Source organism: Sturnira hondurensis, unplaced genomic scaffold, assembly GCF_014824575.4.
Source record: "Sturnira hondurensis isolate 20B ecotype Veracruz unplaced genomic scaffold, ASM1482457v3 Scaffold0024822, whole genome shotgun sequence".
Lineage (NCBI taxonomy): Eukaryota > Metazoa > Chordata > Mammalia > Chiroptera > Phyllostomidae > Sturnira > Sturnira hondurensis.
Window position 1 is genome coordinate 834627 of NW_028097453.1, and position 56234 is coordinate 890860.

The 56234-nt window shown below is 40.1% G+C and overlaps 1 protein-coding gene and 1 pseudogene across 3 annotated transcripts; one reads left to right on the plus strand and one right to left on the minus strand.

The window, feature by feature from the left end:
• Positions 1 to 13639: 13639 nt before the first annotated feature.
• Positions 13640 to 28636, minus strand: LRIF1 (ligand dependent nuclear receptor interacting factor 1). 3 transcript variants are annotated; one of them, XM_037038809.1, is made up of 5 exons: positions 28075 to 28636; positions 24224 to 24319; positions 17824 to 19315; positions 16396 to 16659; positions 13640 to 15197 (listed from the first exon to the last, which is right to left on the minus strand). In XM_037038809.1, the coding sequence occupies exons 2-5, from the start codon at positions 24253 to 24255 to the stop codon at positions 14763 to 14765; spliced, it is 2223 nt and encodes a 740-aa protein (XP_036894704.1). In that variant the 5' UTR covers positions 24256 to 24319; positions 28075 to 28636; the 3' UTR covers positions 13640 to 14762. The 3 variants fall into 3 exon arrangements, with proteins under 3 accessions (XP_036894704.1, XP_036894702.1, XP_036894705.1); XM_037038807.1 differs by lacking the exon at positions 24224 to 24319 and having other exon boundaries at positions 28075 to 28634; XM_037038810.1 differs by lacking the exons at positions 17824 to 19315; positions 24224 to 24319 and having other exon boundaries at positions 28075 to 28418.
• Positions 28637 to 34899: 6263 nt separating this feature from the next.
• Positions 34900 to 35990, plus strand: LOC118981920 (glyceraldehyde-3-phosphate dehydrogenase-like; annotated as a pseudogene).
• Positions 35991 to 56234: the final 20244 nt, after the last annotated feature.

Here is a 56234-nt window from a genome sequence, read left to right on the forward strand (position 1 = left end):
AGCAGTTCTTTTTTTAAAGTATATTTTATTGATTATGCTATTACAGTTGTCCCATTTCCCCCCTTTATCTCCACTTCCCCACACACCCCCTAACCCTCCAACATCCCCTGCCTCTTAGTTCATGTCCATGGGTTGTACATGTAAGTTCTCTGAGTCCTCTGTTTCCTATACCATTTTTTACCGCTCCCCATCTATTTTATGCTGAACAATTATGCTTCTTATTCCCTGTACCTTTCACTACCTATCCCTCCCTTCCCCCTCTCCACTGAAAGCCCGCTGTGTGATGTCCATTTCTCTGATTCCATTCCTGTTCTTTTCATTGTTTTTCTTTAAGGTTCACTTGTTGATAGTTGTGAGTTTGTTGTCATTTTACTGTTTATAGTTTTGATCTTCCTTTTCTTAGATAAGCCCCTTTAACATTTTATATAACAAGAGCTGGGTGATGATGGACTCCTTTAACTTGACCTTGTCTGGGAAGCACTTTATCTGCCCTTCCATTCTAAATGATAGCTTTGCTGGACAGAGTAATCTTGGATGGAGGTCCTTGCCTTTAATGACTTGGAATACTTCTTTCCAGCTCTTCTTGCCTGCAAGGTTTCTTTTGAGAAATCAGCTGATAGTGTTATGGAAAGTCCTTTGTAGGTAACTGTCTCCTTTTCTCTTGTTGCTTTTAGGATTTTCTTTTTGTCTTTAATCTTGGGTAACTTAATGATGATATGCCTTAGTGTGCTTCTCTTTGGGTCCAACTTCTTTGGGACTCTCTGGGCTTCCTGGACTTCCTGGAAGTCTATTTCCTTAGCCAGATTCGGAAAGTTTTTCTTCACTGATTTGTTCAAATAAGTTTTCAATTTCTTGCTCTTGTTCTTCTCCTTCTGGCACCCCTGTTATTCGATATTGGAATGTTTATAGTTGTCCCAGAGGTTCCTAAGCCTCTCTTCATTTTTTAAAAAATTCTTGTTTCTTCATTCTGTTCCAATTGGATATTTATTTCTTTCTTTTGTTCCAAATTATTGATCTGAGTCCTGGTTTCCTTCCTGTCACTGTTGGTTCCCTGAATATTTTTTTGCTTAATTTCACTTTCAATATCTTTCATTTGTTCTTTCATTTTGCGACCAAGCTCAGTCAGTTCTGTGAACATTTTGATTACCAGGGCTTTGAACTCTCCATCAGATAGGTTAGCCACCTCCTCATCGCTTAGCTCTCTTTCTGGAGTTTTGATCGATTCTTTCATTTGGGCCATATTTCTTTGTCTTGACACACCTGATAAGCTGCAAGGGGGCGGGGCCTCAGGTATTCACTGGGGAAGGGCAACCCTCCTTGCTGCACTGTGGCACTGTCTGTAGGGGAGGGGCCAGAGGGGGAACAATGCAGCTCACCTGCTGGGCTCTAGCCCCACTTTCCAACTAACACTTGCTCCTGTGAGACTGGGAGTTTCTCCCACTGTGGCAACCCCCAGCTGTAGTCCACAGTCAGCTTTGAGCTTCAGTTTCCTGTTCAGTCAGCCCCGCCCGCCCAGGACCCTGCCTCCCTGAGGGTTCTCAGCCAGCTCTGCCTTATGGGTCTGGTTGGTCTGGTGGACTGTGGAGTTCCATGCAGTTTGATTTTCTGGAACTTCTGGTTGTTTCCCTTTTAGTTGTATGAGGAAGCAAAGGGTTTCTACCGACACCCCCACCTTGGCCGGAACTCAAAAAAAAAAGTGGTTCTTAAAGGCTGCACACACATTCACCGTGGCTCTCTCCCAAGGCTCAGCACAGAGGAAGAAGACAAAATCACCCAACTCTCAGTTATTCCCTGAAAGAAGGATATCTGCATATTTTTAAAGCATGTATGAAGGCCAGTCTTTCAATATAGCCGGCACTAGGAGCTGGCTACCGTACTCCCCACAACACTGGGGAGGATGGTACACATACCTCACCTTTTCCCTCCAGTCCACTTTAAACTGCCAGTGTCTGACTGAAAGGAGCGGATACACACATGTGTGCTGCAGCTTCCACAGCTTCCACCCAAGGGATGTGTGCCCCGGTCACCCAGCTTCAGTAACCAAAGGGGCCCTCAAATCCCACAGCACACAAAGCAAAGAAACTAGTCCCAACAGACTATGCCCCAAGGCTTAGAGCAGAGGGAGCAGGCTAACTCATACATCGCCCCGTCCTTCCCAGAAAGAGATTTATCCACATACTTTAAAAGCTGCTGCCTGAGGGCCAGGCTTCTCATTTAGCAGGCACGTGGGGCTGGCTGCGGTCCTCCCCAGGACTGAGAATTCCAGGTTCTCCCTCCTGATTCAGTAATAAAGCCAAGTCAACAGGAGCTACCCGAAAGGAGCTTTTACACACATCTGGTGCTACCGTGTTTGCAGGTCCCACCTAAGGACAGGCTCACTGGAATGCCTGGCTCACACAGCCAGTGGGCCTTGCATTTATGAGTCTCACAAGACTGTAAGAAAACAACAACAACAACAAAACACTTCTCAACAGGTGTAGGCACACCCCCTTCTCCATGGCTATCCACCTTGAGTCAGCACAGAGGGAGCAGGCAAAATAGCCATCTCCCAGCTCTTCTCTGCAGGGACTTAAACAACACACACTTTCCCAGGGGCTACCTGAGGGTTCAGCTTCTTCTACTCAGCCTGCAGGTGGATGCTGACTGCGATCCTTCCCTTCGGGACACTGACATGTCTTGCTACAACCTAAACTGCTGGATGCCACCGAAAACAAAGAACGACACCTAGACAATCACAGAAGTTTGAGAGACAACTAGGAGTTTGGGCCAGGCTGATCAATGAAATTCTTCTCCTATATCAAGACTGCAATAGGTGGGCTGTTTTATCTAATGCATAGAAACCAGCTCAGGCAGTCAAGAAAAAGAATTAAGAACCAGAGAGATATGTACCAAACAGAAGAACAAGATAAATCTCTAAAAACAGAAATTAAGCAAATGGAATAGTGGTTTACCTGATCCTTGAAAATAAGTCACAATGATGCTCACTGAGGTCAGAAGAGCAATGAAAGAACAAAGGGAGAGTTTCAGTGAAGAGATAGAAAATACTTGAAAGTACCAAACAGGAATCACAAAGCTAAAACGAAAACGACCAGAAAAATTCAATAGAGGCATTCAACCACAGGTTAGATCAAGTGAAAGGAAAGATAAGAAATTTGAGAGATAGGAAAGTAGAATTCTTTCTACTTTCTTTTTAATTTTTTTTTATTGGCTGCACCAGTCTGTGTTCCCACCAATGGTGCATGAGGGTTCTTTTTTTATCCATACCCTCGTCAGCACTTGTTTATTGATTTATTGATGACAGCCACTTTGGCAGGTGTGAGGTGATATCTCATCGTGGTTTTAACTTGCATCTCTATGATAATCAGCAATGCTGAGCATTTTTCATATGTCTACTGGCCATCTGCATGTCCTCTCTTGCCTATTTTTAATTGGATTATTTGTCCTACTGTTGTTGAGTTGCGTAAGTTCTTTCTTTAGAGACTATTTAGAAACTCAGTTGAAGGCATTACAGAAGATAGAACAAACAGAGAAATGTATTATTCTTAAAGATTCTATCAGCATTATATACATATCAATTATCTCCAAATTAATCTATTGATTCAATTCAAGCCCAATATTTGTTCAACAGATTGCATTATGGACTTTGACAAGATACTTCTAAAATGTATATAAAACTATCAAAGGATAAAAAATGCCAAGATACTTTTGATGAGTAGTGAGAGGGTACTTACCAAGATTTACAAAAAGGACCCTCCAAAAAACTGAATTATCTTCTGGAGGGTGGTCTCCTTGTCATACAGGGTTCCCTGGTGAGTGTTCTAGGAACACATCTGTATCATTGTACCAGCCAGCATTGTTGTAAGAGGCTGCATTCAGTTTCAGTGATTTTTTTTAAGACTCTTTCAGAGCATTTGCCATTTCATGTTGGGTGATTTATGAGCACACCTGTCCATACTGCACTGAGTTTTCAGCAGCTTTTGACTAAAGACAGCATGACTCCCATATCCTACCCTCGCTATTCACCCGATCTTGCCCTGAGTGACTTCTTTTGTTGTTGTTGTTTCTCTGAGTGAAAATAGTCCTCAAAGGGAAATGTTTTGCTGATATTGAAGAGGTGAAACAAAAAATGGCAGAAGCATTAAAAGGTATAAAAATGGACAAGTTCAAAAACTGTTTTGAGCAGTGGAAAAACATCTCAATTGGTGTATCATATCAAATGGAGGGTCCTTTGAAGGTGACTGAAATCTATACATGTAAGAATAAGTACACAATTTTCTACAAATAAATTCTGGTTTTTTGGGTCCCCTCTTATGCATTAAAACTATTGTAATTAATACACAAGTACTCACTGAGACACAGATATACCATGGAACCTAAGAAAAGGACCAGAACATAAACGTACACACAGGTGAACATTGGCTACATGATAAAGTGGATATTACTTTATTTCATTCAAGAACAGATGGACTTTCCAATTAAGAATGCTGGGGCAACTGGTTAACCATATGGAAAGAAATGAGATTGGACTCCTATTCATACCATTCACAAAAATCAATGAGATGAACTAAAGACAAATCTTTTTCTTTAACTTATTTCCACAGTATTATAATTGTTTTTTAGTAATTATTAAAAATCCATGCAACTATTACCTTGTAAAAATAATATCTTATTTAGCTAACTTTTGAAAGGCAAAATTCAAAAACTCTTAAAGAAATTTTCAGAGAATTTGTTTTTATAAGTGTATCAGTCTAAATCCAATCAGAAAAACAAAACCACCAGAATGTGGAATGTGTGTGTGTGCGTGTTTGTAAAAAAATCTGTTCCGGGAATCTGTCCATCTTGCCTCCTTGTGAGGAGCTATTGTCTTCCCATCTGATCCTAAAACTTGAAGTCCACAGAGCAGGAAGTCAGGAAGAAAAGATGAATGTGGTATGAGGGAAGCAAAGAACAAGCTGGAACACACAGGGACAAGCTGAAGGCCATGGGGCAGATTTCTATCTGTTTCAGTTCTTGGTGTTTCTGACCTAGACGATAGGCATGTCCTCCAGAAGACAAGATTCCCTGCCACAGAGATAAACACAGTCACCTGACCAAGAAGTAAGAGAGGCTAAAGAAAGACCCAGGAGGATGTCCTTTAAGACCTGGCCATACCTCATGCCTATGAGATGAGCCAGTGGATCAGAAAAAATGTGTGAGCTACAAAACACTTGCTTCATTTTTGCCCTGCAAGTCTCCCATATGGGTATCCAACTAAAAATGCCTGCAAAGGAGAATTCTGGGAAATGTAGTTCAGCCTAGTCAAGCTAACATAGTACAAAGCTTCCTAAGGGTAGGAGTATTTTTTCTTAGAAAAGACAAAAAGAGCAGTTGTAATAGTACATGTTTAAGTAATTTTACTCAAGAACAAATTATGAGCAGCACATTTTCAGGGCTCCTTAATATTTGAGACTATCCTATCTTTTTCTTGGTACCATATATTATTCAAATCTTAGATGTGTAGAAAAGTCTTGGTTTACATTTTATCTCCCAGAACTCTAGTAGTTGTGTTGGGTTTTCCCCTTAGTGTTACTGAAACAAAAGTAGAAATTCATTAATGTTTTTGACTCCCTTTTATAAAGTAACATTAAATGGTAACATTAATATTTTTGTCTAAATAGTTTATGGTTATTCATTCTTGTCCTTATATCCTAAACCTTTTGCCAAAAATATAGTAGATGTGGTTTTTGCGACAGACATCACCAGTAACCTACTCAGTAACTACTTCCTTTCTTCTTTGCCAACAGAAATTAAATTTTGTGTAAACAGTAATGTTGTAACTAAGTCTCAGCTTTTATTGCAGTTAGAGGTGGTCATGTAACAGTTTGGCCAGTAATCCAATAACACAGGAAGAGAGGTTCTGCTTTCCTAATACAGCTCCTTTTTATCACTTCATTCTTCCTTCTGTTGAAACGAGAATGAGACGTTGGAGGTGGAGCTGCCTTCATATGACTATTCATTCTCCATTCTTGTTCACTGGCATTTTGTCAGTGAATAAAACAGTGATGGACTTCCGGCCAAAATGGATGCATAGGTAGACACACTGTGCCTCCTCGCACAACCAAAATAAGGACAACAGCAATTTGAAAACCAAACAAAAAAAACCCAACCAGAACTGACAAAAAAAAGTTGAACTGTATGGAAGTTGGACAGCCAAGGAGTTCAAGAAGACACATTCATCCAGACCAGTAGGAGGGGAGGAAACAGGTAGCCTGGGCGGAGAGGACTTGCAGCAAAGTGGCAGCTGGCCGACCCTGGGTGTGCAAGGCAGCAGCTGGTGAACTGTGGAGGGGCCAGCATGCAAGGCGGTTGGCAGACCAGGCGGTCCCATGTTTGCTCATAGATAAACCAGGTGAAACTGAGGAGTGAGACAAACTGCACAACCCAGGGCCCCAGAGTGGGGAAATAAAGCCTCAAAACACAAATTGAAAATACCTGCGTTGGTTGAGGTGCTGGGAGAAACTCCCAGCCTCACAGGAGAGTTCATTGGAGAGACCCACAGAGTCCTAGAACATATACAAGCCCACCCACCTAGGAATCAGCACCAGAAGGGCCCAGTTTGCTGGTGGGAAGCAGGGGAAGTGACTGAAAACCAGCAGAGAGTGGAGCAAGTGGCCTTGTTCCCTGTCAGACCCTCCCCCACATACAGCATCATGAGTCAGCCATTTGGGTTGCCCTGCCAGGGTGAACATCTAAGGCTCTGCCCCTCACTACATAACAGATGCAACAAGACAAAAAAAAAAGGCCCAAACGAAAGGACAGATCAAAGCTAGAGAAAAGATACAACTAAGTGACTAACAGATAGCCAACCTATCAGATGCACAGTCCAAAACACTGGTAATCAAGATGCTCACAGAATTGGTTGAATTTGGTCGCAAATTAGATTTAAAAAATGAAGGCTACACTAAGTGAAATAAAGAAAAATGTAAAAAGAACCAACAGTGATGGGAAGGAAACTGGGACTCAAATCAATGGAGTGGACCAGAAGGAAGAAAGAAACATCCAATCAGAAAAGAATGAAGAAATAAGAATTCAAAAAAATGAGGAGAGGCTTAAGAACCTCCAGGACATCTATAAACATTCCAACATCCAAATTATAGGGGTACCAGAAGGAGAAGAGGAAGAGCAACAAGTGGAAAAGTTATCTGAACAAATAATAAAGGAGAACTTCCCCATTCTGGCAAAGGAAATAGACTTCCAGGAAATCCAGGAAGCTCAGAGAGTCCCAAAGATGTTGGACCCAAGAAGGAACACACCAAGGCACATAATCATTACATTAGCCAAGATTAAAATGAAGGAGAGAATTCTAGAAGCAGCAAGAGATAAGGAGACAGTCACCTACAAAGGAGTGCCCATCAGACTGTCAGCGGATTTCTCCAAAGAGACCTTACAGGCAAGAAGGGGCTGGAAAGAAGTGTTGCAGGTCACGAAAAGCAAGGACCTACATCCAAGATTGCTCTATCCAGCAAGGCTTCTATTCGGAATGGAGGGGCGGATGAAGTGCTTCTCAGATAGGGTGGAGTTGAAGGAGTTCATCATCACCAAGCCCTTATTGTATGAAATGTTGAAGGAACTTATCTAGGAAAAAGAAGGCAGGAAACATGTACAGTGGGATGGTGGCAACCTCTCAATTATTAACAGCTACACCTGGAACAAGAACAAAGGCAAACCAGGCAGGTGGTCAGAACAGGAGCAGAACCGAGAAATAGAGATCACACGGAGGGTTATCAACAGGGGAGTAGGCGTGGGGAGAGAGTGGGAAGAGGTGCAGAGAATGAGTAGCATGGATGGAAGGTGGACAGGGGGAGGGTGGGAAATGTAGAAGCCATGGAATTTATGAGTATGACACATGGATGTGAGCTGGGGGGTAGGGAATGAGGGTGGGAGTGGGGGTGTGGGGTGGAGGGGAGTGAAGGGGGAGAAATGGGACAACTGTAATAGCATAATCAATTATATATGTATATAAAGAATATTATGCATGCCCATAAAAATAATAATAAAATAAAAGTCAAAAACCCCTCCCCTAACTTAAACTTAGGTGCAGCTTAAACTCTATTGTACATCAACATATAATAATAGAATTAAATAAGTAATATATACAGAATAATGTTAATGAGGGCTATGGGGAAAACATCAGAATATGGAATTCCAGGAGACTGTTGGGTGCCAAATTAAATAAGAGTGGTGGAGAATGCTTCACTGATGAGATGACAGTGGAGTAAAGACAAAAAAAAAAGTAAGGCCATGCAATGATTAGAGAAGGAAAAACTGCTGGTAGTGAGGAAAAACTGAGGCAAAGGCTTGAGGCAGGAATGTGCCTGCTGTATTTAAGGAACAGCAAGCTACTAGTCTAGCTGGGATTCAGTGGGGATGGGGAGAGAGGAAACAGGAGGACAATTAATGTAGGGCTTTTAGGTCATTGCATATTATTTGGCATTGACTTTGAGTGAGATAGAATGCCAGTAGAGGGTTTAAAACAGGAGAGGAAATGTTCTCATTTACATTTTTAAAGTTTTTCTTTTATTTTTAAACTTTTTGTTTTGATCTAATTTTAGGCTTACCAAAAAATTGCAATGATACTTGTATTTCTGGCTTATATTGCCTATCCCACTTCCTCTAATGGTAACACTTTACATCAAGAACAGGATATTATCACTGGTGCAATACTATTAACTAAAATACAGACCTTACTCAAATTTCACTTTTTTCACTTATTTTTTTTGTTCCAAAATCCTATTCTATGTCCCATATTGTAATTCTTTTTTCTCCCTTTTTGCCCCTCTTTAGTCTCTTGCAGTCTGCAACCGTTCCTCACTCTTTTTCTTTTATGACCCTGAGACTTCGGAAGAATACTAATCAGTCATTTTGTAAAATGCCTCTCAATTTGGATTCATCAGATATTTTCTCATGCTTGGACAGCATTAGTCATTTTGGGATGCTGTAATATAAATACCCCAGACTGGATGGGTTAAACTATCTAAACTCTTTCTCATTGTTCTGGAGGCTGGAAGTCCAAGATCAAGGTTCTAGCTGATTTCGTTTCTGGTGAGAGCTCTCTTCCTGGTGTGCAGATGGCTGCATTCTATGTTCTCTCCTCTTGTGGCCTTTTTTTTTTTATGTGAACATGCTGGCTCCTCAGTGAATTCATGAAGGTGGTGGCAGTGGTGGTGGTGGTGGGGGCACTGTAATGTCTCATCTTAAAGGACACTAATCCTATTAGATCAGGGCCCCATCCTTTTAACCTCGTTTACTGCCTTAGAGCAAAACTGCAGGGTTAGGGCTTCAATGTACAAAGTTTAGGAGAGACACAAACATTCAGTCCATAACAGAAATGTTTTGTATTTATGGAAAGACTACCACACACACAGTCTTTCTCTGTGTATTATATCAAGAGATTCATGATATTGACATGTCTTATTATTAGTGGTATTTACCTTGATCATTTGGATAAACTGGTGTCCGCTAGGTTTCTCCACTACAAAGGTACTATCTTTCTTTTTACAGTTAATAAGTAACTTTAGGGAGATACTTTGACACTGCAAGTCCTCCTTCTTCTCAAACTTGTGTCCACCCATTGGACACAAGTATCCATTGGTGTATCTTGTCTGCAAAAATTATTACTGGGGTATTTGCAATGATGATTCTCTATTCCCCCTTTCCACTTATATTAACTGGAATTGCACTGTATGGAAGCGCTGTCCCTTCTCCACCATTTATGTATGATTTTTATACTGTTAAAGACTCACTGGGCATATTTTATTCTAAGGATTAAAGTCAAATACCACAATTATTTATTGCTCAAATTATTCCAGTTTGGGACATTAGGAGATCCTTCAGATCAGCTCCTGTTTTTGGTGAGATTCCATCTTTTCCGAAGCATTTCCTTACCTTCTGACATCACAAGATGTTCTAGCCTCACTTTGTCTTTTCCTTGCCCCAGCCTGTCCTGGAAGCATCTTCTCCACAGAGCCCTGTTTTCTCATGTTGGATAATGGTGTTTAGAAACCAAGATCTGGTGCTAGGTGTGCTCACTGTTCTGGAGTATCACTGCTTCTAGGCCCTCTCAGCCAACAGAGTAAGGAAATATATACATATTAGCCCACCCATAACACTCATATGTACATTTTTTAATGTCTGAATGTATAATAAAAAAAAACTTGAGTTTTTACTGATGTCCCTTAGCCTAATCCAGTGCTACAGGCTTTATTTTAGCCTTCTTTCTTCCCTTATAATATTTCCCTCCAACAGCGAGGAACCTAACTTTCATCCGTAATATATGAAATTATTTGCTCAATTCTAATATATGTGTAAAGATAGTTTCAGGATTTGCTAATTCATACTCCTGTGAGAAACACTTTTTTACTGAAGAGACTACAGCACTTAAGTCTTTAGCTTTTCACTATCAAGTAAAGATACTGCTTTCTAAGTTCCTTAGGTTATTTTCTTCCCCATTCCCTTAATTGTGGCTGTTATTCTTTTGTAATACACGTACTTTCATTTGTATTTGCATTCCAGTTTGAGTTTCCCCCATTTCCTGGTTGGTGTTAATCATTTATTTATTTGGGGGCACCTGAAGGGTATGCAAGACTTCAAAGGTCAGAGAAATGTTACTTCTACATCACAGGTGGCAAACACAAGGCCCGTGGGCCAAATCCAGCCCTCCGCCTTGTTTCTACCAGGCGGCAGCACCAAGCTCTTGCTTAACTGTTACGGAGTAGTTACATTTGTACAGTCTAAAAATTGCATTCAGCCCTTTGAAGGGGCTGATGTGGCCCCCATCAAAAATGAGTTTAACACCCCTACCTCGTGATGAAGAGTCTACATCACTCCTGCTAACCTATTCCCCTCTCCTTTTTCCCCTCAAGGAGTCTCATTAGTTTATTCTTCCTGTATTTCTTCAGCACAAATGAACAGGTATCTATGTATTCTTTTTCTTCTATGAATGATGGCATACTGTGTACTCTTTTGTGTTTTGTTTTCATTTTCGAGTACGTCTTGGAGATCATTACATACCAGTTCATAGAGCTCTTCCTCATTCTTTTCTTACAGCTACTCAGTATTCTACTGTGTGAACACACCATGGATTTTTTGACCACTCTCCTATGAATGGGCATTTAGGTCGTTCCCAATACTTCGTAATTGAAAACAATATTGTAATTAATAAACTTTTGAATATATACTTTCATATTGTTGGAGGTGTGTCGAGATAGGTGGTTGATTGAAAGGTAAATACATGTCCCTTAGGCATTGTCAGATTTCCCTCTCAAAAGAATTGTAACCAATTGCATTCCAACCAGCAATGTATGAACATACTTATTTTCTCATAGCCTTGCAAGCAGAATATGTTGTCATACTTTAAAAATATTTTCCAGTCTGACCAAGGATAAATGGTGAGTAGTTTTAACTTTTAGTTATCTATTTTGAATTAATTTTTGAACACTTTCGTATGTTACAGATGGTGAACTGTCTGTTCATGTACTATTCCCATTTTTGTGCTGGGTTTTTGGTCCTTTCCCCTCCTTAAACTTTTAACACAAACCACTTGGCTATTGTGCCAAATACAGTCTGTAGAACACTGGTGGAAGCAGGGAGACAGTCGGTTCTTTCAATCCAAATGAGATAATGCAAGGTTATCACCAGAGGTGGTGAAGATGTAATTTCAACGTGAACCAAGAAAACTGCCTTTCCTAACAGTCTCATTGTAGGTTATAATGAAAAAAGAAATTAAGGTGGGCTTCAATTGTTTCCACTTGAACAAGTGGAAACCTGGACTTGGATTTGTCAGTAACTGAGCTGTAAAGATCTTGGTTGACACAAATTTGGGGTATGGATGATAATCAGAAGCCGGGGTTGGCCTGTGTTAATTTTGAGATGCCCATTAGACTGCCCAAGAAGGCAGTTAAAGATGCAATGTTGGAGTTCCCAGATACAGATAGCATTTTGATTCACGAGAAATAGATGAGATGATCTCATTAGCATACATGTCAAATAAACTCCAACATCACAGAGATGGTAGAGAAGGGGAGGAGTCAGCCAGAGACTGAGAAGGAGCAGCTAATAAGGTGGTAGGAAAACAAGAATATGGTGTCAGGGAAACAAATTTCAGTAACAGATGGTAAGTGGCAATGACTATAACCTAGCAATTGTTGAAGGCTTTGGAGAGAAAAAAACACAGCTTTAGTAGAGTGGCAAAGATTAACTCTTAATTTAAGTGAATTTCAGAATGAAGAGTAGGAGTTTGAGACCAACAGCATAGAGAGATTTGGGGAATTTTCTTGTAAAGAATTCAAGCCACAGTTTGTACCATAAGATATGAGAAACATGGGTGCCTGAGGATTTCATGAGCAGAAAATTCAAAAGGAGACTAAAACATGGTAAAAAAATGAAATGAAAGGTGAATACACTATCTTCAGGATAGTTTTAGTTGAATTTACTTAACACTGATATATTAAAGAGGGACTATTCAATAATTTGACAATACAACTCAGTATTTTCTTCCAATCCTCAAAATTCGTTTTCTATTTTTAAATGTCCTCAGACATCAGCCCACAATTTTACGTTTATACTATCCTAAGTGATGTTATCCAAATCCATGACTTCAATATTTACTGATAGTCTTTAATTATGTATCTCCTAGCCCTAACATTTACTATTACTATTTTAGCTTAATAGGAATATAAAGTTTTAATTTGTAATTAACTTTCTGTACCTTCTTTCTATAACATTCCTCTACTGCTTCTTTAATAATTGGACATTTGAAGATTTTCCAAAGGAAGTAACAATTCATGAAACTGTTCCCACTGATGAATAAATTAAAAAATAAGACTGACAACTGATCATTGGATCTAGCTATATGAAAGTCACTGGTGTTCTTGGCAAGACCCATATTGATCAAATAGCAGGAATACAACCTGACTGAAATAGTTCGGCAGTTCCTCAAATGTTAAACAGAAAGTTGGAATATGACCTGGCAATTACACTCTTAGGTAGATACCCAAGAGAACGAAAAACGTATGTCCATACAAAAACTTGTACCCAAACATTGATAGCAACGTAATACCCCCGTAGCCAAAAGTAATGCAAATGTCCATGAATGAATGAAGTGTGCTATATATCCAAACAATGGTATTCAGCAATCTAACGATGAACCTTGACATTAGCTAAGTGAAAGAAACAAACCAGTCACTAAACAAAATACTTTGACTAATTCATTCCATGCATAAGAAAGTCCACAACATGCAAAGCTACAGAGACAAGAAAGTATATTAGTCATCGTAAGGCTGCGGGAAGGAGGTTCTGGGGAGTGACTGCTAATTCATATGAGGGTTGGGGCGGGAGTAATGAAAAATATTCTAAAAGTAGATGTTGGTGTTGTCAAGTATGAATATAATAAAAGCCACTGAATCATATACTTTAAAAGAGTGATTTTATGATACATGAATTATCTCAATAAAGCTATTACAAAAAAGAAAGGCAGTAGAATCAAGCTAATAATCAGTTTGCATTTGCTCTACTTCTTGGTACTTGCTGGTTTCTATTTTGTTGCTGATGTACAGGTTTAATTTGACCTTACTTCCAGAGATTTTTAAATCATTTTTTAAAGTAGCCTTTTCTTCCTTCCCCTTCATCCCTATCTCTCCACCACTTCTAAACTCTCCAAACCAAACATAACCAGACAAAAAACTGTTTGTCTCTTTTAAGAAAAACCACATTTCACATTTTAAAAGGTATTAAATGTGGCCATTGTTCACATTTATTTTTCACACAGTCCAAGTCACATATGTCCATAGTCATAAAAAAAGCATTTATCTAGAAATAGTATAAGGTATCACATTAAGCAAACACTACATCATATAGCCTGAATTCTAAAAGTCATTTTGGATTATATGAAACTATTATGTAAAAGTTACAAAACAAGCGTCCCTCAGTCTTTAGAAATGTTTAAATTTTTAAATAATGCTGTTTAATACTTTTTTTCATGAAATTAAAAAAAAATTACAATGGTGAGAAGGTATATCACTTCATGGGTAAAGACTGAGTATATATACAAGCCCAGCAACAACGCTAAGTTTAGAGCTGACTTCCTCTCTTAGACCATGTAATTTCAATAGTATATAATAATTATCTATTGTTGGAATAATACCTGAGCAATTTAGCTAAATACATAAACAACAGCTCTGGCCAGGTAGCTCAGCTGGTTGGAGCATCATCCCATACACAAAAGGGTTGTAGGTTCAATCCCGGTCAGGGCATATATCTAAACTATGAGTTCCATCCCTGGACCAGACACATACTGGAAGCAACTGATACTTCTCTTGTGTATCGCTCTCTCCCTTCCTCTCTAAAATCAATAAAAAAACATACCCTCAGGTGAGGATAAAAATAAAAAATTTAATTTAAAAAAGGATACAAACAATAACAAAAATCATGCATAAATATTCAAACTTGGGGAATTCTCATAAAAAATAACAAAAAATAGACTATCTTTCCCTCCAAAAAAAAAGGTTAAACGAAGATTTAGATATCCCATGTAGATTATTCCAAAGATTTGGATCAGAGAGGTATGTGAATCAATTTTTTCTGCATTCCTTAAATAACATTTTCTAATCAACTGATGAAAAAACAAATTTCATATTCAAAGACACTTTCAGAACGCATCTATAGTTAACACAAAAGTATATGGTAAAGAAAGCAAATTCACTGAAATCTTTAAGTACAGCAACATTTTATTTTTGGTGCATCTTCTTGCGCATTTCTTCAAGGGCTGCTTCTTTCTCTCTCAGCATCTGCTTAAGTCTTCGTATTTTTTCATCTCGAATGGTTTCTTCTAACTCTGGTGGTGTCATGGGAAAAATATCTTCAGTGTAATTTTTATTAAAGGAATAACTTTGTTCAAAATCTGCATTTAAACTCAAAGCATCTTTCTCCTGGTTCTCATGTGTACAGTGTTTTACTTCACTTCTCTTTTCTTCCCTGGTTTTACTGAAGCTTGTGACAATGTTATGGTGCGATACATCTGAAGTTGGTAGAATATAACCAAGTTGGGAACCGGTGACATTAGTTCCTCCATTTACAGCTGGGTTGTAATAAGCACTCTGAGTTTTCCTCTTCTTTGTGTGATCCATCTTAACAATTTTTGATTTTCTTTTCTTATCAAAACCCTGTTGCAATGTTGAGCATAATTCCAACAGAAAAACAAAATATTAGTGCCATATAGAGTGTGCTCTGAAATTTAACAAGTTTGCAGGTACAAATATTCAGCAATTAAATTCAACTCAACAAAATACATTGAGAACTACAGCAAAAGATTAATATTTACCGCATGCACACACACACACAAACAACAAAAAAAAACAGGCAATGTCTAATGATTTTCACTGAGAATAAATTGCTTAATTCATTTTCCTGCTTAAGTATTAGACTCTGTACTGATGTACCACCAAAATATAACAGCCATTTGTGAAGAACCTGAGAATTAGAACTGATTTAATATTTTTCCCTTAGTATGACAGTCACATACTAAAGATTTTCATTGGGAAAGATCAACTGACCTGTGATCAGGATATTAAATGACATAACAATGACATAAGTAGACTGACAGTAGGCAAAGTTACCAAGATGTTTCTTTTCATCATTATTGACTATGTAGATTTCTTAAGATGTTGGTAATACTACAGTGAACATCTGCATGCTTATACTTTCCCTACTTGGATTATTTTATTTATCCTCACCCGAGGACATTTTTTCATTGCTTTTAGAGAAAAGAAAGGAGAGAAATATCAATTGGTTCCCTCCTGTATGCACAAAGGATTGTATGTACCTGGACTGGGGATCAAACCTGTAAACCTTTTGGTTTATGGAACTACGTTCCAACCAACCCCAAATAACCCCACACCACCCAGGGCATATTATTTTAGATAGGTTCTTCAAAGTAGTATAATCAATTAAAAACCTACAGCCATTTATATGACAAAAAAAATCAGTAGGTAAATAAAAACACCATCATTAACCAGGGATGCATTTTTACCTATGCATATATACTACCTTTTTTACATTATTTTGGCATAATACATACATAATACATTTTATGCACAGTTGAATACTATTATATTAAGAGGTCAGACTAGTGGTGGCCATGTAATTCAGTTGGTTAGTGTGTCCTCCCCATACCTCAAGATTGCCGGTTCCATCCCCTGACAGGGCACATACAAGAATCAACCAATGAATACATAAAGAAGTGAAACAACAAATCAACGTTTCTCTATCTAAAAAATCAGTAATTTTTTAAAAAGACACAAGAAAATTAATGCATTGATGTCTCTTTAGGGTACCTACAAAGAAGATACTAAAATCTATTACCTGTCTTCTCTCTTCCTCTTTCCCTGTAAACTTTGTCTCTTTGTCGCTCTTCGCCAAACTCCCAAAGGAGTCAAAACCTTCTCCAGTACCCAAATGGTTGGTAATCCGTGTAAGGCATACTCTCAGATCTTTAGTGAGACCAAATAGCTTTTTCAACTCAGCATCAGTCTTCAGATACGCCTTACTGCTTCTTCCTTGAGAATTTTTCTCATCATTTCTTTCTTGAGTAACTTTTTCTAATGTTGATGCCATCTCATTCTGGATCTGGATTAGGAAAAGAAAACACACAGACAATACTGCCCATTACTTAAGCCATTTTACCAGACTGGCAACTAAGGAATCACCTCACCTTACTTCAAAAGCATGCTTTAAAGTCCTACATGGTTGGTTTGCATTACCCTTGCCTTACCACCCACACTCAAAAAACTGAACTGAAGGCACTTAAATTTTCCCATGCAATTCCTCATTTACTTTACTTTTGTGTACTAGAAAGGTAACAGGTACTCAATTCTCAAACAACCAAAATAAGAATATGGACTAAGAACAAGTTAAAAATTATCTATATGATATTAAGAATTTTAGTCTTCTGAAAAAGTCTCATGCCTTTAACCAATGGTATAATCAGATTTTACCTCCTTGTATCTCTGGAGTTCAGTAAGTCCTGTACTGAAAGGGGATGAACACTAACATTATTAAGGAGACCTCTAAGTAAGGAAAAGGTAGGTACAAATATTTAGCAAAGACACACATATCTTAAGTAGAACAGAAAGGTTCCTATGTGGATACATTGGATAATTAAACGAGTAGTCAGAAGGGCTAAAAAAGTGGAGGGTGGGAGGGTAAGAAAACTTGTCTACTAAAAAAAAATCCAATCAAAGATGTTGATAAATACTATTTCCACAAATGACTTGAAAGGTACTGATTGACCCTGTCCAAACCCCTTCTACCATCTACCTAAAAAAATTGCCAGATAGTTATATACACCACAAAACAAACGAAACCCCCCCGACTCTCCCATATGCATAATATTGATCTCTTCATATACTAAAAGTAGGCTATTAAACATATATGTATACATGGGTGCAAATGTATGTGTATATACACATACACAATACTTTACTATGCTTTTAATTCACATTATCTTCCTCCAATTCCCCTAACCCCTGTTACTCTGTGATTCTTTCTGTTTTAAAGATTTGGCATGCCAAATGATTCAAGACAAAGATACTGCTTTGACTCTCTCAATTAACTCCTCTTCAAACACTTCCTTCAGATAAAAGCTTTGACTTAATTAAGTATTCATGTGTGCATGGTATGTGTGATGGAGTATGGGAGAGGAGGGGAGAAAGGTACTATAGATAACTTTGAGAATTAAAAAGAAAAAAAATTCTACACAGAAAAAAGAACACCCTGACATGGGAAAATTACCTTTGGTTCTTGATCTCTGATAACACACTGTTGTGAAGTGATACTTGTTGCATCAACAGAGGAATTTATTTTCTCTAGGCTGTGGATGATATTTTCTTTTGGGGGGGCATGTGGAAAGTCTGCCTTTATGAATAAAGTCTTACTCTGTTTTAAGTAGTTTATGGATGGGTTCAGTTTATGTGGGTTTAGGATAGAAAGAGATGTTGTCTCCACTTTTTTATTCTTCTCTGCCCTTAGATTGGCCATGGAAGCAAGCTGGTTATTTGAAAGTGATTTTGTCTCCATCTGGGAAGATTTATTTTTAGCCAAAACAAAATTTACCACCTCTCTGGATATTTCTGTGACTGGACTTGAACTCACTATTTGTGATACATCTTTTCTTGGTGGAATATCAGGAGAAACAGAATTCTGTTGATCAATTTGTGATGGCAAAACATCTGTCCCCTTTATAGCCAACAGATAGATTTTCCCATTAAACATAACCAAAGCATTATCCTTAATAGGCATACTTTTGGACTGTGTCCCACTATGGCTGATGGTACTCAATGGTGGCACATTTATAGTATTATCTCCCAGATTTTTCTTTTCTACAAAACTTTTTAAAATCTGTGAAGCCACATTATTTGACGACTTAACAGGAACAAGAGATGGAGTACAAGGCTGTCGATTTTCTTGAAAAATCCATTTCACTGGAGTAGCTTGAGCATGCTGACCACCTTTTAATTGTGTCTCTTTAGCAACATTCACTGGAATTTGTGTGGTATTTAGTATCACTGGCCTTGCTATTTCTGTAACAGGTTTTGGATAAATGTGTTGAAAGTTCTTGGTAACTACATTTTTCACTGTTTTTACAGGAGATACGTAAATAACAGATGGTATTTGGGAGGCCTCAACTGTTCCTGAGGTGCTTGTGGTTGCAGCTGCAAGTATCTTTTGCTGAACTGAAGGAGGCAATGATGACGCTGGTACAGATTTCACTTCAGCATGGGCTGGAATTTGTAAATGATGCCCAGAAGGCAAAACTGGAGACTTCACAGTCATTGGAAGACTCTGAGGACTTACTAAAATGTAAGATGAATCATTTTGTTTGGAGGAGGAAGAAACAGCCAATCTTTGCATGGTGAGTCCATCAATTTTCACACCATGACTCTGAACTTTGGAAACTGGTGAGGTAAAATTTTCAGTTCTCACAGAAGTGACTCTAACTTTTTCTGCTGTGTCTACTGTTCTTGTAAATAAATAGTTTGAAGAACTGGCTGGCTGAAAAATGGGCAATTGAGGTGATGATGCACTTGTGGAAGAGCTGGAAATCTGAGTCTGAAAAGTAACTTGAACTGGGCTTCCTGTATTCCCTTTCAAAGCATCAGACATAACTGAAGATTGAACTAGTGGTATAAGATTTCCAGAGAAATTAGGAATTGGAAGTAATTGCAGAAGATTTTTTCCATCCGAGCCAACCGTCTGAACTACTTGGTACATGCAGCCTGAAACACTTAAAAGAACATGAGTAAATAAATACAACGTACTACATGGTACATTCATTTTATTTAAAAGCAAATGTTTGCAAATACTTTAAATATATATAAAATATAATAAAAGTATATTGTTTGTCACTTTGATTTTTCAAAGTGAAATGTTACAAAACAAAGACTGTGAAGAAACAGAAAAAATAATAAAAATATGCTCAGCTTTTATATCTCACATTGTTAGGCAATAGGTATGAGAGAGAAACATTTATAGCTAAAACTGTAAGTACTTTTCCAGTGTTTCACCCTGCATAAAATTATGTCTACTGGAATATGCTCCTCTTAAACTATTAGCATCCTCCCTCCTCCTTTTCCTTGAATTCTGGCCTCTTGTCCTCCTCCTTTTACTTTTACTGAGCAAGATTCTCATTTCACCTCTACTGTGCTTATTCTACTTCCCTCATACTCCCTGCCCACCACCCCCACCAATCTGTTGTGTTCTTCCCACTGACAATGACTCACGAGTTCCAGTGTTAGCCATTCTGCTTTTGCTAAGGCATCTCTTGCGGTGAAAACTTAGCGTGCCATATTTTTTGAGACTCAACTGAGTTACTCATGTAGGAACCATTTTCTTCAATTTATTGATTGTCACAGCACATGCGAAGTTTGGTGCTAAATAGCCCTCGGTACGGCAATTACGCACACTAGTTCCGATTGCCTGTCAATTTGATACTGCAATGTGATTTCAGCTGAATGATTTTCAATGAATGTGGAACACACTGAAAGTCAGTAATTACTGTTAATTTTCTAGAAATTATTTTTTTCATCTAGCCAATTTTGATCTGGATACTTAGGAGCTATTAGTACAGATTGTCTCATTTTAAAAAAATTCCACACTAATATCTGCACAATCAATTATTTGTAGAGTTCTTGAATGTAGACACCTGAAATTATTTATACCTAAATCTGCCTTTCTGTTCCTGAAAAATACCAAGACCTCATGGGACTTAAGGCCCACATACGCTAGTTCTCTACCTAGGTACTCCTCTCCCACTCACATAACTCACCATAAATGATACTTCCCAAGTATCTGACCACCTTAACTATCCTTTCCCCTCCTTCATAGTCCAAAATACTAAACCTGTTTATTTCCTTCATAGTATATATCACGAGTTATCACCACGTAATAATTCTGTTTACTTGTTTGTACTGTCTCTCATGCTCAATCCTAGCAACGTGAGTGCAGAGTACATGTTGTATAATACCAGTATGCCCTTATATGACTAAGGGCAAATGAAGAAAAAATTTTAACCACAAAAAAAATTAGAATCTCATGTGTTTTACAGCATATAGGTGTTTTTTTAAACCTCAGATACTAATAAAAATCAAAGCTAAAAATTCTATCCATCCTAGGGCACACTGGAATTCAGTCTTATCCTTCTGCAACCCAAAAGAATATAACTACACCTTATAAATATTTATAACAGCCTTCTGGACACTTGATATTGGTTCAATGTGTTATATTTACTTTTATTAAATGAATAGTTAACGTCTAACAGGAAGCATGAACATAAAGAAAAGTATGAATTCTTGCTTTCAGAGCTTGAAGAGGAAAGCCCACTTCATCACCTCCCCACCCCCCAAAAAAGCACATACAAACTGAATCAGAACTTAGTGTCTGTTATGGTTCAGGTACCAGGTGCAGTAATGGGGAAAGGGTCAGTAAAGTACAGCCTGTGGACCAAATCTGGTCTCCTCCCTGTTTTTGTGCAGTCCACAAGCTAGGAATGGTTTTTATATTTTAAATATTGTGTGATGTGAAAATTATTAGACTCAAATTTCAGTATACATAAAGTTTTATTAGTGCACAGTTGAACTCATTTTTTCATGTACTGTATATGGCTGCTTTCATGCTACAACAGCAGAGCTGAGTAGTCACAGCAGAGATCATACAGTCTGCAAAGCCTAAAATATTTACTGTCTGGCTCTTCACAGTACATGTTTGTTTGCCTACAATCTAGTTCAACCCACAATCCCTAAAATCAAATAACTAAGTGAGATAAATGATATACTCGGATGAGTACAAAGATGTCTGCTGCACCTTTCCTTAAAACATTCTCTTCCCCAGACTTCCTAGATACGACCCTCTCCTGCCTCTGTAGTGACTCCCTCTTCTTTGCCAACTCACAGTACTTCAAACAATCTTTAAATGTTGAAATTCACCAAAGCTTAGACTGAATTCTTCTCTTTCTACTCTGTAAGCTTTCCTTAGATGACTTCTTTTGTATGCATGACTTCAATTAAATTACCATTTATATGTCAACAATTCAACTATTTATACCTCAGCTCTTTTAAGATTCAGCCTTATGTATCCAAATCTCTCAAGACATTTCCATTTACAATCTCAAAAATGCCCAAAACTCAACATGGCCTTTTCCAGTGTTTCCTCTGCTTTGGTAAATGGGATCCATTTATCTCAGATGTCTATGTCAAAAAACAATTAATTCCTGCTTCCTTATGATCATTTGCAATAACAAAATTGTGCCGTTATCATCTCCTATATCTCCCTTAATCTGTTCTTTTCAAACTGTCTTCACTCCAGTCCAAGCATACACCATCTCTAGCTTAGACTGTTATAGCAGCTTCGTAACTGGTCTTTCTTCAGTCATATCCTCTCCTCTTCAAATTGGCATGCCCTTCCCTGCTCAAAATGTTTCAGCAGCTTCCCATTTTATTTGAGCAAAAAGAAAACAAGAAATTTTGACGTAACAGAAGCCAAAAAAAGAAGAGTCAGTTTCAAGAAAATTGGGCGATTCTCTTACAAGTTTCTGAGGTCAAATAGGCTACAGATTAAAAATGTACACTGGGACAGACAGCATGTGTCATTGGTGGCTTTAAAAGAGCAGTCTGGTGGTGAGACAAGTTGCTGAGGGGTGAATCTGAAGAAAGGATATGAAGATAGCAAGTACAGACAGCTCTCTTAGGAACTTTGACTGTAAAGGGGATGAAAAATACTGGCAAGCAGTTAGCTGGAGGCTAAAAATGGGGTCAAAGAAGTCCTTCTCTTTCTTTAAAGCTTAGATGAAGCAGAACATGTGTAAAGGCTCAAGGGAGTCATCAAGAAAGAGAGACTGGTAATAAAAGAAGTGGGAAAAATAAGTGTCAGGTTTGATAAGGAGGTAGAAAATATAAACCAGAAGACAGGCTGGAGGGAAGGAACCTTAAATGAAAGGAGAAACATCTCCTTCCATTGGAACTAGGAGAGAGGCCAGGTGCATTTGCAGGTAAGTTTATAGCTTTGGTGTCAGCAGGTTCAGGTAAGTCTAAAGTAATGGCTTTTATTTTCTCTATGAAAAAGGACATGACATTACCTTCTAAGAGTAAGAGCAAAAACAGGGAGTGATCTGAGGAGAATCAGAAAGATTCAAAAGTCTTTGTGCAAAAATAAGATGACCTAAGAAAATGTTTTCAAATCTAATAATTGATTTTTATCCCCCTCTCTTCTCCTCCAATCCCCTCCAAAAATGAAAGGAAAATACAGCTTCGTCTATGCCAGTGCATCAGTAGAGATTCACATAATCTACCAGAGACCGTAACTTCCTTAAAAGCAGATTATCCCATTCATATCTACATCCTCGACACCTAATATAGCAACTGGCGCATTGCAGACAATGTTAGCTGACTTGAATTCTACAAGCTATGATAAAAAAAATCCATGATTTCCTAGTAACAAATGGATGAGTTCTAAGAATAAAACTAAAATGCAGAATGCTAAAAGAGAGAGATGATCAATCAGGATAAAGTTCATACCACTTCAATCGATATACTTTTCCCCCCCGATCTGTAAGACTTTCCGTTTAAGGAATAAAAACCCTATATAAACATTCTGTTTTTCAAGAAAATTTTTATTTAATTTTGGGGGGGGGGGTAGAAAGAGAGGGAGAGAAACATTAATCAGCTGCCTCTAACCAGGCCCACAACCCAGGCATGTGCCCTGACTGGGAATCGAACCACAATCCCGTGGTTCAAAGATCCGTGCTCAATCCACTGAGCTACACCAGCCAGGGTTTGATTCTATCTTCTTAAAGATCTTATTCTGCTAGCTAATGTCAGAACTGAAACTAGAATCAGATTCTGCATCCCACGCTCTGGATTGGTCACCTAAAAAGTACCATCAACGTGCTAATTACCTTAAACCATCTAGGGTTTGAACTGAATAACTACATTAGAAAAATACAGTTTAAGACTTTAAAAGAGAAAACAGAAATATATCTATTTTAATCTTGGCTCTTCTAATTATTAGCTGACTTTGGTAAATTTACTTAACCTCTTTGAAATTCTATTTCTCCATTTGTAAAATGGGGACAATAGGCGTGCTGTGAGAAGTAAATGAAGGAACTGGCTGGGATTATGATAAGCAACCATATATGCTAGTAATCATTTTTCAATAAAATATACAGTTGGTGTCCAAGAATAAGTGAATTTATCAGGTAGTCTTAAAAATGTGAAAACTTTAATAAAAAAGTGTAAGAATTTTAATAAAGGGAATATTAAACATAGGTATAATATTATACAACTGACTTTTTTACCATCTAATATCGATGTGAAGCATGCACACATTAGAAATGGAACAATAAAAATTTTGCAAGCTTATGAACATTTTGTAGATTTTTGCAAAATATATTTTTCAGCTGCTAGACCTTTTTCCATTTACTATCTGATTTAACATCACATAATTATGTAGGTTACACAATATATAAAGCATATAACATTAAATATACCATATAATATATACTATATTATATACATAATAAATGTTTTTATAAATATTTGTCAATAATCTAATCCTAATAATAAACAGCCCAGCAGTCGGGTATTGCCATTCCTATTTTATAGCTGAGAAAGTAGATGTTTAGTAACATTAAATAACTTACTCAGAATTATATGCTCTCTTGGGCAATCCCATCCATTTTCTTGTTTACTTTAGCATACCCCAACATACCAGGGTCCAAAAAATTCAATTGCATAAACTGAGAGATTAATGAAAAATAGAGTCAGTTAGCCTGACACACTCACTCACACACCAAAAGTAAACATAATATCTACACTGTATAAAATTTCACCCACACCAAACGGACAATGGAACATTTAACTACTCATTTTTAAGAACAAAAGGTTGTGGGTGGATGAAAGCCAACTAACAATCACATAACATCCTAATTCCTACTATTGTGATATATTATCGTAGGCTTTTATCATAATGCTTCTAGGCTGATGACTCACAAGTCACTATTTTCAGCTCTGAGCCTCAGTTTCAGATTCAAATATCTTTCAGATGGCTTTCTTAGTGTGTTCCTCATCTTAATTTACCACTATCTATCCAGAAAATTGGTGTCATAATTGATCCCCTTTTCTTTTTTCTTAATCCTCACCCAAGGACATTTTTTCGTGGCTTTTTAGAGATAGAGGAAGAGAAATAAACAACATCAACTGGTTGCTTCCTGTAAGGCGGGGAACCAGGGATCCAGGCAACCTAGGTATGTGCCCTGATTGGAAATCAAACCAGGAAACTTCCAGATATAAGACCATGCTCCAACTGGTCCACACTATCAGGGCTGATCCTCTTTTCTTTATGCCATTCGCTGACCCAGTCTGCCTATTTTCCCTTCTATATTTCTTTGAATTCAACCTTTACTTTATATCAGGTAGTTCAAGTTCTAATCATCTCTGAAAGGACAACTGAAATAGAATCTTTTTTTAAACTTTTATATATTTTCAGAGAGGGAAAGGGAGGGAGAAAGAGAGGGAGAGAAACATCAATGTGTCAATGTGCCAATGTGTGGTTCTCGCACCCCCCCTACTGGGGATCTGGCCTGCAACCCAGGCACCGGCCCTGACTGGGAATTGAACTGGCCATCCTCTGGTTCGAAGGCCAGCACTCAATCCACTAAGCCAAATGAGCCAGGGTGCGAAATCGAATCTTTATATGCCTGATCCCTCACCCCCAAATCCATACTGCCATCAGTTACCTAAAACGCATAGGTGACCATGAATGACAGTCCTTTTCTTAAATCTTGATGTCTAAGAGATCAAGTCTAACCTCTTTAGCAGGGCAAACCAAAATCTTATGTGCTGTCTATCCTGCTTGTAGTGTAGAATCAAACAATAAATACCATTTGTTAGCAATAAGCCATACTGGTTCTTTATTTTACCAATCTCTTTGCCCGGGCATAGCCTGCATTCATCTTTAATTGGACAGCTGATACTTACATTCCTCAACTCAGCTGCTCCAAAAACCTTTCCTGTGATTCCTCTTCTCTATGCCTTCAGAGCATCCTGTGTACACTGCTATTAAAAATGTAACATGTCACCTCCCCTCTAGACTGTAACAGTCTTCATGGCATGGCCCATATCCTATTCTTTAGTTGGTCTTTCCAATTAGGGCAGTTTCTCACAGAGCGGGTACTCAATGAATGCTTTTATAAGCAAATGTTGGAACTATACTGATAGTAAGTGGTAAACCAGTATATAAACCTAGGTCTCCGTAAGTACTCAGCTTACCTTCTTTCCACTATACCATTCTGATTCCTGCTTTGCTCTTTGCCAATAAAAAGCGAATCTAAATAAACTTAATACCTACAATCACAAATACCTCCAGATTTTTTCTTTGCATTGTAATATTAAATTTGAGTTTTGTAATTTATGCACTGATAAATTAGCGATATTTGAAACAATAAACTTTCTGTATCAAACTAAAAATTTTTTTGAGGAAAACTAACTCGAAATTCAAAACAAAAAATATATAATATTTTGTTATAGAAAGCAAAAAATATATAGTTTATATTTTTAAGTTTTTTTAAATAGTATTTTAAAACTTAAAATAGTATTTTTAAGTTTATAAAAAATGATTTAGTACCATCAAAAATATCAGAAAAATAAGAAAACTAATTTCCAACAAAGACTTACGAAATTCTATTTGGACATCATGCAGATCGTTACTTACAAAACAGAACAGAATCTATTATGTAACCAATAACCAAAGTACGTGGTTTGAAGAAATAAATGAATTGGGAGATGATGAAAAATGCATAAATCAATGCGTTAATAATAACTCCAAATTACTTATGAATGTAATAAAAACATAATTCAAATAGTAATGTTTTTTAAAATGCCAAATATAGATAGCCAAAGGGTTAGAAACTGGATAAACGAGTCAAACTACACAATAAATAAAAATGTATATTTCTTATTCCATCTTACTTCCAATAGTTGAAACAAATGCAATCCTGAAACAAATTAAGTTAGGGTAAGTCAGGTATCATCAATATTCAGGTAGTAAAACAAGGCAGAAGAAATAAACAGTCATTAAAAAGTAATCCTACTTTTGCATATCCACAAAGTCCACTATCTCTGCCTCTTCCCCCAATTTCCACCAAAAATAATCGAACGAGCAACATACACACACAAAAGCGGGCTCTTTTGATGCTATTAACCAGAGTAGTTTTCTTGGCAGTTCTTCAATATCATATTGTTTCCGCTCACCTCGTTTCATGACCATCCCATTTTAGAATATCATGCATGCTTTTTTAAAGTCCTTATTTTATTTAGGTTTTGAAGCTACTTATAACGAAGGAAAACCTACTCTGGGGGCCACAATTCGTAAAGAGTTAGCCTCACAATAACAACAACGTTTTAATAGTGCTTTTCTATTTTTCTTAATTACTTTATGTATATTCACTGTTTTAATCTTTAAAGTATCTCTAGGTAGCCTTATTTACAGGATGCAAACTGAGGTGCTTAGCCTCACGAAGCTAGAATTAAACCTCGGCAGTTTGATTTTCTTCGTGAATCCTCTTCCACGAATTTTACATCTTAACTTCCACGTGTTCTTCTTCATTTTCCTTCTGCAGAGACCCATTAACGTTTTTCTCACCATTTATAATACATCCACTACCCACAACTTAAAACACGCTACTGGAGAGTATTCCCGTTTCATTTGTCGATTAACAGAAGCTTCAAAAAAAAGGGGGCTACTGAGTTAGTGATAAGCAATTTTCTAAATTTACAAGTTACGTCTTTAATGGTGGAATCTCCCCATACCAACCAAAGTTCTTTTACAGCGATAACCAGTTAGAGACGGCATTCGCACCACCCCTGCCTCAAATACGCTGTTCCAAACGATTGCTTTTACGTGAAAATGTGTTTTTTTTCACTTTTCTTTCTCTCCATAGAAAGCTGTTCTTTGAACCTTTAAAAATAAGCGGTTCCCTTATTCTAGAACAAGTTTTCCGCTTCTAAATTCATAAACTCTCATCAATGCCACAAAGACACCTCCTCTCCTCACTCCTAAGGCACGGCTATTTCCACGGAAGGTCCAGCGCCACCTGGGCTGGGTTGGGTTGTACTTGCTACTCCGCGCGGATCACTGCTTGTTTTCCCCGCGAGGGCGCGAGAACCTTCCAGAAGGTTTTGCTCGCACAAGAGCGTCGGCCATGTTGGATTTCCTCTCCCGTGGAGATCTATTCGGTCCGCCTATGAAATTGGAGACGCTGGGCCAGGGCAGAGGCCGGCTGCGTTAGGCTCTGAGCTTTTACGTTTCCGAGAGGGACGCGCTCTAAGGGCTCTAACTGCCAAAGCGACGGGCACCGCCCCCGGAGCGGCTGGCCCGGCGGGGCGCAGACGCCTCTGACTTGCGGAGTGACAGGAAACGACGGCCGCCTCGGCATCCTGCTTAGAGACGGGCGAGGGGCGGGTGTGTCGGAGGAGATCGGAAACCTGTACTTACCAGTGCGAGGCGTCGCCTGACTTTTCCTCGGCGGCTTTCAAGAAGACTCCCTGCAGGTTATTGGACATTTTAGAGGGGAGGGGGAAGGGTCAGCGCATCCAAGAAAGTGGAGAGTGTGGGACCGGGGTCCTCCAAGAGGCGAGAATCGGAGCGAGGAAATGTTGGGTTGAAGTTGCCCCGGTGGAACTCTAAAGGAGGGCGCTAGCGAGCTCTCCAGAGGGCGTTAACTCCAAGCTTCGGAGGCAACCGGCGCAGCCCCCAGAAACCGGAAAAATGGGACACCGCCGACCGCGCTGGCCCGGCCCAAAGCTCTGAGAGAAACCGCCCGAGTCTCCGCCCCCCAGCCCCGCCCCCGCCAAGCTTACGACGTCGCTCCGGAGCCTCGGAGTGTGGGCGCGGGAGGCGTGGCCTTAATGGCACCGCCCCCAGCAGTGCTGGGTCCTCGGTGAAGGCCGCGCCCACCGTAGTCGCTAGCCCTAGCAAAGCTCAGCCCGGGGCTTCGGGGAGCGTCACGTCCGGTTGTCAAGGTGACTGGCTCGCTAAAGCCCCGCCTTTATGACGCAATCCAATCACAAGTGAGGTTTGCTATCTCTTCTTCCGGATCAAGGAATAAAATCGCCAAAGAAACTTCTCCAGTGACCTACGCAAAATAAAATGTTTCCGGGGTCAATTGTAAATTTTCTGCTTTTGTGTTCGGCGCTGGGATAGTTTTTCCTTCCCGGCCAGAAGCCAGAGGGCTGGGGCAAGTGGCATTCTCTGGTGGCGTGAGGATATTTTAGACGCCTACCTGCAGCCAGCGCCGAATTGTTGCTACTTTCTGGGGACTTCTCGATTATTTCCTCTTTCCCTGAAACTTTGCGTCTAGACTTAACTTCTTTCTCTAACCGACGCTCATGCCTTGATCAAAATTATTATTTTTGTCATATAGTTAATTTATTCATTCTCTAGAAGTTTCATTTCCCATGTAGTTGTGGGTTTTTGGGGGCGTGAGGGGGGCGTTGGTTGGTATTTTGGTGCGTCTTTATTTGTATTGCCAGAGAAAAGTTTTTCAGGAGTTTCATGATTCCTGCCATTCAGTTCTTGCCATCACTTACCCAAGAAACGGATTCATTCTCTGACTTAAAGAGTGGAAGTTGTAGTTCAGCAGGAGCTAGAAGGAAGTTGTGGCACTAGCGGTTTAAAGACCCAGCTTACTAGGTACAGACAGTACCCATTGTAAACTGACACTAAGTTTAGGCGAAAGCCAGTTGCGAAGTTTATGGCGATCTTTTAAAAATGCTGGTTGCCCGTTACCCTAACTCCTTAATGAGCATTCCTTGTTAAAGGTTAATATCAATGATACAGAATCCTGTATATGTAATTGGCATTTATCCTTCAGTCAAATATCTTTTGTACCAAAGTGGGGGTGGGGGGCGGTGCGCTCTTAATGCTGTTTTGGTTTTGATCATCTTCCTATCCGGGAAAGCTAAGTTACAAGTTACCCATTTTTGTTCCATTTTTTCTCATCGTTTATTTCTTTCGCAGTCTGGCTTCTCATGTCCTTCACCACTTCCTATGAATGAAACTCATTGTCTCAGATTGGGTTCCCCAGGAAGCAAACTTTTGCAATGGACTTTTGTATAAAAGATGTTTACTAGGGATCAGAATCTGGAGCAGAGAGAAGTTTTAACAATGCCTTGGCCTATTTCTAAAACTGAGGTGAACTTTCAAAGTTTTCCCCAGTGGGGATGCAGGTTTTGCCAAGGAAGGCTGTAGAACCTTAAGCACACAGCATCTCTTCAGCCAAGGCAACTACTCAAAGAGGCTGATAACTGAAGCGAGTCTGCTGGCCGCACTCCAGCAAATGGCAGAGTAAGACCTTCATTCCTCAAGGGGGAGGTCAAGGAGAGGCATCGCAGTATCCGCTGTGCTCATTAAACTACTCGTTAAGCGGTTGCAATTGTTTATCTCACATTCATTCAGATCTCTCCTCAACAGCCCTGTTTATTCATCCATCCATGGCTAGTGTGGCTCAGTGGGTTGAGCACTGGACTGCAGGAACAGAGAGGTCGCCAGTTTCCATGCCTGGTCATGGCACATACCTGGGTTGCAGGCCAGGTTCCCACTAGGGGGCCTCCCAGAGGCAGCCAATCAATATTTTTCTCCCTTTCCTGTCTAAAAAATAAAATCTTCAAAAATTTTCTATTCATTTTTGATGCCATTGATGATATACTTTCTTGGTTATTCCTCTCCTTTTTTTTTTTTTGTCTACTCCTCAGTCTCTTTTGAAGGCTTATCCTCAGCCATTAAATAAGGAAGTTCCTTAAATCTCAGTCCTTGATTCTATTTTCAACTGTCTTATTTTATCAAGTGATTTCAGCCATACCCATGGCTTCGATTACCACCTCTACCCATTACATACTAAGTAATACTTATACCATGTGCCATGTAATATTCTAAGTGCTTTATGAATATTAATTCATTTATTCTTAACTATAAAAATTACTTATTACATACAGATGAAGAAATCAAAGCACAGAGAATAACATGACAGCACTATTAAAGATAAGAGTGAGACCACAAAAGAAATCAGAGCCCTGTGGGGGTGGCTCAGTTGGTTGGAGAATCATCCCATACACCAAAAGGTTGCAGGTTCAATCCCTGGTCAGGGCACATACCTAGGTTGAGAGTGTGTATATGGGTTGTGTCTTTTGATTGGAGCATTTAATCATTTACCTTTAAGGTTATTATTGATAGGTACTTATTTATTGCCACTTTTTCTTTATACCTGTGCCCCCGCCCCCACCATTTCTTTTTTCTTCTTAAAGCAGGCCCTTTAACATCTCTTGCAATACTGGTAATAAGCTCTTTTAGGTTTGGTAATAAACTCCTGGTAGTAAACTCCTTTAATAATGGTAATAAACTTCTTTAGGTTTATCCTCAGTAGAGATGCATATAGGAGGCAACCAATGTCTGTCTGTCTGTCTGTCTGTCTTTCTCTCTCCCTCAAACCAATGAACATATCCTTGGGTGAGGTTTTTAAAAACCTACAATCTGCCCCAATCTTCAGCCTTTCTCCTCCATAGCCTTTCTATCTTTATAAATAAAAAAATAAAAATTTAAAAAAAGAAATGAGAGCATAATAAAACACATCTTGTTAGCTAAAAGACAAGGTAACAACTGACAGAAGTGAGTAGATTAATAAATCAACAACTGTACATGATTTCACCCTCACAGCTCTGAGAAATTAATAGTGGAAGTGGACAAAAATAAGCATAGCTGTCAAATTTCCAAATAATACAATAAGCCAGATCAAACTATTACATATGCAAATAACTCCACTCATTAGTTCAGATTCTTTTAAAACATATGCAGAATGTGTATAAAAATAAACCATATATTAGCCGTAGCTCTAATATTCCAAAGGATAAATACTATACAGACTGTTTTCCAACTATAAATTTGTTAAAGTAGATCATTTAATAAAGAATAGCTTTAAAATTTTTAGAAGCTAAATAACCTATTGCTAAACTACTTTGGGATTAAAGATATCATAATATAAATTAAGTGACTTAAATTTGTCAAGAGGTAAGAAGGTTAAAAACAGATGTGTTAAGCATAAATTCAAGAAGTGTTGAAAAAAACTGGTGTCCAAGAATTGCTTGCTGATGGCAGGAAGTGTCCACACACACATTGGAATGGGGTCTCTGAACCTAGTTTAGTTGGTGTCAGAGAAGCGAAATGTGCTAGAATGGCCCTGGCTCATGAAACACTGTTGTTTTTGAAGAGAAATGATACAAGGGGGTAGGAGGAGGAATGATGAACCTTTGATTCCTGGATGGCTACCTAGCCAGCCGTGATATGAAGCCACATTGAGATTCGAATGAATGTGCTGTGCCAAAATCAGTTACTGAAGGAGTTTAGAAATGGAGTTTAGAAATAGTAGTAGACCCAACTCCAGAGGAGTTGACACATTGGGTATATAAAGAATTGCAAAATAGCCCTGGCTGGTGTGGCTCAGTGGATTGAATGCGGGCCTGCAAACCACACGATTGCGGTTCAATTCCCAGTCAGGGCACATGCCTGGGTTGCAGGCCAGTTCCCAGCAGGGGACTCATGAGAGGCAACCATACATTGATATTTCTCTCTCTCTCTCTCTCTCTCTCTCTCTCTCTCTCTCTCTCCTTTCCTTCCCCTCTAAGATAAATAAATAAAATTAAATTTAAAAAAAGAATTGCAAAATAATAAAAAACACACTAAATATACAATTCCATGTAATAGCCAAAATGAAAATACAACTGGGTTTCCAAGATAGCTGCAGGGTAGGTGGACGCTACACTCACCTGCTCCCCGCACCAAAACAGATTTACAGCTAAATTATGCAGCAATCAACCTGAATAACCAACTGAAGGCTAACCAAACTGAAATATTTTAACAAAGGATTTACAAAAGCCACATAGAGACTGGTAAGAAGGGAGGAGACATGTGCAGCAGGTGAGAAGCTGGAAAGATATGAATGATATCTCGGCTGCAAAGCGCCCTCCTCCTTGTGGGGTCTCAACTTCAGACAGAAACCCCCAACCCAGCCGTGATATGAACAGAGATTAGAAGAGGCACCCATGTAGCATCTGGTGGTGAAAATCAGTGGGGATTCAGTCCACCGGGGAGAGAAAGAGACTGCTAGAGACCCAGACACCACCTTCCCAGGGTAGAGCACTCCTATTGTTACAGCATCAACATGAGGAGTGCACTGCTGGGTCCTCAAGCTACTGGTGACACCATTCTATGGTCCTGCAAAGGCGTCTGCTGGTGGCACCCAGCAGGGAGCTTTTGTGTGCTCTCTTTCTGGAAAAGCTCTTGGTGGAGACTCAGAAGACAATTGAATTGCATAGCTTTCGGAAGGGGACCATTCTTCCCTACCCGAGCTCACAGCTAAAGGCTCCCCACCTGCTGAATCACTTGGCCTGGCCCACCACTCTGCAGTCCCTCCCTGCTGAGTTCAGTTGTGCAGGGTGATGAGTGCCATGCAGAGGTGGTAGTTTTGGTCCACTATCTCCTGGGGAGGCTTTTGTCCAGGAATCAGATGGGTGGTGCTGGGTTGTGTGGCTACATCACAAAGGGGCCACTCCTATCTACCCAGTGAGCTCAGTCCAAGCTGTCCCAGGAAGGGGAATAAGTGCCCACCCCCACCCCCTACAGACTGCTCACATCTGCCCTCCCAAGCCCAGGTGGCCTGGCCTTGCTGAGCTCAGTTCTGGTGTGGGAAAAGGGAGGGCTTCTCACAGCTGGGACATTTGGAGTGTGTGTCCCATGGAAGCTATTGTCCAAGACCAGGAAAAAGTGCTTGTCCCCCTATTGTGGGCTCATCTGATACATCCCCCAATGGGAAAATTTTTGATCCATACCCCCAATCACAGTGTCTCTGTCCCGCTGGGCTTGCTCCTGCAGAGGGGATGGCTGGCTGCATCCAACACAAACCTGCAGCACGCTCCTCCTGCGGGAGCTAGAATTAAAGACTGTGGCAGAGACTGTATGTGCTAGCCCAGACCTCTCAACGTCAGTTGCTCCACCCTACCAAGTTCATGACCTGTGGAAGGGTCTGTGAGTTGCTGCCGGCCTGGACCCACTCTGCAATCTTTCTTCGGAAGGCCAGGCAACCTCAGCCATGGAGGCAGAGTAGCCAACAGGCAGGTGGACTTCAGGGAGTGCTCGACTTTTATAGATCTTCCTACAGCTTTAAGTTGGAGAAAGCCAAACCCTTATACACAGATTGGCCTCTTGCACATACACCCGGGCTCAGTCCATGCAGCCACAAACAGTGAATAGTGTGGTAGCTCCAGACAGGTAGCCTGTGGCTGTTTACACACATCTGACATTGACCTGTACCTGAACCTCACCCAAGTGGAACCAAAACCAACACAACCCATACTGGGCTTCAGACCACACCAGAACTCAACCCGGCTACCGACACAAGTGGCACTCAACCCGACTACCCACACAGAATTCCCTTTCCCCCAAAGGGTAATTCTGACAGCCACCAGACCCTGCTGGTAACAACTCTGGCTTTGGAGGCAGCCCCTGCATAGCATTCATACATGGTGATTGAGATTTACCTTTACAATCAGCCTGCCTGAAGGGTTAACTCTACCCATGAGAGGGCCAATAGCATTCAAAACTCAACTACAACAGGAGGGTGCACATAACCCACAAGAAGCACTCCCAGAGCACTGAGCTCAGGTGATCTAGAAGATTGTGCCACTAATCCCAACAAGACATCTACATCATAAAGCCATCATTACATGTTTGGGACTCATAGCAGATCTACCTAATACACAGAGAAAAATGGGGAGACAAAGGAATATGTCCCAAATGAAAGAAAAAGAGCCCAACTGGTGTGGTTCAGTGGTTGAGCATCAGCCTGTGAATCAAAGAGTTCCTGGTTCAATTCCCAGCCAGGGTACATGCCTAAGTTGTGGGCCAGGTCCCCAGGAGGAGGCGCACAAGAAGCGACCACACATTGATGTTTGCCTCTCTTTTCCCCTCCCTTCCATTCTCTAAATAAATAAAATCTATAAAAAAGAAAGAAAGAAAGAAATAGAGAAATCCCCAGAAAAAATAAATAAATAAAACAGGAGCAACCCAAATACCAGATGCAGAGCTTAAAACAATGGTTATAGGAATGCTCAAGGACCTTGGGGGGGGGAATGCATAAAAATGGATAATCAAACATAGAGCTAGTGAGCATTAAAAAGGACATAGAAGCCATTCAAAAAAGACCAGTCAGAAATTAATACAATAGGCTCTCTGTTCCTCCTGTTCAGCAGACAGCCTCGACCATGAGATATGATGGGAAGGGTCGGAGTGACTGGATTTGGCCGTATTGGGCACCTGGTCACTAGGGCTGCTTTTTACTCTGGCAAAGTGAGTGTTGTTGCCATCAATGATACTTTCATTGACCTCAACTACATGGTCTACATGTTCCAGCATGATTCTACTCACAACAAGTTCAAAGGCACAGTCAAGGCTGAGAATGGGAAACTTGCCATTATGGAAAGTCCATCTCCATCTTCTAGGAGTGAGATCCTGACATTAAATGCAGTGATGCTGGTGCTGAATGTGTTGTGGAGTCCACTGGTGTCTTCACTACTATGGAGAAGGCTGGGGCTCACTTGAAGAGGGAAGCCAAGAAGGTCATCATCTCTGCCCCTACTGCAGATGCCCCCATGTTTGTGATGGGTGTGAACCATGACAAGTATGACAACTCCATGAAAATTGTCAGCAATGCCACCTGCATCACCAACTGCTTGGGCCCCTTGGCCAAAGTCATTCATGGCAACTTTGGCATCATAGAGGGACTCATGACCACAGTCCTTGCCATCACTGCCACCTAGAAGACCCTGGATGGCCCCTCTGGGAAGCTGTGGCCTGATGGCTGAAGGGCTTCCCAGAACATCATCCCTGCTTCTACTGACACTGCCAAGACTGTGGGCAAGGTCACCCCTGAGCTGAATGGGAGGCTCACTGGCATGGGCTTCTATGTCCCCACCCCCAATGTGTTGGTTGTGGATCTGACCTGCTGTCTAGAGAAGGCTGCCAAATATGATGACATCAAGAAGGTAGTGAAGCAGGTACAAGAAAGCCCCCTCAAGGGCATCCTGAGCTATACTGATGACCAGGTTGTCTCCTGGTCATCAGGAGTTTAACTTAAACTTTAAGTTACACCCACTCCTCCAACTTCAATGCCAGGATTGGCACTGCCCTCAATGACCACTTTGTCAAGTTCATTTCCTGGTATGAAAATGAATTTCCTGGTATAAAATAAGGTCCACCACCTTGTTAGCAACAGCAATAAGGTGGTGGACCTTATGGTCCACATGGCCTTCAAGGGTAAAAGCCCCCTAGACCACCAGCCCCAGAGACAGGAAAAGAAGCCCTAAGCCTCTGGGGAGTACTTGCCCCAAATTGATTCCCCAACTCTAAGAATCTTCTGACCTCCATTTCCCATCCTTGACCCCCTGAAGAGGGGAAGGGCTTAGGGAGTCCTACTTTGTCATGCACCATCAATGAAGTTCACTGTACCTAGCCAAAAGAAGAAGGAGAGGGAGAAGGAGAAGGAGAAGGAGAAGGAGAAGGAGAAGGAGAAGAAGAAGAAGAAGAAGAAGAAGAAGAAGAAGAAGAAGAAGAAGAAGAAGGAGAAATGAATATAATATCTGAAATGAAGATTACACTGGAAGCACTCAACAAAAGGTTAGATGAAGCAGAGGATTAAATTAGTGATTTAGAGGACAAGATAACAGTAAGCACACAAGCAAAGCTTAAAAAAAGAACATTTTAAAAAATGAGGAAAGTCTAAGGGACCTCTGGGACAAAATCAAGCGTAACAATATCTGCATCACAGGGATACCAAAAGAAGAAGAGAGTGAGTAGAGGATAAAGAAGTTGTTTGAAAAAATAATGGCTGAAAACTTCCCTAACCTGGTGAAGAAAAAGGTCACACAAGTTCAGGAAGCACAGAGAATCCCAATCAAGATGAACCCAAAGAAGCCTACAGCAAGACACATGATAATTAAAATGGCAAATGTGAAAGACAAAGAGAGAATCTTAAAGCAGCGAGGGAGAAACAGTCACCTACAAGGAAGTCCTCCCAAGGCTGTTAGCTAATTCCTCAACAGAAACAGTTCAGGCTGGAAGGGATTGACATGAAATATTCAAAGTGATGAAAAGCAAGGACTTACAATCAAGATTCACTCTACCCAGCAAGGCTATCATTTAAAACTGAAGATGAAATACAGAGCTTCCCAGACCAAAAACCAAAACCAAAAAACCTAAATGAGTTTATTACCATTATTAAAGGAGTTTATTACCAGGAGTTTATTACCAAACCTAAAGGAGTTTATTACCAGTATTGCAAGAGATGTTAAAGGGCCTGTTTTAAGAATAAAAAAGAAATGGTGGGGGCGGGGGCACAGGTATAAAGAAAAAGTGGCAATAAATAAGTACCTATCAATAATAACCTTAAAGGTAAATAATTAAATGCTCCAATCAAAAGACACGACCCATATATACACTCTCAACAAGAGACCCACCTCAGAACAAAAGATATACACAGACTAACAGTGAAGGGGTAGAAAGAATATTCCATGCAAATGAAAACAAACAAACAAACAAAAAGAGCTTGGATAGCAATACTGATACTTAGACAAAATAAACTTCAAAACAAAGGCCATAACAAAAGACAAAGAAAGTCACTACATGATACTAAAGGAACAGATCCAACAGGAAGATCTCGTAAACAACTATGCACCCAACACAAGAGCAGCTAAATATACAAAGAATGTCTTGGTAGAAGTTAAAGGACAGATCAACAGCAATACAGTCATCTTAGGGAATTTTAACGCCCCACTCTCATGGACGGATCTTCCAGACAAAAAATTGACAAGGCAAGAGTGACCTTACATAGCACACTGGATCGAATAAATTTGGGGGGAGGGGGCAATTTTTAAATTTTTTTAAAGACTTTATTTATTTATCTTTAGAGGGGAAGGGGAGAGAGGGAGAGAAATATCAATGTATGGTTGCCTCCCATGCATCCCCTGCTGGGAACTAGCCTGCAACCCAGGCATATGCCCTTGACTGGGAATCAAACCTGGATCGTTTGGTTCACAGGCCTGCGCTCAATCCACTGAGCTACGCCAGCCAGGGCCAATTTTTTAACTTTATTGTTTATACTATTACAGATGCCCCGCTATTTCCCCCACCACCTCCTTCACCCGACCCACTCCTACTTGCATAACCTGTCCCCTGACGGTTGCCCAGGTCCATGGGTCCTTCATATAGGTTTTTTGACTAATCCCTTCACCTTCTTTCTATCAGTCCCCACCTCCCCACTCCTCTATAACAGCTGCCAGTCTGTTCTATATTTCTTTGATTCTGGTTCTGTTTTGCTCATTAGTTTATTTTCTTCATTAGATTCCTCTTGTAAGTGAGATCGTATGGTATTTGTCTTTCACTGGCTGGCTTATGTCACTTAGCAAAAACAGTCTCTAGTTCCATCATCCATGCTGTCACAAAAAGTAAGAATTCCTTCTTTCTTACTTTCTACTATGTAGTGTTCCTTCCATTGCGTAAATGTACCACAGTTTCTTTATCCACTCACCTACTGATGGTCACAGGTTATTTCCAAATCTTGGTTGGCTATTGTAAACAGTGCTGCTATGAACACAGGGGCACATAAATTCTTTTGAATTGGTGTTTCAGGATTCTTAGGGCATATTCCCAGCAGTGGAATTGCTTAGTCAAAAGGCAGTTCTATTTTTAATTTTTTTTTTCAGGAAATTCCATACTGTTTTCACAGTGGTGGCACCAGTTTGCATTCCCATCTACAGGGCACGAGGGTTACCTTTTCTCCACAACCTCACCACCACTTGTTGTTTGCTGATGTATTAATGATCGCTGTTTTGGCAACCACATCTTATTGTGGTTTTAATTTGAATCTCTCTGATGGCTAGTGACTTTGAGTATCTTTCACATGTCTGTGGGCTCTCTGTATGTCCTCCATGGAGAAGTGTCTATTCGAATCCTTTGCCCACTTTTTAATTGGATTGTTTTCCTGGTGTGGAGTAGTACAAGCCCTTTAAATACTTTGGAGTTTAAACCCTTGTCTGATGTATCATGGGCAAATATGCTCTGCCATAGAATGGGTTCCCTTTTCATTTTGATCATAGTTTGTTTAGCTGTGCAGAAGTTTTTAAATTTGATGTAGACCCGTTTGTTTATTTTTTCCTTTATTTCCCTTGCCCTCAGAGATATATCAGCAACAAGTATTGCTATGCAAAATATCTGAAATTTTACTGCCTATGTTTCCCTCTAGGATTTTTATGATATCACAACTTATGTTGAAGTCTTTTATCCATTTTGAGCTTATTTTGGTGTATGGTATAAGATGGTGGTCTAGTTTCATTTTTTTTTGCATGTACCAGTCTAGTTCTCCCAACACCATTTATTGAAGAGACTGCTTTACTCCATTGTATGCTCTTGCCTCCTTTTTCAAATTCTAGTTGACCATAAAGACATGGGTTTATTTCTGGACTCTTTATTCTGTTCCATTGATCTGCGTGTCTGTTCTCATGCTAGCTGTTGGGGCCGCTCTGTGTGGTTTCAGAGACTGTAGCCCCAGGACAGAAAGCTCTGAAAGGGGCTGGTGAGTCTCCCTGGAAAACCAGGTCATAAGGCACGTGGCAGCCATGACTCGGCAGGCACCGAGGGTCCGCGAGAATCAGGCCTGAACTGTACATTTTTTTCCTCTGAAGTTAGCTCTGCTCAGCGATAAGCTCTCTTAGTATAATCCAGATGTTTGTGTTCAAGGCATAAGGAGCAAAACTCCCTACGTCATGACATATGCCTTTACAGCCATCTGGCGCCTGCATGTCTCCCAGACCCCAACCTGAAAAGATTTCTGTGTTTCTTTCATTGTTATGTATAGATGGTGTTATTTTTTTATGCCTATAGCCTGTTGGACATTGATTGATAAGCTGTGCACATGTGCTGTGTCCCCCTGCATTTACCAACTCTAATAAAAGCCATGTCTGAGAAGGGCTCAAGGCATTCTCCACTAGAGGGAACCACCACCTTTTTTTCCCCACCGAATCAACAAGATTGCATCTGGGATGACTGTGTATGTCCATCTGCAGTGGCTCTGGGGAACCTCACTGGCTGAAGTTCCCCTCATTGGCAGCAGACTGCCTTGGTCACAGGTCTTGTACAATAGTATAGTTTGGTATCAGGTATTGTGACATCTCTGACTTTGTTCTTCTGTCTCAAGATTGCTGAGGCTATTCAGGGTCTTTTTTGATTCCATATTCATTTTTGGAATATTTATTTTAGATCTGTAAAATGTGCCATTGGTATCTTAACAGGAATTGCACTGAATCTATAGATTGCTTTGGGTAGTATGGACATTTTAATGACAAAAATTCTTCCAATTCATGGACACAGCATATACTTTTACTTATTTGTATCTTCCTCAATTTCTTTCTTCAGTGCCCTACAGTTTTCTGAGTACAGGTCTTTTACCTTCTTGGTTAAATTTATTCCTAGGTACTTTTTTTGGTTACAATAGTAAATGGGATTGTTTTCTTAGTTTCTCTTTCTGATAGTTCATTACTGGTGTAGAACAGTGCCACTGATTTCTGAATATTGACTTTGTATCCCACTACTTTACCAAATTTATATATAAGGTCGAATAGTGTTTTGGTGGAGCCTATAGGGTTTTCTTTGTATGATACACAGTAAAAACAGTCCTGAGAGGTAAGTTCATAGCATTACAAGCTTACCTAAAGAAGTTAGAAAAATCTCCAATAAACAACCTAGCCTTACACCTAAAAGAACTCTTACACAAACAGAGCAAGTAGAATTAAAGGAAATAATCAAGATCAGACTGGTTCTTTGAAAAAATAAACAAAATTGACAAAATGTTAACACGACTCATCAAGAAAAAGAGAGAGGACCCAAACAAAAAAAATCAGATGAGAGAAGAAAAGTAACAACATAAGTACACAAATAATATACCACATAAGTACAACAAATAATAAGAAATTACTATGAACAATTATATACCAAGAAACACCCTAGGCAAAACTGATAAATTTCTAGAAACACACAATCTTCCAAAATTGAATCAGAAAGAAGCAAAAAATCTGAACAGACCAACAACAACTAGTGAAATCAAAGCAGTAATCTAGAAACTCCCAGCACACAAAAGCCCTGGAGCGAATGCCTTCACAGGAAAATTCTACCAATCATTCAAAGAACTAACACCTGTCCTTCTCAAAACTATTCAAAAAATGCAAGCAGATGGACTGGATGGATTTAATTGATATTTACAGAACATTCCATCCCAAAGCAGCAGAATGTACATTCGTCTCAAGTGCACCTGGAATACCCTTAAAGATGGATGACATATTAGGACACAAAATAAGTCTTAACAAATTCAAAAAGACTGAAACCATATCAAGCAGAGTCCCTGATCACAATGCTATCAGCCTAGAAATCAATTACAACAAAAAATAACCGAAAAGCACTCAAACGCTTTAGCTATATGGAAGCTAAATAGCATGTTATTAAACAAGGAACGGGTTAACACTGAGATCAAGGAAATATATTTAAAAATTACCTGAAAACAAATGAAAAGGAACACACAACAACCCCAAATCTATAACACACAGTGAAAGCAGTTTTGAGAGGGAAGTTCATAGCAATACAGGCCTGCCTCAAGAAACCATAAAAATTTAAATAAACAGTCTAACCCTATACCTAAAAGAACCAGGAAAAAAAAAAACCAAAGCCCACAGTAAGTAAAAGGAAAGAAATGATAACAATTAGAGTGAACATTAATGACTTACAGACTGAAAAGAACAATACAAAAGATCAATGAAACCAAGAGCTGGTTCTTCAACAAGATAAACAAGATTGATGAACCTTTAACCAGACTCACCATGAAAAAAAAAAAGGGAGAGGGCCCAAATAACGAAGGGAAGTAACATCCGACAGCACAAAAATACAAAGGATTTTAAGGAAATACTATGAACAACTATATGCCAATAAACTTAATGAAATGGATGAATATATGCCAACCTGGATGAAGTGGGTAAATTCCTAGATACATACAATCTTCCAAAACTGAATAATGAAGAATCAGAAAACCTGAATAGATCTATCTCAACTAATGAAATTGAAGCACTATTTAAGAGAAAACTCCCAGAAAAAAAAGGTCCTGGACCAGCGGGTTTCATAGGTTAATTTTACCAAACATTGAAAGAAGAACTATCATTCTCAAACTATTTCAAAAAATTTAAGAAGAGGGAATATTTCCAAGCTATTTTTACAAGTCCAGCATTATCGTAATTTCAAAGTCAGATAAAGACACTACAAAGAAAGAAAATCATGAGCCAGTATCCCTGGTAAACACAGATGCTAAAATCCTCAACAAAATATTAGCAAACTAGACCCAGCAAGAAAGTAAAATGGTCATACACCATGACCAAGTGGGCTTTATTCTGTGGGTGCAAATTTAGTACAGTATCTTCAAATCAATAAATGTGATACACCACATAAACAAAATTAAGGATAAAAATTGCAAGGTCATATAAATAGATGCATAAAATGTATTTGATAAAATCCAGCAGCCATTTATGATAAAACCTCTCAGCAAAGTGAGGATAGAGGGATAATAACTCAATATAATAAAGGACAAACCCCACAGACAAAATCATATGCAATGGATAATAACTTAAAGCATTTCTTTAAGTATGAGGAACAAGACAGATGTCTGCTACTCTACTTCAACATAGTACTGGAAGTCCTAGCCACAGCAATATGACAAGAAGAAGAAATAAGAGGCATACAAATTGAAAACAGGGAAGTTAAACTGTCACCATTCACAGGTCACATGATATTGTACATAGAAAAACCCTGAAGACTCCACTAAAACTACTAGAGCTAATAAATAAATTCAGCAAATTAGCAGGATACAAAATCAATATTCAGAAACCAGTGGCATTTTTATACACCAATAATAAATAACAGAAAGGGAAGTTAAGAAAACAATCCCATTTACTATAGTAACAAAAAAAGGTACCTAGAGATAAATTTAACTGAGGAGGGAAAAGACTTTTACTCAGAAAAGTATAAGATGCTGAAGAAAGAAATTAAGAAAGATACAAAGAAGTGGAATCATATGCCATGTTCATGGATAGAAAAAAGTAACATTCCACACTATGCAAAGCAATCTATAGATTCTATGCAATTTGTAATGAAATACCCATGGCCTATCTCACATATCTGGAACATCTATTACAAAAATTTATACGGAATCACAAAAGACCCCAAATAGTCTCAGCAACCTTAAGAAAAAAGAACAAAGTTGGAGGTATCTCAATATCTGATATCAAACTATACTACAAGACTATAGTAATCAAAACAACATGGTAGTAATGAAAAAACATGGTATTAGCACAAGAACAGACATATAGATCAATGGAACAGGATAGAGAGCACAGAAATAAAACCACACTTTTATGGTCTATTAATTTTTTACAAAAGAGGCAAGAACATACAATGGGGTAGACAGTCTATTCAATAAATGGTGTTTGGAAAATTGGACAAATACATACAAAAAAAAAACAACCCTAGACCACGAACTTACACCATACAGAAGAATAAACTCAAAGTGGATTAAAGACTGAAACGTAAGTCACAAAACCATAAAAATCCTAAAAGAATACATGGCAGTAAAACTTCAGATGTTTCTCACAGCAATGTTTTTTGCTAATATGTCTCCTCAGGCAAGAAAAACAAAGGAAAAAAAACAAACATATGGGACTATATCAAACTAAAAATCTTCTGCACAGCTAAAGAAACTATCATCGAAATGAAAAGGGAACCCACTGTATGGGAGAACATATTTACCAATGACACATCTGAGGATGGGTTAATTTCCAAATTATGTAAAGAACTTATACAACTCAATGCCAAGTATACAAACAACCCAATTAAAAAATGGAGACCTGAGTAGATACTTCTCCAAGGAGGACATACAGATGGCCCATAGACATATGAAAAGATGCTCAATGTCACTAACCATCAAAGAGAGGCAAATTAAAACCACAATGAGATACCACCTCACACCAATCAGAATGGCTGTCATCAACAAACCAACAAACAAGCAATGGTGAAGATATGGAGAAAAGTGGACCCTTGTGCGCTGTGGGTGGGAATGCAGAGTGGTGCAGCCACTGTGGAAAACAGTATGGAGTTTGCTTAAAGAATTAAAAATGAAACTGCCAACCCAAGTGCCCATTAGTAGATAAGTGGATAAAGAAGCTAGGGCACATTTGCACAATGGCATACTATGCGACGATGAAAAGAAGGAATTCTTCACCTTTTGTGACAGTGGGGATGGACTTGGAGACTATTATGCTAAGTGAACGAAGGTCAGAGAAAGACAAAGGCCATATGATCTTACTTATGTGTGGAATTTAGTGAACAAAATAAACTGACGAACAAAATAGAAACAGAGGCACAATACATAAAGCAGATTGACAGCTGTCAAAGGGGTGGAGGGTTGGAAAAAAGTGAAGGGATTGATATATATATCAACAGTGGTGATATATATAGGCAACAGTGTGGTGATTGCCAGAGGGATAGCAGGGTGGGGGTAGATGAAGGTGGACAAAGGGAGTGAAAAGGGGACCGGAAGAGACGTTTCTTGGGGCAATGGGTGCACAATGCAGTGTGCAGGTGATGTTTTATTGAATCATACACTCAAAACCTGTATGATTTTGCAAACCAATGTTGCCCTAATAAATTTAATTTTAAAAAGAAATGAAGGAAAAAAGAAAAAGTGCGGGTCAGGCCTTGATGCTGAATCAAGCTGACCTGTCTCAATCTGAGCATCAGCCAGTAGCCGAAAAGCCACCTAGAAAGGGAACAGTTATGCAGGGACAATGATGAGTAAGTACCTCGAAGACCTCTGGTCACCAAGAAAGCAGATACTGTAGGGGCCGGGCAAAACCAAGGAACAACTGAAACTAGGAATTACAGTCTGAAGGAGCTGGCTCTTTTTGTGGCTTGGTATCACCAACTTCATAGTTCTTTAAGAAGCACTGTGACTTCAGATCTATGACTACAATAGATCGTGAGACTAACACATTTGGGGGCTGACTTTGGATTTGAACGCTACAGAGTGGAAGAGCATGTTTGGGTCGATGCAGCTCCCAAGGGAGCAGCCAGTCTCGTGTGCAAACCATTGTAAAGTGTATTTATCTGGAGAAGAGGGACTAGCTAACTCCTCCCCACAAATGCCGAATGGAACTCCCCAGACGAAGTAGCTGATACATTTGATACACAAGCTATGTGGATCTGGCTTTGTGATGAGCAGGATATTCACCTGCTGAATATGCCCGTCACCCAGTTATGGTAAATACTGTGACTAAGGGGGTCCCTGCTGGATGGGCACCCCATGTAACTTTATTGCTACAAAATCAGACAATGGTTTGAGAACAATACCAGATTTGCTATCTTGGCCTCCCTCTATTGGTCTTACTGATACCAAGAACATCAAAGTAAGGAAGAAAATGGGGATCGACAAAGGGGAGAGTCCAGAGACTCAGCCCAGTGGAGTGAAAGTCTTCAGGGGGTTATCGAAAGAAAGGGGCGAATAAAGTGGACAGTGACAGAGCTGAAACAAAGGTGTTGATGCAGCATTACAAGAGTTTGAGGAGATCAAGGGGACCCACTATAGGTCCTCTCAATATTAAAAGACCCAAATAGGTTTGTTCTATTTACCCCAGTTTGGAGGAATTTGGAGTTGTAAGGCAAAGATTATGATGAGGAATCTGACTAGGTGTCCCATGGAAGGATGGTTAGAAAGATTCATCAAGATGAAGATTGACCTAGAGGCCAGGGCTTTCTGGCTCCGAACCTCAGCCCAGGACCTAAGGCCACGTGCACAAATTGGGTAAAATAACCAGAGTGAGGAAAAGAAACTTTTCTGGGACATTTTGGTACAGGAGCCCAGCGTAGTATGATCGCAAAAACTGTTGTGAAGTCTTAATGAGGGATAAGGTTCGATTCAGAGCATATGAAGATGAATGGTTGATGGGGTTGAGGTGAATTTTGAATGGATGAAAGCTTGGGTTTTTTGATAGATTTTGTGTGAAGGTGTCACATCTCTTTGACCTGAGTGTCTTGCAGAGATGGATGTTATATACCTGACTAGGGGTTGCCTCCCCTAATCCTCTGAACCAGAAGGTGTGCCAGCCTGGCCTCGGGGCACTTTTAGTTGGGCACACTAAATGGAAACCTCTGGAACTGCCTGAGCCCACACGGGTGGTGAACTGAAAGCAATATAGAGTGCCCAGTGGACAAAAAGAGGGGACCACTTTGACTAATGACATGCTAGAAGCTGGAATGCTACAACCAATGAATTCACTGCACGGTATCCCTGTGTGACCTGTACAAAGGGTGTTCGGCTCTCAGAAACTAACAGTAGACTGTCGGGGCTTAAATAAAGTGGCACTGATGCCAGGCAGCACCCAGGAGGCCAAGGGAGACCTCAGCTGACACCGGCAAGATGGTCAAGGTTCTTGTCAGTGCCCAAGAAAGGATTCGAGAGTGGATTAAAAGATTTAACAAAGCCCAGTAAATTTATTAAAGCAAAAGTACACGCTCAAGAAGGGAGAGTAGGCAACCTCAGAGAATAGGATGCCCGGATGGGGTATGGGTGGAAGGTTTGCGTTAAAGGTAGGTGGAGGGGCAGAGAGGGTGGTCCTCAGCTTCTGACGCTGGTGAGGTGATGGCTAATGCAGCTGGTCTTCATCCCTCCTCTCCAGGTAGTGATTTCTTTTTTGGTCCTCTTAGAACTGTCATGGTAGTTCATGGAGACAGAGTGGTCCCGAAGCCACAGTGCAAATTTATGATAAAAATAGAGGCACACTCCTTCTCTGGAGCATGACTGTGCCTTTCCCAACCCCTATTCTTCCCCCCAGGCTGTTACCTTTGCCTTCCTCTCTTCTAAGCTCCAAGGGCCCTTCTTTTACTTCTGCAACTTTTTTCCCAGAGCATACATAGCCCAGCTGGCTCACTTCTACCTCTGTAGCTTTCTAAGTAACATTTCTCTTATAATTTGAAAAAAAAAGTAAAGAAAAAAATCCCCCCATGATATAGTAATGGCTGTGGTCATTTTTAGGTCAATATGGCTGCTGGATCTGGTTGAGACTGGCTTTTGTCTCAACCACATGAAATTTGGGGGAAGAATCAGGGGAACAGGTTGAACCAGTTGAAGTCACCTCCGGGATGTTCTAGCCAGGATGGAGAAAGGGAGGAGGGGTAGAGCTGGAGGCTTTTGTTCCCTATTCTAACTTTCCTGCCTCAGTCCTGGTCATAGTCTCAGTAGTTCTGAACAAGGTTTCCACCATACAGAAAGGCCAGACGACTGGAGGAGTCAGGTGCTCAGTGGCTGACCTTGAACATGCCTCTTCTCTCTCTCTCTCTCTCTCTCTCTCTCTCTCAGAAGAGAGCCAACTACAGTTTGCCTTCAAGGTGGGAAGGACCCCAGATTACTTTTATGGTCCTGCCCCAGGATTATCTGAATTTACCAGCTTATCACCATAATTTGGTCCTAAGGGTTTTGGACTTGATTTGGACTTGATGCAGGTCTCAAATGAAATGACAAACTATGGTGATTATGTCATGATAATATCAGAAACCAAACTGTAGCCTAGGACTGATCTGAGTGCAAGGACGACACCCATGAACAACTGGGACTGGTTAATAAACTGGCAGAGATCCATGGGCCTGCCCAGATGATAAAATTCTTAGGAATACCTAGGCAGGAGACACCCAAAAATTTTTCACAAGCAACTAAAAGTACCCTGCTGTCACTACCCACCGCTAGGACCAAACAAGAAGTCCAGTGTTAGACTGGTTTATTTGGATTTTAGAAGATGAATGCTTCACACTTGAGAATATGGCTAGCTCCCATCTACAGGACTACCTAAAAGGAAGCTGTATTTGAGTGGGGACCTGAACAAAATTGGGCCATGTCTGAATGACAAAAGGCAATAGCTGTCTCAATGCCTTTGGGCCACTGGGACCCCGACTCAGGCGTGATTTTGGAAGTGTCTACCACCCATCTTCATTCGGACTCAAGTTTATGGCAAAAACCCATGAGCGACCCCTAGCAGCCGTCATGGACCAGAAAAGTCCCAGAGGCTACCATCTGGTTGGAACCCACCATTTGAGAGAGAATATTAGCCACTATTGGGCATTAACTGAGACTGCTTCAGTGAGTGAAGGACATAAAATATTCAAGAAACCTGAGATATCCATAATGTCTTGGGTGTTCTCAGAGAAACATTCTAATAAGAGAGTCAGTACTCAGAAGAGTTTTCTAATAAAATGGAAATCATTTATACAGGAGCTTGCTGCTGGGGAGATGCAAGGAGGTGCTCGTATGCACGAGCAGGTAGTTTTTTCCCCCTCTAGGATGGACTGTGGAGCCACCTGACGGGCCTTAGAGCTGATTGCCACATGGTCAGCTCTCAACTGAATACCAAAGAGCTGCTTGGTTTACAGGTGGCAGTTCCAAGATAAATGGACAATATGCCATTTGGAAAGCTGCCTCATTGAGACCAGTGGATGGCAAGCCTGTGATTGAGGAAGGTAAGACTAAAGAGGCTCAGTGGGCTGAATTGGGTGCCGTTTTCCTAGCAGTGATGGAAAAATTGAACAGTGGTAAAAGCCCCTATATTTGGGGTTCTACGGACTCACGGGCAGTAAGCACTAGCCTGGCTGTAGGGTCAGGTAGATTGGACAATGGAAAACTGGACCATTAAGAAATGCCTGTAGGGAGTGTGGTTCTCTGGATATCACTCTGGGAATTTAAGGGGTGAACCAAAGTAGGACATGCCAATGTTCATCAGAAGAGCCCCTTCCAGGTTCAGAAGGTGACTGAAACCACCGAGTGGACCTTCTGGTGAACCACCTGGGTCCATGAAGTGAGTGGGCACGATGGGGGAGCTGCCGTGACGCAGAGAGGGGCTGACTCTAGATATATTCCTCCTGCACCTTCCAAGGCACAAAATGCTAACAAGAACTGTCCTTGTCAACAAAAGACAGAGGCCGTTCCTATTAGTGGAATTAGAGATCCTTTTGTAGGAAGATCAGTGGAACGATCCTCAATACTACCACAAAATTTCCTTTTTTACCACTGTGGGTTTCAGATGCTATAATCTCGTCAATACTGGCACCTCAGTCCAGCCCCTGGCACTGAGGAATTGCACCCAGAAACCTAGAGAGTCCCTTGGTTCCTGGGCCAGCCCCACTTAGGGCCATTTAAATGCAACTTCAACGTGGCCCACTGGGATTGGTTCCCTTATCGGGTCTTGCAGGCTCCACCCCACCTTTCAGTCTTTGTGTCAGAATTCCTAAGGGCTGGGTAGGGTGGATTATACCTTTGCCCCATCTGGCAAAGCTGGGCTGACAGCGAATGCTGCTGTGTTGCCTCTTGGTTGGGACAGCCCAGCAGTTCTGAACCTGCATAACGCTGCCCTGCATGAGTGGGAGTGGGGTGAGGAGAGGCACTTGCAAGACTAATATTGCTTCCAGCACTATGGAGCAGCTCAGAGGCCAAACCTAATGTCCCTTCCAAGGGTGGAAATGACAGGTGAAGAGAAGGTAGAAATAACAGCTGAGAATAAGGGGATGAATAAGTGGGTTAGTCATGAGAGAAATCCCACATTGTGTTAATATCATGAGGGAGGCCGAAAGCAAAAGAATGATATTGTTGTAGCTCGAATTTACCAGCTCCCTGAGAAGCTGCAGCCATGTTTGCTGAGGTGACCCCTGCCCTGATGAGGCTGAATGGCAGCCAGCAAACCTGAGTGACATGCTCCTGGAAGACATTTTCATATGACGTTTGATTGGCTGGGTGGCTATTAATGACTAAGTGAGATTTTAGTAATATGAAAGTATTTTTTTACTTATATAATTGCTTTGCTGTGAGGGATCTGTGTATGAAGACTGGGGCTGGACTGCCATAATACAATTTAGAAGGCATTTGATCTTTATCCACAGTTCTTGGCTCACAGGAACTTGTTAAGTGTCAAGAGTTTTTTGTTGTTAATAAAGTGATATTTGAACTTTACCCAAGGATGAGCACTGGCTGTCCCAGGAGAACCAAGAACGAGATTAGAGATTTGGAACTTTCAGTCCACCTCCCACCCTGTGACCCCCACCCCTTGACCTTCAGGGAGATAGGTCTGGAAATTGAGTCCAGTTGCCAAAATAGTCAACTATGACTATGTCATGAAACCTCCACAAAACCCCGAAGTAGAGCTCCAGGGTCCCTTTGTGTGGGGAGCTTCCACGTTGGGAAAGCACAGTTCTATGTGCCACCATGCCGGTCCCCAAGCTACACAAGGACAGAAGCTCCTCGATCAGACCTGTTGTGTATAGGCTTCATGTAATTTCAAACCCTCTTGTTTGAGACTTAAATGGAGTGCTTTCATCCTCCTGTTTATGACAAAGGAGAGAGAAGTTGCTTTGATGTAAGTATGAAGTAACTCACGCCAGGGCATCATCCTTCATCTGTTGTCACTGATAAGCAGTCAGCAGCCTGGATGCTAAGGGCTATGCTGGGGGCTTATTGATAAGATGTCTTGAAGGAGCAACTAAGGGAGTTCTAGTTTGGGCGAGGTGACTCTTCACTAACAAAATAACTCTCCAAAGACCCTTGGGGCATTTGCTCGTGTCTTGGGTAGGCATTCCTCCTGGACAGGGATGATAAAGCAAGCAATGGTCCTGTGAAAAAAAGATCCTCCTGCCTACCAACATTGGCTTCTTCTTTTCCCTAGCAACGTGCTCTATAGCAACAGGGCACTTTTACTTTGCCACTGGCATCTGGAAGTCAATTCTGGTTGGGACGTATAAAAAGGTACACATCTCATCTTAAACTTGGACATTATTCCTCTCACCTCTTCTTGCCTGAAACACTAGTGTGACTAATCTTTCATCTGTTTGGAGTATGTTATCTCTTCATTTGCCTTATTAAGAGATATTCTGTATGTTATTGACTTTTGAAATTATTACAATTCCCACAGCAAACCTATGCTAAATACATTGCTGGCAAAGACAAACTCAGTCTCTGAGCATCACTTTCACTGCCTCCCCAAGCAAAACATAAACACAACAGGACCTCAACCCATGTATCTCTTCGTCCTTCTGTTGGTTCACAGCCTTCGATATCTTCTGTAACTAATAATCCAGGGACTGAGTGGGTTTTCTTGGATCCTGTGAGCTATTCTAGGAACTTAACTAGGCCCAAGGAGGGGATTATGAGGACCTTGGATGTACTTATAGCCAGGTGGTCAGGAATACAGGCAACAACCTGGACTGGAGATCGCTGTCCCAAGATGGAAAGAGTCGTCGGAAACACCAGTCTGTAGCTGGCTAGTCAGAAGCTGAGTGACAACCTGAGCTTGCAACTGGCATCTGAAGTTGGGGACAGTGTGTTGGGACCAAGCCCTTTGCCTATGTAGCCTGATTCTATCTCCAGCTGACAGATAGTGTCAAAAGTGAGTAACACCCTGGTGTCCAAGAATTGCTTGTTGGCCGCCACACCCACGCTGGAATCGGGTCTGGGAACCTACTTTACATACACACAGATATGTATACATACATATGTATGTGTGTGCATGCGTGTGTGTGTGTATGGAATATACACAGGGAATATATATACATATATATTCCATACACACACACATGGCAGAATGAGTAAAATATAAACTACCCATCCTGGTCAGAACTAGAAGTTTTCTCAGGAGAGCCTATTGATTCATTAATTTCATTATTTATAATATTCCTTCCTAGAATAGCTAGGTCCTTTTCAACCTGTTTGTCTATGGCATTCTCATACACATTCATGTTTTTTTACTTTAATTCTATTCTGTAAGCAAAGTAAACATTTCTTTTATAGCTTGACTCTGCATCTGAAATATCTGAGGAACTTATTCTGTTACATTGATTCTAATTATGGTTTCTGAACGTGAAATCATGTTAATTTTTAGTCCTTTTAGGTTGAATTTGAATTTAGGCAATTTTCATTTGCTTTGTAAAATTATTTTTAACCAAAGTATTACTTATGTACGATAAACTATATCAATCTTAACTATGCAACTCAGAAATTTTTTATTTACACATACATGCATGTAGAATATTTTCCAACTCTAGTAGGCTCCACACTGTATCTTACCACTCAATATCCCACCACTAAGGAAAAACAACACTCAGACTTTTGTTGCTATTGGTTAGTTTTGCTGGTTCTTACCTCTCATATAAAAAAAGTTTAACAGAATATGCAACATCTTCTTTGTTCAACATTGTGCCTATGATATTTGCCCATGCTGCTGTACATACCAGCAGTTCATTTCTTTCGGCTATGTGATGTTCCATTACATAACACCACAGTTTATTTATCCTAATACAAATAAATGTGTACTTCCTAGCTATTTGCACTCTTTTCCCCAGTCAGTTGGGGAAGCTGTCCATGTCCAGAGTACTTTGAATTCTTTGCTTGAATATTTGAGACCATGTAGGTGGTGTAATTTAAATTTCCCTTGAACAGTGACAGTGGACAATATGGTTTTTCATACTTTGACTTTCATTCTGGGTCTGTCTTTTGATGTAAAGTAAGTCTCTTGCATGCAGCATATATATTTTTTAATTTATTTTTATTTATTTAATTATTTTTCAAGTACAGTTTCCCGTCTATTACTCCCATCCAAACCCACCACCCCCATATTCCCCCCTCCCATTTCCACCCTTCTTAGTTGTTGTACATGTATCCTTTATATTTGTTCCTTTAAATCCCTCCCCTATTTCCCCTGAAATTCCCTCCCCTCTCCCGTCTCCCCTCTGGTCAATGTCCCCCTGTTCTCTATTTCAGTGTCTTTGGTTATATTTTGCTTGCTTGTTTGTTTTGTTGTTTAGCTTCCTGTTAAAGGTGAGATCATATGGTATTTGTCCTTGAACACCTGACTTATTTCAGTCAGCATAATGCTTTCCAGTTCCATCCATGCTGTTGCAAAGGGTAGTAGCTCCTTCTTTCTTTCTGCTGCATAGAATTCCATGTGTATATGTACCATAGTTTTGGGATCCATTTATTTACTGATGGGCACCTAGGTTGCTTCCAACTCTTGGCTATTGTAAATTGTGCTGCTATGAACATTGGGGTGCATAGGTTCCTTGGGGTTGGTGTTTTAGGGTTCTTAGGATATAATCCCAGCAGTGGAATTGCTGGGTCAAAAGGCAGGTCCAATTTTAGTTTTCTGAGAAAATTCCATACTGTTTTCCACAATGGTTGTACCAGTCACATGCAGCATATATTTAGACATGTCTTTTTAAATCCATTCTAACACCCTATGTCCTTTTCTTTCAATTACATTTCACATTCAATATTAGTTTTATACCTTATGTCTTTTGAATGGAACATTTAGTTCATTTACATGTAGTTATTGACAGATATGTGCATATTGCTATTTTTTTTGCTTGTTTTTGTTGTTCTTTGCTGTTCCTTTCCTCTTCTCTTTAGTGATTCCTTTTGATTTGATATCTTCTTTTAGCATTTTGATTGGGTTCTTATACCTTCATTTTTTGGATTTTTTTTTTGTTTATGGTTACCATGAGGTGCATATACATCCATCTATATTGATAGTAGTCTATTTTAGGCTGACAGGCATTTAAGTTCAAATGTATTCTAAAGGCACTACATTTTTACTCTTCCCTCCACTTGTGTTTTTGATGTCACATTTTACACCTTTTTGTATTGTGTATCCCCTGATTATTTTAGTTCTAGTTATTTTTGTTACTTTTGTCTTTTTTAGTGTATTTTATTGATTATGCTATTACAGTTGTCCCTTTCCCCCTTCACTCCCTTCCACCCTGCACACCTTCTCTCACCCACATTCCCCCCCTTTAGTTCATGTCCATATGTCATACTTATAAGTTTTTGGCTTCTACATTTCCCATACTATTCTTACCCTTCCCCTATTTTCTACCTGTCATCTATGCTACTTATTCTCTGTACCTTTTCCCCATTCTCTGCTTCTCCCACTCCCCTGTTGCTAACCCTCCATGTGTTTGCCATTTCTGTGGTTCCATTCCTGTTCTAGTTGTTTACTTTTGTTTTAATTGTAGGTGTGGCTGTTAATTATTGTGGGTTTGCTGTCATTTTACTGTACCTGTTTTTTATCTTCTTTTTCCTAGATAAATCCCTTTAACATTTCCTATAATAGGGGCTTGGTGGTGATGAATTCCTTTAACTTGACCTTATCTGAGAAGCACTTTATCTGCCCTTCCATTCTAAATGAAAGCTTTGCTGGATAGAGCAATGTTGGATGTAGGCCCTTGCCTTTCATGACTTGGAATACTTATTTCCAGCCCCTTCTTGCCTGTAAGGTCTCTTTTAAGAAATCAGCTGACAGTCTGATGGGAACTCCTTGGTAGGTGACTGTCTCCTTATCTCTTGCTGCTTCTAGAATTCTCCCCTTCATTTTAATCTTGGCTAATGTAAATACGATGTGCCTTGGTGTGTTCCTTCTTCGGTCCAACTTCTTTGGGACTCTCTGAGCTTCCTGGACTTCCTGGAAGTCTATTTCCTTAGCAAGAATGGGGAAGTTCTCCTTTATTATTGTTGAAATAACTTTTCCATTTGTTGCTCTTCCTCTTCTCCTTCTGGTACCTCTGTAATTCAGATGTTGGAACATTTAAAGATGTCCTGGAGGTTCCTAAGCCTCTCCTTATTTTTTGTAATTCTTGATTCTTCGTTCTTTTCTGATTGGATATTTCTTTCTTCCTTCTGGTCCACTCCCTTGATTTGAGTCCCAGTTTCCTTCCCATCACTATCGGTTCTCTTTACACTTTTCTTTATTTCACTTAAAGAAATAAAGTAGCCTTATTTTTTTAATCTAAAAATGTAGCCTTCATTTTTTTAATCTAATTTGCGACCAAATTCAACCAATTCTGTGAGCATCTTGATTACCAGTATTTTGAACTGTTCATCTGATAGGTTGGCTATCTGTCACTTAGTTGTATCTTTTCTAGAGCTTTGATCTGTTCTTTCATTTGGGCCATTTTTGGTCTTGTTGCACCTGTTATGTAGTGAGGGGCAGAGCCTTGGGTGTTCACCAGAGCCAGGCAACCCAGTCGCTGAGTTGTGACACTGTATGTAGAGTAGGAGTCCGAGAGGGAACAATGGTGCTTGCTCCACTCTTCCCCCACTTCTCCCAAGCAAATTGGGCCCTTCTGTTGCTGATTCCCATGTGGGTGGGTTTGGGTACATCCTGGGATCCTGTGGGTCTCTCCGACAAACTCTTCTGTGAGGCTGGGAGTTTATCTTGGCACCTCAACACCCACAGGTGTTTTCAATCCATGTTTCCAGGCTTAACTTCCCCAGGCTGGGACCCTGGGTTGCATGGTCTGTTCGCTCCCCAGTTTCACCTGGTTTATCTGTGCCCAAATGTGGGACCCAATGCACCATGCCCCTCTACAATCCACTGCCTCACTGGGTCCACCAGCTGCTGCTTTGTGTGCCCAGAGTCTGCCAGCCAGTCCGCCAGCCACCCTGCCATGAGCCCTCTCTGTTCCAGGTCCCTGACTCCGCCCCTCTTACCCGTGCAGATGAATGTGTGTACTTTAACTCCTTGGTTGTTGGGCTTCCGTACAGTTCAATTTTCCATCAGTACTGGTTGTTTTTTAGTTTTGAAATTGTTGTCCTTATTTTGGTTGTGCAAGGAGGCAGAGTGTGTCTACTTACACCTCCATCTTGGTTGGAAGTCTCTACTTTTGTCTTTTTTTTAAGTGTAATTAATTTTATTAATTTTATTTTTTTATTTAATTCTTATTCAAGTAGTTTTGTTTTATATTCCCAGCTCTGCCCCTCCAGCGCTCCCCACCTCCCTCCCATTTCCGCCCCCACCTTAATTATTGTCCATGTGTCCTTTATACTTGTTCATGTGAGTCTTTTAACTTTCATTATTAGCTTTTTAAATGGCTGACTTACTGTTTCTTATATATTTGCCTTTATCACTGAGATTTTCTCCCCTATATTTTCNTTAGTTTTGAAATTGTTGTCCTTATTTTGGTTGTGCAAGGAGGCAGAGTGTGTCTACTTACACCTCCATCTTGGTTGGAAGTCTCTACTTTTGTTTTTTTTTTAAGTGTAATTAATTTTATTAATTTTATTTTTTTATTTAATTCTTATTCAAGTAGTTTTGTTTTATATTCCCAGCCCTGCCCCTCCAGCGTTCCCCACCTCCCTCCCATTTCCGCCCCTACCTTAATTATTGTCCATGTGTCCTTTATACTTGTTCATGTGAGTCTTTTAACTTTCATTATTAGCTTTTTAAATGGCTGACTTATTGTTTCTTATATATTTGCCTTTATCACTGAGATTTTCTCCCCTATATTTTCCTATCTCAGGTTATGACATTTTCTTTTCTGTATAAAGTAAGCCCTTTAACATTTCTTGTAGAGCCGGTTTAGTGGTGGTAAATTCCTTTAGTTGTTGGTGTCCCATAATTCTGTAGACTATTTTTACCCTTTTTCATTCTTATTTTGTTTTTCTT

Bases quoted from the DNA above. Each gene is read 5' to 3' on its own strand.
- LRIF1 (XM_037038807.1), bottom strand. From the start codon at position 28,142: ATGTCCAATAACCTGCAGGGAGTCTTCTTGAAAGCCGCCGAGGAAAAG. The intron at 16,660-17,823 runs GTAATTTTCCCA...TTCCTAATCCAG, and splicing joins TCAGAGATCAAGAACCAAAG to ATCCAGAATGAGATGGCATC. The intron at 15,198-16,395 runs GTAATAGATTTT...ACATTGCAACAG, and splicing joins AAGAGGAAGAGAGAAGACAG to GGTTTTGATAAGAAAAGAAA.